Consider the following 72,089-nt stretch of genomic DNA (forward strand, 5'->3'; position numbering starts at 1 on the left):
ACAGCAACATATCACACTGTTTTGATAGAAGAAAAAGTTCACAAAAAAACTTTGTTTGGTTTTCTAAGCTTATACAATTTGAACATAAAAGACTGATGATCCTCTTCTGTGGCTGCGCTTTACAATACCTTAATAAATTTCAATGTAAAAAATAAAACTGATATTGCAAATGTAAGCTGTGCATGTTAAACCGATCGTTTTTATGCCGATCGCTTTAGTGACCAGGATGTTTATCTAACACAATTGGATCTCTAAACTGCCGAATAGTGCAAAACTGTCCTAATACTTCATTAACAATTTCACATTCACAGTGATAAATGAAAGCATGTTTTGTAACAATTTAACGTCTTTTTGCTTTCAACTAAAATGTCTATGTACAAGGTTAAAGTTGGGAATTGGAGTACATGAAGGACACCCACGCTAACAAAGGGACAACATGCAAGCTACGCATAGAAAGACTCCGGGCACATCGCAGGAACCCTCTTGTGCCAACACACAACAGTGCCAACACTGAACCAATCATTTTAGTCAACATACAAATCATGAAATGTATCATTTTTGTTTAATTGACATTCATTTATATCTTGATACATTTTTAACTTGCACTATTACACACCTTGAAGTCGGGTCTTTAGTGACCCTATAGTCCTTATTTGATAAATTGTACATAGAGCTTAAGCCATTGAACTTAGTAGCAAAAGTAGCATACATAATAACAAGTATCAAAGTTTGATTTCAAGCATTGATTTTACTATAATTTCCATATTTATCATTTTGTCAAAAGTTAAATTTGGACTAAACGTTCTTTACTTTTATGCTTTAGGATGCTTTTATGTAGAAAACGATTACACAAAAAATACTTCAAATTTATTTGTTCTGCTAAACACAAATGAAGATATTTGTAAGAAATCTGAGTAACCAAACAGATCTCATCCACCTCTGATCCCATAGTATTTATTTTCCCTAATATGGGAGTCAATATCTGTTTGGTGACATTCTTACAAATATAAATGATGACAGAATTTTCATTCTTGGGTAAACTATCCCTTTAAATATTACACTTATCGTTACTTAAAGGAGTAGTTCACTTTAAAATAACCCCACCTTGACTTCCCATAGTAGGAATAAAAATGACTATGGAAAGTCAATGGGGGCTTATTTTGAAGTAAACTTCTACTGTAAAATCAGAATACTAATGCAAACTAATTTTTTGTGAACTTGAGGTTCTGTGTTGAAACAACTTAACCTGTTTAGTTTAATCCTGTGTAAAAACATTTAGTAAACAGTTTAGTGCAGGGTTTACACGCAATTTTGTAGTAAAGTCAACAAATTTGGGTTAAGAGTGACACCTTTCACCTAAAATGAATTTTAAAATAATATATATTTATAGTTATATATTCGTGTTGAAATGTAGATTAGATTTAGATTGTGGAAAACTAAGAAGGAGGAGGTCTAACTTCAAAAAATGAATGAGGGGAGGTAGTGAATGATGCACTGGGTCACTTAAGACCCAAGTTGTGCATTTAAGGGTTAATGTGTCTTTGAGCTCAATGGAGAAGCATTGAATAATTAGAATCAACACGCTGTTCATCTGAAGAATTCAGTATAGAAAATAGCAGATGAAATGGCCAACATGCACGCGTACACTGTTTAGCAGATGCTGTACATTGCGGCACACCACAGTGGCATTTAGAAGTGGCTTTCTACTGTATTTGAATGTTAGAATGACTATCATTTTAAATACGTTAGAAAAGCACTTCTATATACCATAGCTGTGTGCCGCAATGAATTCTCCTTTTGTAATAGTTAGAAATATATTTCATGTAGTCTATAGAATAATTGGCTAGAAAAATAGAAGAGTTGGCTTTATTAGCTCGACGTTTAAAGATGCGAGCATTTCATCAGCCACATCGCTACTAAATGCTCAAAGTTGGTAAACCCTGTTTGCTGTAGTTTACCATGGTGCTTGCCTGGTTGCCATTGCCTGGATTGCAATTCAACAATAGACCAAGAAGAAGCAAAAGAAAGGTCATTCAGATCATTTGCTCACACAAAGAACAGACCGTTTATGTGAATAGTAGACCAATACATCAATTTGAGAAAAAGTCGGAAATTGTGACTTAAAAGAGAAATAGAAAACTGCGGCACGGAGAAGAGAGAAATAAAATTACACAACATCTAAATGAATAAATAGATGAAACCTGAAAGCGCCCAAGGACGAGCCGCTAGTTCTTCACTTGAAGGAAAGACTTCGGAATTCAATTTCATTAACTTCTGTGTTCTCGAGAAAACAGACTCAACCTTGAAAAGTTCTCTAAGCCATTAAGCGCTGAGATTCACTTCACATTATAAATGTTAACTGCACTGAGTTAACTAAAAAACAATGCGTTCACATGTAGACTGAGGCTGACTGTTTCTGATATATGAAGCTTGTGTGAACAGCCTGGCAGCGCTTCAGAAGAAAATATAGCATTTTACAGAACCGTGATAGGTGTATAGCGCACTATATAAACTCTGAACGCCTCAGACACTTTAGAGAGATGCTTTTTATTACGTTATCATTATAAAGAGGATAGTTCTGCTCCTTGAATCTGATTGGACGAGACGTATTCAAAGCTCCTGTAAAATAGCTGATATACTCACACCTGTGACAGGCCATCAATTGAATTCGATATTATTGCGCCAAGATGCTGTGTTGCTTGGTAACAGTAAACAGCCTACTGTCAAAGTGATGTACATTCCTTGGAGGACGAATTGTTGTGTTTTTTGTGATTATTATTTTTAATTTATTTTATGACCACAGGTGTCTTCTATCATACTGCTGTTGTCACTAGAGGCTATATGATAGACAGATTTTACAGCAGTAAAGGGAGTTGAAGGCATTCTATGTTTCGTGCCGTACCTAACAACACCTCTTACTCAAGATAAGATCACTGTGATGCACTGTAATGCCTCGAGTGGCTTACTGATTTATTAATGCACCAACCGTAAACAGCCTACAGTCGAGCCAATTAACTATATTACTCTCCATTGGAATTGTTTATCATTACTGCATTAAATTATTAGTGTCTTTTATCATATTACCCCTTCCGATGTTTCATCAAAGCAATAAGCAAATTAAGGCCCAACGTTACAGGCATTTTACCACCGGGGGGGTTTTGTCATTTGATGTTTTGCAAAAATCCCAATACTACCCATGCCAATAAAAGGCAAGAATTGGGGTAAAAATGTATATAAACTCACTGCCCTTAAGTGTAAAATTCTGGGTAAAAAGGGGTGTTCGTAAAATTTTAAGCACATAGCACTTGCCTACATTATAACTATGATGAGCTACGGAGGTTTAAAGTTTGTAGAACAGGCTAAACAGTAGTATACGTCTGTTATCATCTCGAAAAAAACACAAGTACAGGTCATCACATAAAAAGATGAGGTAAGTGAAAAGGGACATTAACGTTACACAAATGGATGATTTAGGGCCGTATCATTTTAAGTTTTTACCAAAATCGGTTTTCCTTTTTTTCTGAGTTATGTATTGTCAATGCTTTACTATACATTTGTAAATGCATTCATCCATAAAAATACTGTAGTCATTTTATTTCACGGTAACGATATATTTCACATTAACAATCTCCCATTATAATTCCATATCTTATACCTCTTTAATTTATGTATTTATTACGGTTCATTTGAATGCTCACGATAGTAATAATGTCCTCAAGATATCAAATGAAGTTCTGATAATGAGATTTACTATTAATTTATGTTCTGGCTATATCATATGTATACAGTAGGAAGATAGACAACAAGCACAACAATGAAGTATGAATATAAGCACAAACAATGAGAGTACAGTATATAAATTAATTCACATGTTTTTAATATAACTCCAAACTTACTGAGTTAACCACGCCTTCTTTATTCCGGAAATCTTGTGTATCATAGTATATTTTAACCTTACTATAGTAAATATAAGAGTATACTATAGTTTAAAGTATAGTTTATACATTTACTACAAGTTATTTATTTTATAAAATGGTTCAAATTTTATTTTGGCGGGTCGCTGTGAAGACGCTTGAGCTTCAGTGTGTTTAACAACTCTGTGGATAAAGTTCATGTCCTCGTATAGTAGGATACTGACAAATCCACAAGTGTCACGCTTGTAACATGTTAAAGTGTGCAGCTCATTCACTCATAAACACGCAAAACAAGCATTCGACATATTTAAATAGTAGAATTCACTTTCATGATTCCATGTTTTCCTACATCGCGCAGATCGTAGGGCTCTAGATCAATGGACTTGATGAAGCCGGAAAACAAGTTTTCATTGCAAAAAAAACTAAAAAGAATTAGTGGTGCGCCATAACACACGAACAAGCACAACGAAAAATAAGCACTTCACACAAACCAGCGGCTCAATCTAATGCACGCGTGCCACACTATTAAATTCATTCGTAGCGCAGACCGATGTTATCGTAGCATGCGCGACATATATTACACCACATTCTGACTGTTTGACAAGTACGTTCCAGGACCAACAGGAGATGTTGATTTAGGAATTTGTCCTACTTAAACTACTTAAAAATGGTTCCCGTCTGAGTTTCTCGTGTCATACATGAATCTCCATCTGAATAAGGGATGACTTGATTCCAATTACCTCCTACCGAATGAATAATGCAGTGAGATCTTACCATCTTAAACTCTCGAGAGGAGAAACGAGTAGCCTTCCATTACCCTTCTAACTTCATGAATCTGTCACGTAATGCCTCATTCATTTCTGCCTCTTTCTTTACTGTTAATCTGTCCGTCTTTTCCCTTTTTAGCTTGTGAGGAATAATGATCATAATTGTCTGTTCTTGAACTTCATTCTTCCAGCCATCCAATTCCTTTATGTTCTTTGTGCTTTGACTGAAAGCCTAGCCAAGTTTCTATTTGCTTTAATCCTTAAAGAATCTCTCTCTCCCTCTCTTTCTGTTTCTATTCTATTTGACAGTCTTAGCTTTGGCTTTCGTGTATCATGTATCATGCGAGTTTGTTTTCTGTTTGTGTTTCTGTGAAATCTGTGGATGAATCAGGTAAACACACTGGCAAGTCAAACTGTGTAAACAGTCCAAAGATTATCAAAGTTTAAATCCTTTTTCATACATTTTTTTATATAAACTCCATATGGATAATAGATCCTATCACTGATGCAGAATTCCCATGAATGTTTCAGACCATCGGCGAGCTGTGGTGGAAAGTTCAGAGAATTATAAAGAAGAGAAATTGTGATCAATCATTCATTCACCTCTCAGACGTGCAATGCAAAGAAAGGAATTCTAATTTCACAATTGCTGCGGGCCACAGCTCACAAGATTCACAGTGTGTGTTTCAGTTTGAATTACTTGTTGTCCTAGAAGCAATTACACGAGGTGTCTTAATAAATTGATACCGCCTACGCATAATTTGAGCAAACACGCTTCAGTCAAACATAACTAGAAATAGCTTTTAATTCAGTAGCTCATCCACGACTGCACAGTAGACTTCTCCAAATGTTATCTCACTGCATAGAAGCTTAAAACAGTCCTTAACTTTGGCCTCTTTGTTGCCATCTCAGTTTGAAACTAGAGATTCACCGATTGCAATTTTCTTTGCCGACCCCGGTTTCCGATTTTATTATAACTGAAACCTGCCGATTCCGATTTCAAACCACAAACTATAATTGACAGTATATATAGAGCCATATTTACTTTTCTTCAATGCACATTTTTTCATAATAACAATTTTTACTTTCATAAGACAAATTATTGAACATTACAATTTCCCCAAATGCAGTTGTCAAAGCTTCATTAAATTACAGGCTTTTCTTTCACCTAAACAACTCTGAAATTGAACTCTGTGAAGCAGTAATAAACAAATAATACTACAAATGTCACTTAATTGACCCTTTTCTCTTTTGTACTCATCTCACAAAAGAGAGATGCACTACAGTGCACCTTTTTGTCTGGACAGTGCATGACGCGTGTGCGTGAGGGTTGTATGAGGATAAATCAGTAGCAAAACTTGAGAGCACGTAGATTTTAATTTGGGAACTTGTAAAGTAAGCATTTGTACCTGTACACTAAAATCTACACTTACAGCCCCAATTTGAAATAAGAATGTTGAGATTTGCACTCGTGGACAAAACCCACAAATCTGTTTTCGGAATTTGAAGTTGAAGAAAAATAGTCACAAATGCATACGGTACATATTGCACATATTTACAAGATTTTCTAGCTTCAGATTCGAATTGCAAACACAAATAGGCATCTACAACCTCTCAAATTTCTGACTGCAGTTTCAAGACTTTTGCTCCTATTTTTCGCGTACTTGCTACATGCTCTCATGTTTTGCTACGGATTTATCTTCATAGAGATACGTGTCAGTCAGCAGGTACAGCGGACACACATGCGAGTATAAACTAGTCGTGAAAGACAGGCTGTGTGCACTTTACATGTTTACTTGTTGCTTTGAGTGTACTGATGGCTGTGACATTATTGCCCATAAATCGGCTCGGAACCTGCAAGACATGAAAAAAACAGACAATTACTGTATGGATCGGTCCATCAACGTGACAGAAACATGTGAGCGTGTCTATACCAGATACAACACAGAACATTTAAAAACCTCACTAATGTAGAATCAATTGTATTGTTTCATATTTCAGCGCGCCTGATGTAGACAAAAACGAAATAACGTTTGTCAACATGTATACACAATTTCGAGACTTTGGTCAACCAGAGGTTATCAGGGAAACTCTGCCTTTAAAAGTTTTAAAGAAACTAAAGCAAAACCCAATAACATGGATTATACACTCGCATAGAGTTTTTCTAACCACTTGAGATGTTGCCATGACCAACACACACACACCTATTCACAGAAGCATTAACAGGGATAATTCTTGGGGTTTATCAGATGGGTTGATCCGCACCCATCAAAAAGCACTGACCAGTTCTCACTCAAAGTGGATTACTCAGATGAAGAACTGATTGGCTGTGGGATTTAAAGATGTTTGTGTGCTGCGTTTCTGTTTATTTTCTCCTCTTTTATCTACTCAGGGTCAGAGTAATTGCTTTAGCAATGTCCTCACTAATCTTCTCAAGATATACACTCAGCACAAGGTCAGACGTTTTTTTTTTCTACAACACCTTGAGGAAGTCATGCATAAATAAAGAGGAAAAATATGGGTTGACAGAACACAAGACATTAAAAAATTACTTGACGATTAAAAAACGTTTAAAGAGTCAGTCTTTAAAATATACGTAATAAAATGTCTAATTACTGTCTGTGATGAGTTTGACCCTGTTAAAAAGCATATTGTTAAATTACAACTTACAACTGATATTGCAAAACAGCCTCAACCTAAACCATAAAGTTTAAATTAGTCAAGTCACAGCCGAATGAAATCAGGCTAAACTACAGTCTAAAAGAAGGAGTTAATGTTAATACAATGAGAAGATGCACAGGATTCTCTTAGATTCTGACACCATAAGCAATTTGTGTCGGATTAACATAGTAGAGAACCCAGAGTTTCCCTCATTTCAGGGTTAATATACTCAGAGTTTCCACTAAACCTCTTTCTGAAACGGAACCCAGGTCACAGCTCCAGGATAAACAACATAACATTAGACACCCAGCGACAGCCTACAGCAGTCGGAGCCACAGCAAGCAGCAAACTATCTGATTTTTCCTGCATAGTAAAATTGGAGGCGGCCGCCTCCGTCAAATTTCGTGCCGCCTCAGTCTCTCGCCACTGTGTATTCTGTCAACAGACTGTCATTTGTAACTGCAGTTGCGGCATTACGCCACACGGGAGGCACTGTTTCGTTATCAGTCCTGAAGTGCTGAAGATTTGCAGTACAAGAGCTAATAGGAGCTATATTTCCAGGCTTTTCAGGTGATTGTTTGTTTTGTATCCAAGAACATTCAATTTTAAAGGGTTCCTTAAATTAATATGGTGTCATTGTATGTTTTAAGTTGTGCAGTTGGCTTGTTGAATCAGCATTACTGTATACTGTACACAGCGAGTTACCCGGTATGAATTCACATTGCAATCAGAACGACTCACAAACAAATTACTCCTGTGAACTAATTTGTTTAAACTGTTGAAACTCTTCAGTCACTAGCGAATATTAAAAAATCAGTGACTCATTCAAAGCTCAGTAAACCACAAGAGAACGCATGATGGAAATGAGCTGTGCAAATTTAGTAAGACTGGTTCATTTAGTTGGCTATTGTGGGCTGAAAAGTTAGTTGAAAAGGATAAAAAGCATAATTTGATTAAAAAACATTTCTGTTCGGTTGAATAAAAGTTATGTTTTATATAGCTTCATAATTGTTTGGTTAAGTCACTTTAAGGTACGGCAGGCCTTCACATGCGTCTTCGTACACGATAAGGATAGCACCACCACTGCATTTCTTTTATCTGTTAATAAAACTTAATTTATGCTTAATACTGTGTCAGTAAAATCCAGAATCAATGTTTTTACTGTGACAAAACCACACCCAACCACAAACAACTGTAAATGTAAATGACATTCGAAAGAAATGAATCTTAAAAAAGAAAACACATGATAACTAGTCCATTATAGTAATTCAGTGAGTGTACAACATAAAAATAACACATTGCTCACAGCGTGTGTCTATTGATCCGACACCATTGCCTCATAGAAACGAGGGATTGCAAGCCGTGTTTGGTGAAAAAAACACAGATTGATTTTGCTTGCCTTTCACATAACACCTCAAGAAAGAAAATGTGTCTTTGTTTTGTTTCTTCTTTGGTATCTGAGTGGTCACCGCTGAATCTATCACTAAGCAACCAAGAGTTTTGCATCCCTTTCCAGGGTTGTTGAATTTATTAGACACATTCTTTTATCTGTATTATCATAAAAAATTTAATTGTTTGTTGAACAACTGTCTTATTTATCCCTTTTATTTAACTGTCTTATTATTATGCCACTTTTTCATTAAAGATCGGGTAACACATGCAGTTTCTGCCAATCTCATATTAATCTTGAGTAGCTATACAGTAGTATTGCATACATCGTATCTTCAAAGAGTATTACATTTGATCAAATACAGCTGAAGGATTATTTCTGGAAAAAGACGGGTTGCTGGAGGCAGGCAGGGGGGACAATACATCATCGCATCATCCCTTCGTGTTTTTTACATTATGCACGTACTTGCCTATTGCCAACAAAACACAGACATATGACTTAGTTTGACTTACCGTGTGCGGTTCATATCCGGCATCATTTAGCATTTAGCAAACAATCTCCAAATCCAGCGTTATTGCCACTGTTTATATAACATCTAGGGATGTGCAAGAATGTTCAAATTTTAATATTCGGTCCGCAATAACTATTACAATAATAAAAATGCTATTCGAATATTAATATTCTTCATTAGAATAAAACTGCGTCACCACAATGTTAAGTTACAGCTACAAAAGACCTTCGAGTTGTCACGTCTTATTTAACGCTTCTTCTTCTGTAATGATTTTATAATTAATCGTTTGTATGTGTTCCTAAATCTTTGTTCAGCCAGATCGCAAGCTAGTTGAAATATTTTAAAAAAAAATTATCTAGCATTGTGTGTTATGTTCATCACCATATTGCAAAGACAACGCGATCCTGCCGATATGCCTTATTCAACATTAGAAAGGTACTATGACAACTCCTTGTCCAGGCCCTGTTAATCTCAAGGTTGGACTACTGCAACGCTCTCCTTGCTGGTCTTCCTGCAAAGGATATCAAACCACTTCAGCTGGTTCAAAACGCAGCAGCCTCATCTTCCAACAGCCCAAAAGGGCTCATGTGACTCCTCTTTTCATCTCTCTCCACTGGCTACCGGTTGAAGCCTGGATCAGATTCAAGTCACTGATGTTTGCCTACAGGACTATCACTGGATCTGCACCGGTATACTTTCACTCTCTCCTACACTCCTACACCCCATCAAGAACCCTGCGTTCAGCAAACCGGCGGCATCTTGTATTGCCTTCTAATAAGGGCAGTAAATCACTTTCCCGTTCATTCTCCTTCTCAACTCCTTCCTGGTGGAACATTCTTCCTGACTTGGTCCGGTCAACCGCATCTCTAACAACCTTCAAAAAACGACTTAAAACCATCTCTTCTGTGAATACTTGACAAACAAATGAAAAAAACGTTTTATGTACACTAACTCTCTCTCTTTCTCTCAACAGGTAGTGGTCTTGCTCTTGTTGAAATCACCTGTTGTATTTTTGCTCCTGTATGACATATCGCCTATTGCTCCCTGAACTCTTTGTAAGTCGCTTTGGATAACTATGTCCTGCAGCGTTAAAACTGTTATACATAAATGACTACTGCACTTTTTATTCGCTTTGATGGCATGAAAAACAGCATTACAGCTCATTTCATTATTTATCAATCATAGAGAGATTAATATGATTTGTAGAAGCCGGAAAGCAATTGGCAGTTTTACTTTTCAATCCTTAGATCAGTATGTGTTGAGCAAACAAACAAAAAGCCACGTTCTTGCCACAAGTGAAAAAATAAAAGTGAAAGAGAGAATATTTGTAAGTATTCCACAGAGCTTTAATGAAAGTTTCTTTCAAGTGTAAAAAAACAGGAGTCTTGTGCAAATTAGTGTTCCCACTGATCTGCAGAACACCCAGCTACAGAAACTGATTCCTGCACATAAGACGGTGAAAGGGTCATATTGAGGAATACAATTTTCCTTGATCTTTAAAGATAAGAGCTTCACAAAAACAGGAGGAATTTTTGATGTCTTAATTTTCTTCACTGTATCTTAGCATTCAGCACAGAAAGAAAAGAGGCCCTTACACACAAGACACATTCTTAAGATATCAGTAGATTGCATGCAACAACCATATATATATATATATATAAATATCGAGAATAAGGCTTGATTTTAATGCATTCGTTTTTGGGCAGAAAATACGAAAATTCTTAAATATTATCTACAATATTGTTCAACCTCACTTCCTTTTGACTTTTGCTATATCCATCCTTGACACACACGACTGCTTTCACTGCAGATTATGTGGCGATAGCATCAAACTTAAAAAATGATCAGAGCATCTGCGACAGCTCGAGACAAGCTTAGATCAAATCTCCGAACCGCTCATACTTAAACATGCTGTAAGCAAAATAAACCAATATTTCTGTCAAATGTAACCACTCAAACGCACACCCTGCCTTTCCAGAACCTCACCATTTAAAGATATTTTAGGACACTTAAGTGTTTAGTGACATCTGTCGGGTAACTGTTTGGTTGAAAAGAAACGAAGTATAAACTTTGATCACATCATTCATAAAAAGGCCCTGACAACACCGTCTCGCTATTTATCTGCCAGTCAATATTTGTGGGTGAGGAACGAATGCCATCAAATGATTTCCTGCTGTCACCTTGTCACTGACTATTATTCCCATAGTAAACTGTAATCGCTCCCTCGGAAAAGCAGTTTATTACATTGGTGACTCAGGCGCTCGTCTCCTTTACTCATCAAGGCTGCGATGTCCGATCTCTTCCATGCATAGTCTAACATACAACATCTGTGTAGATTTGAAATGCACTGAAACTGTAATTTTGACCTTCAATCGTTTGGAGTCCATTGAAGTCCACTATTAAATTCCTCTTTAATTAAAACATGATGATTGCACAATAGGTAAATTGACATTTTTGTTGTAAATTTGGCAAAATAACTGCTGTGAACTTGTAGAATTAGAGTTAAAAATGGTTATTTATAATAATAATAATAAAATAGTCCTCTATATTTCGTCTTTGATTACAATTTGTTTAAAATATATATTTTTATTCTTGGATTTTTAGATTTTGTTTCTGGAAAGGTAACATTTATGGTTAGCTTTTTAAATGCATTGGATAAATGCCAGTTTTCTTTCATTGAGTTTATTGAAAGCACAGAGCAGCTTTCATTCTTTATTTGATTTAATTCTTTTATTTGACTGTTGAGTTAACTCAAAAAAACCTTGAGTCTGCACTGCCAGAGTCTGGATCTCACTTGTTTGTTGTGAAGGAGATTAAGGAATGAAATGAAGTCAGAAATCACAAACACTATTAATGTAACTCCCAACGGCGTCTCCCAAATTGTAAAAACAATCATCATCCACAGGTGCATTTCCTTTGAAGTTGAACTACATTTATCAATGTGTGAGGCATTATATTCTCTGTCAGTTTATCTTTTTCCGCTTAGGCAGAGGATACTTTGAACATATGCAGTGCAATGTAAAATACAGATAAAGTGAAAACTGCTCTGGAACAATTAAACAAACTGGGACCATTTTATAATTTCATCTCTGGGTTGAAACATTTCAAAGATTTAAATGGTTTACCTCCCTTCAATGTCAGACTCAAGTTTCCATCTCTGGAGACTGGTGTGATAGAACCGTGCTTTCTGTCAAGGTTATGTCCAGGATATAACATCTAAAGTGTAAACTGATGTCATGACCACCTTAAGTTACTTTTGCCCACTATTCAGGTGAAGATACCAGGAGAAGATATGATTCAGCTCTGCACAACTTTGCAAACTCCAACCTGAGGGACAACAACTGAACATCAAATAGTCAACACTGGAAAAAATAAACAACATTTCAAGTCACAACAGTTTCCTCTCAAACTGTTCACCCGCCCAAGACGTACATTTTTAACTAGGGGCTTATTTAAACCATCAGCATCTATTAGCTGTAAAATAATCTACACCATCACGAATCATGCACAGCTGCTAGTCTTCAGCTGCACTGTCTTTACTGTCAAAACATCTGCTTTACAAGTGTCTTCAGGTCCAAGTCAATAGTTTGTGACATATCTGTGAATCCCGGCTCATCTCCAGCCCACTGTAAAAGACCACAAAAAAAAGAAAACAAATTACTCTTCAAGTGTCAAATCTCTGGTTGGCTTAACGCAGCGCCCAAAGAACGCAAGGGCAGGCCACTGAAACCATGCCACAAATAAAGATCTGCAAAGATGAATTTACCCAACACTAGCCGTGTTCCTCAGTGTATTACATTAATTTCTGTATTTCCAACTCATACGGTTCAAGCGGGGGTCACACTACTTTGGTATATTTAATCAAACTTAAAATGACCCCTTTTAACATAGCAGGACATTGAGCTTCAGAGATGTCAGTCCTATTTCTGGTCAAGATCTACATAGCAAGTCTCCAAACATTCAGTCCTTTTGGACTCATTGTACATAAAATAAAAAAGAAATTTGTACACATTTTCACTTACTGCCTCGTGTTTCGAAGAATGTCGGATGTAAATATCAAGGTCAACCTTTGTGAATTGTCTTCGCAATTCTCTCTAAAAAGCCCATTATGCAAATTAAATTCAGCATTCTTTAAATTCAGCATTGCCACCTGCCTCTTAATTTTCGCAAACATTTTGATTCGACGTGAGACAGCTGGAGTGGCTTATTAAACGGACATTCCAATTACATCTCTGCTATTCTCTGTACCTCTGATGATGTTGATTCTCGCAGGTCTTTTAAAAAACGTAAATGCACAATAATGGCAGATTTTTGAATGCGTCCGGTAAACCTGCATATGCTTAATCCCCCATTATCTGTTTTTATACAGTTTCACACTCGCACAATGTCTGCTCCCATTACTTGTTCTGCAACATTTGAGCAATAGATACTTGTGCAAAACGCACACAAAGCCCATTCTCATCTCGCCCCTATTCTGTACAAAGTTACTACACTAAGTTCGGTGGAGTAACTCATTTTCCGTACAATGTTAAATGGTGAACGATTAAAATGGCTTGCAACTCATGTTTTCCAAAGGCTAATGAAGCCAGACATGATGGCGTCTCTTCCGAGTAATCACGGATCTAATTGTAGTCTCTGTGTCACAGCACTTGACATTTAACCAATTATGCCATTATTGCATTATTGTTACAGTTGTATCAATTACATTATGAACCACATGTTGGTCACCCCCTCCAGTTAATCCCCCCTAAATAGACAACAAAAGTGAGTGTCACAGGTCATGTTCATTCGCTCTCGAACGTCTCTGGATTTGCTTTTAATATTGCTGCATATTTGAGGCTATCCAAATTAAAAAATGGTCAACAAATAAGATGACCACAACAACAAAATATTTTTAACATTGAGAACAGAAGCACATCAAAGGTCTGAACCGTGTGAATCTGGTCTTTATGAACTTTATGAATACATCAAAGGCCAAGCGCTATTTTTAATCAAAAAGGTAAAAAAGAACATTATTTCATGTTTTTCATACCTCATTATTTCTCCGGAGGTACGTCTGCTATTCTGTGGCCCTTTGATAATGAGTGAAGTTTTAATTGCCCACCGAACCCATGTTTCTGCTCTGACAATAAGAGATATTGTCATAAAGTATTACAGTTGGATGAGGAAGTTTATTTGGTTATTAGAAATGAGAGCTTAAAAATGGTTTTGCAGGGTCCATTTCCATAAATTGCTAAATGTAAAGAGGAATTTTCTATATATGCATAGAATACAAAAAAGCTACATTTATAGCTTTTGATATATTTTCATTGAGCAAATATTTGCATTGGTGGTATGAAACCTGGACCAAACCCATTCACGACTCTCTTTCTTATCATAAGAACACAACACACCATTTGATTTAGGCCATCGTTTTTCTTGCCCCATAATCCCCATTTGAAACCATTTAAAATGTGTTTGTTCATTTCAATAAACATCTTTATTTAATTGACCCTTGTCTGTCATGGGTCACCCTGCAACATTACCAGATGGAGATAAGAAGATCCCAGTTAAGTTTCTTGACGTTTCTGCTTAGATTGAATTATAGCAGAAAGTACAATATAAAATATGAAACAAGAAATCAGCTATAAAGAATAAAGTATATAAAAACACTTTCCAAGTCGACCCACTCTACATTCCCTCTTCAAAATAATCATCAACAACTGAAGCAAGCACGCTTGAGCTGTGTTTGGTGTCAAGATTTGTTATGTTCAAGTCTGAGGTGGCCTTACCTCTGGTCTTTTACCTCAACACACTGTTTACATTTAGTCATTTAGCAGACGCTTTTATCCAAAGCATCTCACAGAGAGTTCAGGAAGCGATATTTTCTTTTAAGATCTCGTTTAAGATCTGATGACAGCTAATAATAGAGTTGATGGGTGGTTGGTTAAAGTCACCACAAAGGGTTTGCCGGCTTGAGGTGATTTCATCTTTACTGCATCTATAGTGCTTCGTAAAATAATCTATAGCTTCTTGGCGCAGTTCTTTTTCATGTGCCCAAGGTGGCTGATAGAATAATCCAATGACAAGGGACGAGACTGTTCTGGGAAGTAATCTTGGTCTCAGTTGTATCCACAATCATTTTATATTTTCATTCTCCAATTCAACACATCTTCTTTTGTAAAAATGACTGGATACATACAGTAAATAGCCAGGCCATCCATCTCTGTTTTGTGCTTGAAACTCCATATTTCCTAGTCTTCAATATCTAGGGTTTCATTTGGGATATGTGCATGTTCCCATGTCTCTGTGACACAAGCAATCTCGACATCCTTTGTTCTCAACAAAAGTTGTTCTCATTTTGTTTTAATAATCTGTATTATGTGTCCTAAGAGGCCTCTGTCCAACAGTGTGAATCAGTCTTTGTTCACCTTGTCCACTCCTTTTGTCTTTTTTGTCCTCCGACACAAAATGTGGTTTTCCAGGAGCGTCTGCCTAGCTTGAGATGACAAATATAAAGCACATTTCCTGAGTCACTCTCCTAGTAGTCTCCATTTCAAGTTGATGCAGGACAGACAATCCATTAAAAAATAAAGGTCCAATGAAGGTCATATCTGAAAATAACACGTGTATAATTAATATAATATCTGTAAAAGCATAATTCATTTTCCCCTAGTGTACAGTAGATTCTAGCAGAAGTGCAGAAAACGGCTGACTGTAGGTTTTGTATATGTCAGGATCAGAGCTATTTCCATACTTTAGATACGATACAGACTACACACTCTGAACTAAAGGAACACAGAGATCTGCTGGCGTAGCATCATTTTACAGGTGTCCAGTTTATGAAACTGCTGTTTTCTGATCTTCTCTGTACCCCCCTCCATTCGTTCTCTTTGAGAGAAGTGCAGACTTGGCAACACCATCTGATAGTTCTACCTTTAATAAACATGGAGCTGAGACCCACAGTTCACTTATTTCCTCATTTGTAACAGGAATGGGCACTTCTCAGCGCTGACAGGAACAATTCCATTGGATTTCATGGCGAGGTCAGCTACACCAACACCAAAATAAATTGAATGGGATATTTTCTGTCCAGACTAGTTTTTTGTTTGCAGGAACTTACAAGACTGGAAGTTGTAAGATGTTTGAAATGCAATACTGTGGCATTGTGCACAATTTTAAGTACTAATTTACCCAAGCTTTTTCAAGATTTACTCATCTTTTGGGCCAGCAGTTTATGTGAAGGGAATTAACTGAATAACTATCAAAAGAAAACATTAGTTGATCCACCTTGATTCATTACGCAACAAGCAGATTTCTAAGTTCTCTCAACTACAGCTTTAAGTCCACCCAACTCAGAAGATTAAGTTTTCATTTAACTTTCTTTTATTATTTTACATTATATAAGCACTTTAATCAAGACGGACGAGAACATTGGTCAAATAACTGCTCAAAAGCCTCTTTTAGCGGTAACAAGATTGCGTCATGCACTCACCTGTCAACACTGAACATACAACCTTGATCATACACTGTAAACCCGGATAAGTAGAATTTACTTAAAAAAATCCAGGTAACTCGTTGCCTTAAAATTTTTAAGTAATGAAGCATTAGTTGAATAAGTGAACTGGACTACGTTCAATGTACTTGAGCCCATAATGGAATGGAATAGAATATTTAAGTTGAATGTACTAATAACCGAGTTACAGTGACTGAAGATACTTAGTTTAAACAATCATTCCCCACCCATTTATTTAACTCGGCTTGTTAAGTAAGCATTACTCCATTACCAATTCAACTAAATTGTATATTCTAACTGCCCCAACTTATTTCTAACTCAAAATATGTCTTTCAATCAATAAAACCATGTAAAATACATAGATACAACTGACACATTAAACTGATCCAATTTTTTTATTGAACATGTCTTTTTTATTAGCAACAAAAGAAACAAAGCCATGACCTAATTCTATTTCCTCACTGATGGCATGAAAAGAAAAAAATATCTTCCTCTTTACCTCCAATCATATTGAATTACACCTCTCTAAATTAGGTTGACAAACTGGCAGGATAAAACTCAGCCCTGCTGAAGACTGGCATCTTAAAAGTTATACTTCAAAACTCAACATTTACTCTTCAAATTTGGTTGACAGACTGGCAAGAAAAAACTCAGCCCTGCTTGAACACTGGCATCTTACATTTAACATATACAAATAACAAATCTGTACATGGAAAAACAAAAAAGTGTGTGAGAATAACATTAACTAAATAAGCTAACATTAGCTAAATAACAAAAACTTAAAGAGGCATGACAGTAGTTAACTAACAACGAATAAATAAATAAAAAAATCAAGAAATTAAAGCTAACTATGTTAGCTAGTGTGCAACAACTTACAAGGATGTTTGCAGTTCTCTGGCTAGCTGCTGCACCGTCTCAACTTTAGCTGTCTGGAAGCAACAGAGTAAAATGGTTCAGAGCGGACATATTAGCTCGGTATCAATTTAAAAGCATGTAGAGATTGCCTGGCCAGCAGTCTATTGTGTGAACGAGTACGTTACCCGGACACCGGGCGGACTCGAAGTGTACCCAAATAAGACGGTCGCCGGACACGTCGGAGCAAAGCTAAATTTATTTCAGTCAGTCGTAGTCACACAATAGAATCCGCTAACAAGGCAGCGGGTATTAGCGCCAACTTACCGGGACGTTAGATGTTCCGTGCGGAGCTAACGATCGCTGCTTCAGGTGTCTGGCTCAGCTCAACTTGCACTAGCTGTCTGGAAGCGAAATACAATTTCCGTTACGGGCGCTAGCTAACGTTACCAGTGAAGATATTCGTTAGCTAGGAGAGTGTGGGGCAGAGTTAGCTGGATAGCTACCCTGCTAATAACTAGCGAAGTTCATTTTTCAGTTTTTTTTAAATAACTACAGTACTATTGAAATGAAACTTTGATATACATATATATATATATCTGATAGATACTTTGAGTTATATCAAAGTATAATTTCTATAGTGTTGTCCCCATGAAAATATATAATAAAATATTTGTACAAATGTGAGGGGTGAACTCACTTTCGTGATATACTGCTAGCTAAGTTACATCAGCAAGCAGTCGGGACTGCAACGGCATGCCAGTGCCAGGTTCCCACTTACCGTTTTGTGGCTGAACTCGGTTTATTCACCGAAGGCTTCTAGCTTCGGTGAATGAACAACGTGCTTGCTGTAACGGCAATTTAGATACAGGTGTATTCCGTCTCAAATTTTGGCGGTTGTGACGTCAATGCGTTGCTATTTGTAAAAGGCAAAACTTGATGATATTGAGTTGTTTGAGCTCAAACACATAATTACAATAAGATAGGCCATTAAAAAGTACAGTTTACTCAGAATTCTTAATTAATGTAAAGAAACAGTAGTACAAACTCAAAAACTTAACTTAACTTAACTTAAAAACACACTTACAATAAGAAAGGACATGAAAAAGTTAAGCTTAATCAGAATTAACTAGTAATGTCAACAAATTAGACACATTTAAGTAATATGAACTCAAGCTGTTTGAGTTGAATCAAAATCTGGGTTTACAGTGTAGTGACCATTAAAAATACATCATTCATAAACAAAAACACATCTAAATGACTAGAATAGTCATATTTTTTAAGAAACTGATTAAAAACTAATTGAACATGTTGCAGTGCATGCTGGGAACTTTCCGTTTGTTCTGATAAAATAGTTTGTTGAGTTGAGCAAACTGTCTGCCGCATTTTGAACAAAACTTCCATATCTAAGTCCAGTAAACTAAATAATCTTTGTCTGCAACAACGTTAGTCTAACTTTATTCAGTATACACACAATAATAAATAGGCTCATTCTACTAACAAATCTTTGTTCAAGATACTTAATTGATTTTGGAGAACATTTTAAAGTATGAAATGGTGATAGTATGTGAAACAACATGTTAATCAATGAGCAATCGCTTAGGCCAAGAATGACGTGTCAGCCACAGTAATAGCAATACTGTTACGTCACTAATAAATGATATTTCATTATTATCATAAGAGACAGACGAACAAGCATTACCTCCATGAAAGGATGTAAATGCAAGCTTAAAAAAGATGAAGCGTTTTATGGAAAAGATTTATTTGGAGACAGAAAGTATATTGAGACAGAGTTGGGAAAGTAAAGTGAATGTGCAGAAAGTTCTCGGCATAACTGCAGTCTGTGTTTGCCGTGAATACAAATGGAAACAGCTGGAATACTCAAGGGACGACATCTCCACTGAGCTTTGCTTCAAAGTCACATCAAACTAAGCTCAGATGTGTATGCGTTCCCGTGAGTGTGTGTGTGTGTGTAAAACAGCTATTTGAAATGTTTTACATAATGCATTGAAAACATAGAAATGCTAAACCTGGCATTAAATATTCAGTGCTGATTAATAACACAATCTCATCATAATTTGCTTCATTCATATGATTTCCTACAGTCTGATTTGTACGTTTCGGTACGATCTGCTTTCACAGGATGAAGTAATCATATATTTTCTACAAACCTTTATCCTTACATTTGTTTTCGTGGCTCTTTGATGCTCAGTTGTGGTGATGAGGTGCTATTAGAAAAATGCAGACAGGCGGTGTGCATAATAGGCTGTTAATGGACAGAAAGATCCTCCTTCAGAAATGCAGTAATATCAATCAGTGCGCTTTTTATTTCGTCTTAAATAAAGCCAAACTGGAAGATCTCATTGACTCTTTCTCTTTAGACTGATGCTGTTAGGAGACACTCGCGCCTCCAGAGGTCACTGTGGCACAGTAATGAGAGCTCAGACGGAGTTCATTTACATGGACTGATCTGTGTTGATCAGACGGACTTGTGTTGGGTTCATAAAAGTGCAAAAGCTTTTAATGTTTCTTATCACGTTTTTTAAGGAAAGCCGTTACACAACCTTTATTCACAGAGGTTGTAAGAGAGAAGACAAGAAATCACAGGATAAAACAGGAATGATGCAAGCCGGCCTTAAACTCTTGTTCTCCACATGGGCATCAGAGTAAAGTATTTCATATGTTAAAGCACCAGCACTAAGATCTAATGATCTAACACCTGTAGTCAGCTGTCAGATTAACTATACGGCACATGCTAGTAAAAACACAGACCTGTTTAAAGAACTTTGATAAGACAGTAAAACTGTTTATTATAGAAATGTTACATCGGTGGAAAATCTCAGCACCATGAAGATTTAAGCAACTTTCTCAGTATAAATAAAACATATAACAGAAGTGCTTTAGCCAACATGAGCAGAGCTGGGTAGTACCGGGTTACATGTAATCTGGATTACATTATCAGATTCCAAAAACGTGTTATTAGAGTAAACTACATTTTAAAATACTCGTAATCAGACTACAGTTACTTTTTTTATGGATTACATGATTACATATCATTCACAGAATGGTAGTTAGTCGTTTACGTTCAGTGATTTTCCCTATATTTGTACTTTTTTTCTATCAAAATCTTTAATAATAAACACTATATATATATATATATATTTGTTATTCCTCAAGCTTTTTCAGGAAGAGAGGACACGGAGATGCAAAATGGAGCGGCACTTAGCATTTGATGGCTGGACAGACACTTATCCTACAAGAGATGAAACACAAGATTGCACAAGACAAGATTTTTACAAATTTTTTAAGTAATCCTCAATGATGAAATATATTTAAAAATAGTCTTTCATACAACTGGAAACCGCAAAATAGCTGCAGATTGAAAATTTTGCTTAAATTAACGTATTTTTACATCGATTTTACGACTTACAATATGATTTAAAAGTGGCAGGGCATCTTCAATAATAACTTCACCACCAAACTCCATCATGCTGATCTTTTCACACCCCTAATAGACACCCTTTCATTTTTAAGGAAAACGATTCAGTGTTACTATCAGTACACAAAAAAACAAGTTATGAGACTTTAAAAAGATGTTGAGGCTCTTGTTGGTGATAAAGAATGGAATGTTTTCCATTGTTATGTTTGTCAAAATTGCAGCATTAAATGAGATTAAAGTCTAAAGTAATCTAAAGATTTTGGCGGTATAATAACATAATATGTTATGGGCGGTATAGTAACGGCAAAATAAGATTTTGGCGGTATAATAACCTTCATCAAAAATACCACAGTTTCGCTGTATTCCTATTACAACACTAAAATGCGTTATATTTTCAAATGTCTGCGTATTCAAAAATCTACTTTTCAACTAGACGCAATACATTTTATTTTGAACCAACATATAGAACTTTTCAGCAAAAACACAGACTTAAAATTACACTATTCTTTAGAAAATATATATACAGTTCATACCTTAGAAACGGTTTCACAGAAAATGTTGTGGTTTTAAACCTTAACTCTTTTAAACCTCGGTATACCTTGAAATCTAAATGTAATCCAAAAGTAGTCCGATTCCTTAATAGATTACTTTCTAACTACAAATTTTGTTTTGTAATCTGTAATGAGTGAATTTTACAATTCTTGAGTAATCTACCCAGCTCTGCATATGAGCTTCACATTTTTGTCTTTAAACTCTCGACATGCTGACACAATGAACTTACATTGTAAACATTTTCCATTTCAAAGTTCAGAAGTCAAATTGAACTCAAACAAAGTTATAAACATGCACCGCAAAGTATTAAAAAGACATCAAACTTTGCTTCTTTGGTTATTTGAAGTTCTTGCCTCTAGGCATTATAATATTTGAAATGCTGTAAACCCTTGAGGTGTTAGATGTTTGCTTGTCCTTGGCAGAATAATTATCCAGGCAGTCATTGACCACAGTTACCTCTCCACTGTGCAATTTCCAACAGTGAGCACGGCTCTGACAACAGACAGATGACTCGCCTGTTTTCTGACAAGACTCTCTCTGAAACCTCCTCTTGTCTTCTTGATGGCTGTCGTGTGCTGTCCTTGTTCCTGCCAAACGTACGTCTTGAATCTGTCGTTCTCTTGCCGTCTGTCTGTCTCGTTTTAACTCGACGCTGTTCGACGGCTGCCGAATCAATGCGGCCTGGGCTTACCATTAGACTTTATAGAAGATTGTGAAGTCTCGTGTGGCCTCCGAACATCAACGCTCATCCCTCAGGATCTTCACTGAAAGTGTCTCTTTGGGACCTGGAAAAAATACAAAGAGAAACACGCAAGTCTGTCCCCGATTTTTTTCACTCAGAATTACAAACAAAAACCATCAAACCGTCTGGAATATCTAAAGCTGGAACCCGACAGACGTGCAGAGGAGGCACAATGAGATATAGATATTAAGAGTCCTTGATCATGTTTATGAGAATAACTTAAGAAGTTCACTTATACATCAAGAAGTTGAATTTTACTTTTGTACCAAACAAACAAAGTCAAGCATCGGTCGCTCCGAATCACTGCGCGCACAAGGTCTTAACAATGATGTTAATATAGGAATGGTGTGGCTTAGAGTTTTACTAAAAAGAAGGGAATTGCATTTGATTCAAAAGTGGTTTAGTTATGAAAGCTAAATAATAAAAAGTTTTGGTGCTTGAAAACTATTAAATTCCTGTCTGAATGAAGATGACACAATGATATTTGTGTAAGAACTCCTAGACTTTGATGACTTTAAAAACAGCCTGGATATTTTTGAGTCTTCACAAACCTTGTTTCTGAGAGCCATGAAACTTCTGCATACATGTAAAACTTACTGTAAGTCTTATTAACTTTAGAAGTGCAGAATGTACCAATGCATCAACGCTTCTGATTTGCACCTCGGTGCACTTTCCTCCGGTCCCTCGCACCTGCCGCAGTTCTGCTAAGCATCATGCATGTAACAGTGATGAGTAAGGAGGCCTTTGGCACCTTGTCGTCTCTGATTTCCCACACCTCATTAGATACTTTATAAACTTCTCCCAAAAGCTTTTCTTTCGGTCTGTCAGGGAGAGAATAGGTTGCGATAAAATCATTCAAACATGATTGATTCTCTTTTAATTGGCTCTAATCTTCATTACCCTGCCTTTAAAAGCTTTCCTCACCAGCCACAGGTCTGCCAGATTTAACCAAGACGGTCAACCTCAGGCCCAACAACTGGTTCTGTGGCAGCTAACCACCGAACAGCTTTAACCAGCTGGAAACCATTACCACCTCGATCTGGTTTTAATCTATAAATAAAGGATTCATGCTATTATCATGTTTTTTGGTCATGGTTTCATTGTAATCACGGTGAATATTGTATAAAGAATATAGGGCTAACACTCCACTGTCTGGTACTGTATCAGAAGTGTTTAAAAACATTATTATGTTATATCAAAGCCATCCATTCATTACAATAGAACTCAATCTCTCATTGATTTCATAAAATGCTCAATAAATTCTCCATAATGTTGATTGGGGTTCTTTCTAAAGCAAGTAGGCTATTATAAAATAAAGAATAAAAGAAAAATAGAGCATCACCCCCCTCTAGTGGTCTATGCAATAGTGAGTAGGGTTGTCTCAATATATCTCATTTACAAAACTTATAACTTTTTGTGTACATTTACAGTCAATGAAGATTATGTCAAATACTACACAAAGCAACGGTTTGAAGTCAAAATGTTATTATTTATTATTTACTCACCCTCAGGTTGTTTCAAACCTATATACATGTATTTGTTCTCTTAAACACAAAGAAAGATATTTGAAAGAATGTTAGCAAGAATGTTCAGTTCTGTGACATCATCCACTACCATAGTAGGAAAAATATTGTATATTTTGTTGTTCTGTTGATCACAAAGTGAAATATTTTGAAGAATTTAGGAACACAAACGGCTCTGAGGCACCTTTGACTACCATTTAATTTGTCCTACTATGGCACTCAATGATGTCACAGAAATGAGAATTGCTTACCTTCTTCCAAATATCTTTTTCTGAAATGACATGATGGTGAGCGGGGGCGGATTTGGTGATTTCAGGGGGCCTTAGGCAAATTCATTTAAGGGGGCCCCAACTATGCGGCATTTTACTTTACTGCAACCCTTATTTTTCTGGCAAAGTGACATGGGGAAACTAAGCTTAATAAACACAGATACTCACTAATTAAAAAAAGTGAAAAACATATAGAAAAAGACATCTGCAGGGTTTTTCCGGGTTCAAAATGAGGCGGAGGTGGCGCAACGCGCTTGTAGGCCTACCGTCCCTTTAAGTGTCTTAACAAAATACTAATATTAAAGTTCTAAAACATTGATGAAATGACAACTAATAAGTTATATAAACCTTTACATATATTCAATCAAACAGAAAAGTTTACATTTTTATTTGGAGTAACTGGTAACGCATGCTGTTATCGAAACAGCACCACGTTACGCTGCAAATGCAGTTGCAAATGACAATCTGTTTAATGCACGCACTGTTTTTAGTGGTTCACGACCTTTCATACATTTAAATGTGACCATATTTCTGTACCAGTGCGTACAGTACGAATCATTAGCACGTTATAATATTATGTCCCGCTAATTCCGCCACTGCGTTAACTTTCTGTACAGTGCTAATGGAACGGTCCACTTTAATCTATAATGGTGGGAGTTCGTACAGATGTAATAAAGTAAAACGTTAACAGGGATATCCGGACTATTTTGATGATGACTTGGGGCTCTACGTGGCTGCTGAAAGGGCTTATTGGTCCTTCCTTTTGGAGGCCCCTTGTGGCTCGAGGCCCCAGGCGATAGCCTACCTTTGCCTAAAGGGTAAGTCCGCCCCTGATAGTGAGCAAATGATGACAGAATTGACATTTTGGGGTGAACTATCACTTTAAGGTAACGTAACGTTAGGTACGGATGTAACGGCAGGTATGTGATGCCCATCTATTTCTCCGTATTCTTATTTGTTATCGGTTTAGTCATGCTTCTATTTAGAAACCGATTAGAATCGCACAAACTAATATTTTTACATTCAGTATCGCTAATATACATTTGTGTGCATCAAATTACCACGATTTAGCTATTTTAAAAATAGTTTTCGGTCAGTTTGGGTCAATGTACACCAGTGCAATAATATCAAAGCTCTAAAGAAATTAAATATTTAATTATTGTATTATTCCTATTGCGTCCAATAAGAGTTTAGTTGGCATGTCATGATTAAGTCAGCCTACTTGAATAGTGTGTCAAACATCTATCTCGTCTTTATGTAGAAGCGCATTACAGACACTAGAGAGCGCGCAAACTCAAGCCACGGCGGTTTTATTGCTGTCAGACCAAATGACGTAGTCTGCAATATAATACAGCCGTATTAAACAGTAGGAGTTTATCGCTTTAAAATAGGTTTAATAGCGATCTACGACATATATAGCACACACATAAAACAAGATACCAATGTAGTTTAGTTGATGATTTGCGATTAGTACATTGACTGTGCTTTGTGTTTGTCACATCTGACATTCAGACAGTGGGTTGTGCATCAAATGTAAATAGAGACCCATAACACCAAGAGGTCAAAACATCTGCATGTTTTAAAGAAAAATCAATGCACAGAGAAACTGCTGACTTGATGTTAAGGCTCCATCCGTATCAATGCGCCATAATATGAATAATTCCTCACGTGTCTGACGAATATTGCGCATGCATATGCCGAACGGACGATGCTTGGAATGACTGGTGTGTTCTGTTCGTTTCTGCGTCAGAATCAGAGGTCCTCCCCTTGTGTTCCCATGTTACTGCCCCTCTCTCTCCCCCTCCCTTCTCTCTTCTCTTCTGGCATCCCCCATCCCCCACTGCTCAATGTGCTTCCATACAGCCTGAAAAATCAACCGGAGGAAACAGAGGAGAATAGACTAACCTTTACCAGCCCGGGAAGATCGCCCATAATCGGGATCATAGACTGGACCAGAGTGACCCATCCGAACCATCGCGCTCTGGTAAGTTGGATCGGAACGAGTTTTCACACATAAAGCTCAGATCGCTCTCAAAAAACACCATTCGGGCTTCACCACCATCAAACAGCAGCAATGCCTTTCTCTCGGCGATGCAAGTGATGGCGAAGCGCTCTCTGATGGCATTTGATGGCGACTTGCGAGAGAAAAAAGCGCGTTTGTTATTTTGAAGGATTCGAGTCAAAAAAAAGATCGACGAAGCACATTTTTCACGCGGACTCGCTCCGTTCCCTTGTCATGCATTCGTACATTCCACAGAGCTGAGACAACAGAAAGAGAGACTCAAAATGGTGTCTGGAGGAGTTTGAGGCCTTTAAACCCTCTGATCATAAACGTCGTCGGGAGAAAACATCAAGCGACATGAAAGAATCAAACGCGTCCGTGTGCGACAATGTAACCGCGAGAATGACGCAATCGAGTTCTTTTGTTGATCGTGTTACAACGTATCGCGCCAATGTTGCCATCTTTCTCCCTTTTGTTGCGTTGCACATGCCAAACGTTTGCAGTGCAATGCGTTTTATTTCACAAAGATGATAAAAGCGTCAGTTTTGCCGTTGGATTCCTTGTTCGGTCGATACGGTGGAAACGTCCGGTACATTTTCCCCGAGTAAACTGCAGTCAGCGTGTTAACAACTGTTATGATCATTTTTAAGTAGGTTTATGAAAATAATATCAGATGTTCGTGGATTAGTAGGAATATACTAAACTGTTTTGCGTCCATCAGTTACAGATACAACAAAGGGGTCAAAGGGTCGCACTTTACATTACAGTATCCATTATATTTACTTTGCGTGTTTATATCATGTTGTGTGTTGTCTTCATAAATGCAACCTAATGTATTTACACGCAGCGCCTTAAAACAATTACAATATTTTCATATAGTGCATCGATGCTACTCGGTACTTGCATATTTAAGTGTATTATTAGTAGTGTTATTATTTTTATATAGCCCTATTGATATAGTGCATTGTGTTAGCTGTGCAGAGGTCATGGGTTTGATACCTAGGAAATGTATGCTAAGTCGCTTTGGATATAAGAGCTTGCCAAATGTATGAATGTATTGTGTGACATCACGATCCAGTCTCATGTATTGAAGCCATTGTGTTTTTCGTAATACACCCACAGGGCAAAAATATTTGCATGATTTTAGAGATAATATCCATTGACAAAATTCCAAATGGCTGGGTAATGTAAAGTGCGACCCGAAAGAAGTGTGAAGAGTTTTTGAGCAGAAGCTGACGTTGATTAAAATCTACATAACAACTGTTTTGTTTTATTGAACGTGTTATTCTTTCGGATTATTTGCGGTTCAATCCAGCATTCCAGCAATAAAAGCGTCGATAGCTCTTGTGATTGATGTCCCAGACGTTACAGTGACTGAGCAGAGAGCGTTTGTTGTCGTTGATAGGTCCATTATCAGCTCCAAATTCAATTTGCACTGAAAGCTCCTCACCTCAGTATGAATGAAGGGTTTATGGATTGTGTTGCTCATGTGTTGGGTTTTAATTCTATGAAGCGTTTGGGTTTTGTCTCGATTCAAGGATTTCTTCAAGCGTGCTAAAGGAGCATCAGGAGTTCTGGCGGACCCCAAGAATGAAAGTGTTCTTTAAACACTAACATCTCATTCTATATATAAAAGGAGCAAATAATGTTTTGTTGTTTGTCAAACAAAGAAAATGACCGGGAAGCATTATTATCAGTTTAGTGAACACTTGGACTTCGTCTAAAAATTAGCATATTGCGGGAAATATAGATATACTGAAACACGTTTACTTCATATTTCTTTAGATAGACTGCTGAGATTTAAGCTCAGTTCAACTATAAGAACTCAGTTCAACTCCGTGTGTTTCTTTCATGCCATAGCTCTTATGACTGCAGGCCGTGCCTCCAGGGTCCTAAAGTACACTCGATTTCTCATGACACATGCGGACGGATGATTTGTGTCGCATTTGAAGAGTTTGATTCCATAATGAGAACTCCCGTTTTATAATTTTCAAAAATCATGTCTTTTTTTTTTGTGCATTACAAACTGCAGTTAGTTTGCTTTGTTTCAAGCCATAATAACTCGAAAGAAAACATCTAACTAACACAATAAAACATAATAAAAAACATTATTTATATCATTTTGGAACCAAGCTCTTCATTTTCTTCACCTGTCTTCAGCTGTAGCAACGTCAATGTTTCCAAACAATAACACAAAGATGTGTGTGTATATAAATAGTTTGTTTTTCCTTTCATTATTTTAAAATAACAGGAGATACGAAATGTTTAATTCGAAAGTATATACTTACAGTTCAAACCATGTCAGTGAACTACAGTAAAAAACCTAAGAAAATCAAATCAAAAACAAGATAAAACTGCATGTGTTACACCCGCTTTAAACTTAGGCCCGTAACACATCCTGCATCGCTTGTGCTGCGTAAATGAAAAGCGTTTGGTTTGTTGAGAAGACATTATACTTTGATTGATCACGTTGACTGACAGACTGTAAATATGCTATCAATGGACACGTAATTTGTTTAGAAAATGTATAAATGGTAGTTGCCATTGTTATTTTCGTGTTCGTAAGAATAATAAATGCAAGTGTGAACTGTATAAGTTGAAGTATAAGTATGCATGCTTATGTGTAGAAAAACGGTCGGCCAACTATTGTCTACTAGCATCACGTTGTTTGTCCTTTTTAAGAATGATCCTAAGAAATGAGATACAATGTCAGTGACGCTTTTTCCACCCATGACTTCCAGAATCTGTGATTCATCAGTTCTCAGTAACCGGGCGGCTGATGTTTCTCGTGAGTTATCAGAAAGTCAAACGTGTTTAATTGCGGCTGTGTGGCGACATTAATTGTCACGCACCTCTGTTAATGCATGCTTCTTGAGAATCATTTTTTCCGTTTCATCTTTTGTGTCTGCTCATCTAAAGGTTAAAGATTAAAATAGAAATGAAAGGATTAAAATAGACGGCACCTCTCAGCTGTGTTAGTGTACGCGTTCACTGTAATAGTGCATGTCGAGCGCCGATTGTTCCTCCTGACTATGCCGACACACACACACACCCTGAGGGGATGTTGGTTTCCCCTGATAAACACACGAGCACAGAAGACACGGATCCTGCCTCCTGGCTACAGGGGAATCCCATTAGGGATAGTGCAAAGCTGGTTTAGGGTTTTGATGTATCCTCGTGTATTATATAACATTTATATACAGTATGTAGACTTAAACGTGTGTTTGGTGTCTGTGGTGGTTACATCTAAAAGCTGAAATGTGTTTTGTGAGGTAGATCATTTTGGTGAAAAGTTACACATTTTAATAAAGCAAATAAGAATACCTCAGTGGTTGGAGCACAGCGCTAGCAACACCAATGTAATGGCCTTCGGTCCCAGGGATTGCACATACTTGGAAACGAATGCATAAATGTTAAATATTTTATATATATTGATGTTGAGAGATCCTGCAAGCCATGTTTTTTTATTATTTAAATAATTGTTTTTCATCTTTATGATGATGTGTGTGGTCCTAGTAAACAAAAACAGCAATGCCAGAAATAATTGACCTTACGGAGACATGTTTTGTTCGGTCCTGTTGAGGAATTTAACACCTTTAAATTGAATATATTTTTTTCTCTGAAGGAATTGGATAATGAAATATACAGTTTGTATAGTTTAAAACCAATTATGTCTATAGAGGGTATCGCATAAATCAACGAAACGTGTTTTTTTCACATTCAGTAGTACCTCCACGACTTGATTAATGTGAGGATTTCTAAATCGGATCAAAAGATGTTCTTAGAGAATAATAACCAGCTAGCGAAAGCAGAACTTGTGTCCTTATCTGACTTGCTTTGCCGTTACTTTCATAATGACACAGATGTGTTAATTACTTCCAAGATTTAGACAAATTTGATGACTGAATATTAAAATGACGTTAAATAAATAATTTTACCAGTGAACTATTGAAATGAGATCAAGACTTAGTGACGTGACATAACCAGGACTGTGTTAATGTCATTATTCTCCTCGGGTTTGTGGAAGTGAGTTTGTGAATTGTATGTGATGCGTATATAACACACACTCAGTGTAAGTATCGAGAAACAAACGTCTGCTAACCATCATCTCGGTGGTGTGTGAGCTGGGACGGATCTGGATGGGCGTATTTTTGGATTTTCTGTGGGCGTACGCTGAAATCGCAGCCTTGCTGCGTTGCTCTGTGGGAAAAATGAAACTCCTACTGCTTCTGTCACACCGCACATATTAAAATGTCTACGATTCGACTCCTTCGCAAACAGTAAACAGAGGAGCCTCTTACTGTGAGAGCGTCTCTGGTTGCTTTGAATAGCTGATGTAAACCACAGATCATAAACGCGCATGTACAGATATACTACACGACCCAAAATCTCAGTTACACATGATCACACAGCTGGACTACATACATAGACCTTAAATGGAGAGTTTACCCAAAAATAAGAATTATGTCATCATCTTGCGTCATTTATTGTTTAAAACATAAATATGACTAGAAACACAAAATATATTTTGAAGACTTTTGTGTCCAGTCAATTGGAGACAATTTTGTTTGGTTTCGACCATTCGTCAAAATATATTTTTTTGTGTTGTGCGGAAGAAAGTCATACATGTTTGGAATCAAATGAGTTTTTTGTTGAACTCTTCCATTAATTCATTGAACCAACTTCAGTTCCTTACAGGGTTCTTGAGTTTGCTAAATGTTTTTGATGATGTAAATAGGTTCTCAATGTTACGCCGTGCTGTAGGCTCTTTTAAGCATCGTGCTAGTTTTGTGGTTTTATAAATTAAAAATAGTTTTATGCAGCGGTGGAAGATTCTGGTATGCAAGAATACCAGAAAGCGTAAATCATCCCTGGTTTTATGTATTTGGTTTTACGTTTGGCATCAGATAGTGGCATTTAAAGGGATAGTTCACCCAAAAATAAAAATGATTTCATGATTTACTCATCTTCGAGTTGTTCCAGATCTGCATCCATTGCTTGAGAAAGATATTCATTGACTACCATAGTAGGAAGAAATACACTTTTTATTTTGTTCTGGTAAACACAAAAGATATTTCGAAGAATGTAGAAAAGCAAACCATTCTGGGGCACTTTTGCTTACCATTGTCATTTTTCCTTCTGTGGTAGTCAATGGGGTCTAAGAACTGTTTGGTTAAAAGCATTAGTCCAAATATCATTCTCTGCGTTTTTGGGTGGACTATTCCTTTAACTGTTTAGGTATGTATGAAATATTAAATCATGCTATTATAGTCAAGTTATTTTTCTAAACATATTTATTTTTCAATTGCTAGACATGGAGCCATGTCAAGAGACTAAACTCATATAAAGAGTTATAGGTGTGTTTGAGAGGTTTTGAACATCAGACAGATTGAACTGAACTTAAACTAAATAAAAAAATGATTGAGAGTATTAAGAGTATTGCAGACGCATTCTGTGTTTGTGTACGTGCATGCATGCGTGTGGTACGGTCTCTGCCAGCCTCTGGCTTCTCTCCATTGTCATAATTTCCTCAAAATCCTGCTGAACAAACACATTTTGGTAAATGTGGACTTTGTGTGCGAATGACTCTTGTGTGTGTATGAATACAGTATGTGTGTATTTGGGTGTAACCACCACCAGTGTGAGATGCTTCATGCTGAACTATCTAAAAATGCGTTGGCACGATCTGGAGAGCCCTGGTTGTAAACTGCACATTTTGCCAAGTGCATTCGGTCATTTGGTTATTTCACGCATTCATTAGAAACTGAGTACTATGGTAGTCCATTCCATACATACCCGTTGACAGGAACATTCTTCCCTCCTTTTATCACGAAGGGAGAAGGTGTCGAGGTGAAGAATGAAACGAATCGAGAGAAATGCGGCTCTTGCGGGGCTGTCGTTACTTTCACGGTGAGGGTAAATGGAGGCGAAAGAGCCAATAAAGACACCCGGGGCATGAACACTGACAGGGGCATCTCGGCACACCATGTTAGTTTTCAGACAATTGTTCGCTGGAGAATGGTCTATACAAAATGGAGGTGGTTCCTCTATGAAAGGCAGGATTTGTGGCAGAATGGACCTTTTTAGAAGCAGAGAAGACAAGCTCTTGCAGGGTAGTTAAAACAATGGCATTTTTTTAGATGAGAGTCACTCCCCTGATGCCCTGTTCTCATTCAGGTCCGTTAGGGAGCTGCTGGAAGGGAAGGGGTCTATTGTTTGCCTCGTGTTTTTCAATGGCTAATTGTACTTCTTAGAAGTGTTTTATGGAGTCTCCTGCTCTCTTTCTCTGTGTGGGGGATTACATTTTCCCTCAGGTTTGTGAATGGCTCAGGTAGAGACGTTCCTGCTACACCTGTAAGCTGGTCTGTGTCTGAACTTTCTCTTGTCCCGATCAAAAGTGCAGATTTCGGTACAACTCGAGCTCTGTCACCAACATCTGCCTTCCGTTAGCACAGAAAATCATTTTCATTTGATAAACAGTTTGAACAAACAAACTAAAAACTCATTTACTGTGATTTACTTACAATTAGCGTCTCTGTGTGGTTTTTCAAAGGGTAGAAATACAAGTTTGCCAGATAATTGCGATCAAAACTCAGCACAGTGTGTTTCCATAAATGAAAATTATATTTCCTTAACATTGACCGCTGATAAATATAATTATACACAGACGCATGTTGTTAAATCATGTAGAACCACCACTTTTCATGTGGTGAGACCAATAATATCAACAATTGTATTCAATTAAAAATTTAGAAATATAAGTCTCTGATACAGTATTCTTAAAGATCGTGTAACAAACGCATATTAACGCGTATTTAGTTTGGTCAAATTTATAAAAGAGAGAAACAGCTATATGATTATTTCCGGAAAAAGACGAGCTTCTGGAGGCGGGCAGGGTGGACAGCACACAACGCATCATCACATTAATCCCTTTGTGTTTTTTACATTATGCACGTACGTGTCGATTGCCAACAAAGAAAAAAAATGCAAGAGTAACAAGCTGCAGGCCCACATCGCGAACCAATCTTGATAAGCGGATCTTCCCTGTTACGAAACAGGGTCCAGACTTATTAAAAACTTAATGCTGGGGTAGTGTATTTTAACAAGTTGACCATGTTAAGCATGGGAACCCAGCATGTTCTACATTGTAAAGAAGTCAGAATGCATAACATAGCATGTTACCTCCGCTTTAAGTGTATTTTTAAAACATTTATATCAGTTGTGTGCAATTTTCAGATTTTTATTTTAGGGAAACAAAATTATAGAAAAATATGAGATGATTACGGAATTCAAATACATTTCCTGAACCATGAAAATACTAAAGATTTGTAAAAAGAAAATGTAATCAATTCATTGATTTAAAGATAATCGCGGTCGCACCTCACAACATTTTTTTAAGGTCATGTTCAATTCATCGATGAAAAACACTAAAATCTCTTCATTTAAAATTTGAATCTGCATTGACGTGTACACCACAATCTTAATGTTTGAACAACTGCAATAGATATAATATTGGCAATAATATGGCATCTCAAAAATCCTTATACGTCATTGATCCGTGTACAGTACCAGATCCTGCGTGAAAATCGCTGACTTGGCAACGCTGTAAAGAAAAGTGATGCCGTGTTTCGTGTTTTTTAAATTGAAAACTTCAATTATATTGGAACTTAAGTTATATTCTATTCATATCCAATGTATTATTTATAAGCATGTTGTAGTATATTATTTAAAATTTTAAGTCACATTGGTCCTGACATTAAGATTAATTTTAGTTGATTTTCCTGATGTAGAAAACAGGTGTTGGAAGGCGGTTATTTATTGTGTGTGTGTGTTAACATTATCCCGAAATGAATCCCACTTATGATCTCAGCTGTTGAATTGCATCCTCCCTCAAATTACAAGACAGAAATCACACGTGGTTTGGCATTGACGGATGAATAGCTCTCTCTTCATCCGTCTGATTAGTCTCTCTCCCTCTTTCAGTGTTTCTCCGCCTGTCTCTCTCTCTCTCTCTTTCGAATTATGCGTGCTCTGTTAGCATGGCAAATATTTTACATTCATATTGCCAATAAAGTATTTACAGAAAAGTATACAAATAAATCAAGTGCAAATCAGTTTTTGTCCTTGTATGTAACTGTAAATATTACCCCACATCTTCTACTCTTGTACTGATCTCACGACAGACGGTGTGTGAAAGACGGAAGACAGAGATGATGTGGGGGGATGCAGCGCTCTGCATTACTGCTGTGAATTTACGACGCTTCTGCGGGCAGCACGACCCCATCAGCTCCGTGAAATGAGACGGGCTTTGTTAAACACAAGACGGTCGATGACTCGCGGTTCATTCTAGCAGTGGAGAAGACATTCGTACGGCACATTCATGGGACTTTCCTGTGAACAATGCAGAAGGGATTGACAGTAATGTAACACAGATTCTGTGTTAAAAACAAGTGTTAAAATTGTTGATAAAAATAATAACGGCTCATCAGAGTTCTATTTGTCATCGTCCATCTTGATCTCTAGATATTGCCGTTGGCTTATATATCAGACTGTCAAGTGAACCCGATGATATAACGCTAGCTGCAGGCGTATCTGTTTGGGTCAGTGTGTGTGTGTGTGTGTGTTTGTGTTTTCGCAGCTGATGCGTGTGTGTGATTGTGTGCTGCAGTACAGGTCTGCTTGTCTTTCTCCTACTGTTTGCACAACGCACACAGCTGGACCTAACAGTAGTGAGTGTTTTGTCTCCACAGCATGCCCACTGACACACACACACACACAGAGAGGAAGAGAGATAGTGTCTGATCTGTTCACAGTAGCTCTTTAAGCCCTTATTATCTAAATAATTCAGACATCCCCATGTGTTTCATCTCCCTTCCGTGTGCATGTTTGTGTGTGTGTGCGTGCGTCTGCACTGCGGCTGTCAGATCAGAGTGATGGAGGCGGAATAAACTCTTTTCCTGTCGCCCCCCCTGGAGGAACACTTTTCCGCCATCCCGCTCTCATCCCACACTGCAGGATGAGTTTCAGGAGTTGCTGCAATCTGCAGTGGTGCGGGGCTTGAAACTCACTCCCTTGTCAAATCAAAACCAATCTAAAGATGCAGTAAGAACTAAGAATTGTGGAAAATGTTTGCACGGGCGACTCTCACTACATTGGCTGCAATGAATGCTGGTGGTTGCCTTGGTGTTGCTAGGGTGCCCTTACTCTCTGCGTGCTGCCGGCTTCCAATGTCTATGATGTTCTGGTCTCTCCTTCAATGTAAGTCTATAGGTCTTTTCACTTAGTTCTCATTTCCATAGCAAAAATGCATTTGAAGAAATCTTCAACTTAACAAACACTTAAAGGTGGGGTAACAAGCTATTTCATGCATTATGACTTCTTAACACGGTTAAACCTGCTGGCTTCTCAAGCGTAACATGGTCAACTTGTTAAAAACAATGGACATGGATTCCCGTTTCGTAACAAGGGTTATCAGTCCCGGGACAATTCTCCCTGAAAAGCAGGCCCACACGTCATCCAGCGAGCGAAAGGGCACGGCCACGTGCGTCAACAAGCCCGTGTGAGAAATAGCACGCCCATCAATGCCGCTTCACTTGGCTGACGGAAGATTAGCTGTGTTTGTTTGCTCACTGTATTTCGGTGATGAATATTGTATAAGCGGTGGATATAACGCTGGATTTGGAGATCGTTTGAAACTGATAGATGGATCGGTCACAATGCTAAAAGATGCCGGACATGAACCGCATGGGGTAAGTCAAACTAAATCATATGTCTGTGTTTTGTTGGCAACCGGCGTGTACGTGCGCAATGTAAACAACACGGAGGGATTCATGTGATGATGTATTGTGTGCTCGTGTTGTAGTTCCGTCCGCCGTGCCTGCCTCCAGCAGCTTGTCTTTTTCCAGAAATAATCCTACAGGTGACTCTTGTATAAATTTGATTCAGCTGCTTTTTTGTACGTTTTAAAACGCGCTGTGATTCCTCGGTTACCTTATTTGAAGTTGAACATTATGTATTGAACAAGACAGACACTGACCATGAACGACAACGAAAACAATATTTATATATCAGCAGGACAAATCTTCCTCAGGTGACGGTCATGTAATAAACAGGGAAACGAGCACTATGGCTTAGTCTTTGTTGCAGGGTATTTTTGAAGGATCTTTACAGTCTGCATGGAGGTATCGAGCCTGTTTACTTTATTTATTATCAATTTAGGTTTTAATGCAGTTTTATTTCAACATTAAAAACCTATATACATGATATAATATTAATGCGTTATGAATATTTGATGATAATTATAAGCTTGATGTGAAATCGTGACTAAATAAAATCGTAACAAATTATGTAATTATTCACTTAATTTAGATAAACGTGTATTCTTATATTCGTTTTTTGAGCTCAAATATTCGAATATGAATAATTGAAAATCAAGATTAATATGAGGCAGAAACAAAATAAGATCATGTAACAAAATCGCTGTGTTATATTCACATGACTGATATTCAGTTCCTCAGACTGGTATCGGTTCTTCTGCATTGGTTGCAGGGGTCATAATTCATTCAGTGCTTGTGCTCGCAAAAGCGAGATGTGTTTGACTCGGGGCCGGGTGACAAAACGCTGTCTTAACAAGGACTTTAAAGCCGCATGTTCAGGTGCTCATTTCTGTGTTTGGAAGTGCGTGTCTGTTTCAGATGACCATCATTATATTTTAATATAAAATACTTTTTTTTGTCACTAACTGTTATAACTCTGTATGATAAATGAATTGTACTGTCTGCATGATATTTTATTATGCGACTTATAAAATATATGTCTTTGTGCTGGCTTACTGTTAATATTTTACTCAAATACTATTTTAAAATAAGAAGCATGTCTGTTATCTCTGTCATGTTTGGAGAGGGGTTTCAACAGGGTTTGAATGTGATCTTTGGAGACTAGAAACATCTTTCCGCATATTTTAATAAAAAAGCCTGAAAAAACGTGACCTTGGATCTTCCACAGTCCGCTCCGGCGGAGGTTTATAGAGGATCTTTGACTGACTCTCCCGATAAAGCCAGAGGACACACGGTTGAGTTGCTTTTGTCTGAGCTTTGATCGACACAATCTTTACTTCTTTGTTGTGGCACAGCATGAAACTATAATAGCAAAGAATGCAGTCTGTATTGGATGTGAATGAGGTAGCGACGCTTTGGCTTGCAGGAAAAGTACTTCCTGTTTTACAGGAAGCTCCAGCAATCACTGCCGGTTACTGTGTATCCAGTGTCAGTGTGACATCATTACAGGGTCACAGCGAGGTCATGTGCTGTGTGTATGTGTCTGCTCGGTCAGCTAATAAATCCTCCACTCGACTGAACTGATGTTTTAAAGACTGGGTCATATTTGACCCTTACGTCAACAGAATCACTTAACAGAAATTTGCATTGAGCATAAATTGAAGTGTCTGTATGACTTTCTTCGGCAGAACACAAAAGAAGATATTTCAAAGAACGTTGATAACCAGACAACATTGTTTGAGTTATTGGACATGAGCGATAATAAAGATACAGAGACAAGTTTACTATATATTATTCTATAGCTTTTCAAGGCAAGCTGTGCTAACGCTGTTCACTCGTGCAATTCGCTAAATATTGTTTCCTGTATCTTGATACTGCGGAGGGAATATAATGAACAATATGCAATGCACCTTTCACCAGCGACTTACATAACTGTAACATAACTGCCAAGCCGTGTGCTTTGCCCGGGCCGGGAGAGAGGGAGCGAGACGAGAGAGAGAGAGAGAGAGAGAGAGCGCTCAAGGGCACTGCAGCAGTGTTTGATTCACCATGATATACAAAGAGAGAGAGAGCGAGAGAGGAAGAGTTATTCATAGAGAATGAAGAGGGGGGATGGAGGTATTGATTTGGTTAGCAGGAGGACGGGAGCGATTGTGCAAATAGAGAAAGAATGACTGAAGGCGATGTAAATCTTGAGGAATTTTAAGATGATTGTTTTTGCATTGAAATCATTTTTCTTGTCCCACATTAAAATGCAGATTTACATCCATGCACTTGGCAGACGCGACTTACACTGCATTACACTACACGCCAACTTGTTTCTAAGCATGTGCAATCCCTGGGATCAAACCCATGACCTTGGCATTGCTAGCGCCGCGCTCCAACCACTACAGGAAAACCTAGACAACCTGTTTGAAACCAGTCCTTGGTGACATGCAGAAAAAAACACACCTCAGCTTTGACAGAATTGATTCACCTTCATGTCATTCTGAACCGTATGACTTTCATTCTTCTGCAGAACACAGAAGAAGACATTTTGAAAAACGGCCACATTGAACCCCATTGACTTTCATTGTACGGACACGAAACCATTTCTCAAAATATCTTCTTTTCTGTTCCACTTTAGAAAGAGTCATATGAATCACATGAGGGTGAGACTAATGAGATTCGTGGAGGGAGCAGCTGTGACCAAGAGCCCTAGAAAATGTTCATCGCCATCATTCGGTTCACAGTTTTTTTTTTACATTTGTTCGTTTTCTGCCTCCCAGTCGTAATGCAGATGTGAAGACGCTCAAGCACCTGTGCTCTACCCTCTGTAATATTCTCTCTCTCTCTGTCATGTCCATACATTAATATCAGTTAAAGCTGTCTGCTTTATTGCCATCTCCGAGTGGCGGAATGCATTAAAGCAGCCGTGTTTCGGCAGTCAGCCATTTTCCCGTCTGTCTGTACCCTCGTGAACGACTCCGCAGGGACGCGAGAGGGCCAGTCTGGTGCCGTTTAATGCCGGTTAGTTACCCGAGTGTGCAGTCGAACCCTCATTCTCCACCTCTGATGAGCGTCTCCGGCTTCTACAAGAGTCCACGAAGCAGTGAATAATACCTGCACAGGATAATGTCTACTCTTTAATGGCTTTTATCTGGTAGTTTTCGCTGCTTTCTGACCGCTGGACTGTAAAATGTTCTCGTGTGTGTCGCAGCTAATCATTTTAAATGTCTCTGTGTGTCAGCTAGGGTCTTGCGCTCTTAGAGCGTGATATATGAAAATGGCGTTTTGTTTGCCACATCGAATAGAAAAGCTAATTGGTCACCTGCTGATGAACCAGACTGATGTGCTTTGCTAGTTTTAGCTTGTTTTACCAGCACAGTCTGCCAGAAAACTCTTTGAGACCAGACGGGGAGACCGGTTTAGACCGGCAAACGGGTTTATGCTAGCCTAAGATATTGTTTTTTTAAGACCGTTTATGTAGAGAAAACACACGTCAACATTATGTCAGAACGTCTCAGGACTTTCTTGATCTGTTGGAGACATCGTGGTGGTTTCCCGGACAGGGATTAAGACTAATCCTAGACTAAAATAAATGTTAGATCTGTTTAAACGGAAAACAACGTTCACTGAAACATCTAAAATACATTAGTGCCATTGTGTTGTCTCGAAAATGCACACAAATAATGTTTTTTTTGTAAGGCATGTTTGTGGAATACTACTTAAATGTCATAATTTGACTTGGGCCTAGTCCTGCTTTAAAATAATCCCTGTCCGGAAACTGCCCCTTCACTGCAAAAGAAGACTTTCTTACTTCGTATTTTTCACTTGTTTTCCAGTGCAAATGTCTAAAAATACTTGAGTTAAGATGCATTTTCTTGATGAGCAAAATAACATGTCTTGTTTTTAGACCAAAAATATGAAATTACAGTGAATTTGTGCTTAAAACAAGCAAAGAAATCTGCCAGTGTGGTAAGAAATAATCTTGAATTAAGTCTTGGTCACTAAATTGAAGATTCTTTTTCTTACCCCATTGGTATAACACATTTTTTTGCTTGTTTAAGCACAAATTTACTGAAATTTAATATTATTTGTCTAAAAACAAGAAAACTTTTAGACGTATGTACTGGAAAACAAGACAAAAATCATCTTGTCCGAGTGTTATTCTGTCGACACCTTCGAAAAGTCAAGAAAATAGCAAAGCAAACATTTTTTTGAGGGTTTTCGGGGGGGGGTTGAAAATAGACATAGATGCACATCTATTATAATTTTATTAAAATAACCACGTGCAAATCTTCCCTAGAAATCTTTCCTTTAAATGTTAACAGTATTCATAATCAAATTTGTTAATCTCAAACAACTTAAAAGTTCATTAATGAAAATATCTTTGGCCTTTCATGCATATGAATGAAGTTACAGGAGACGGTAGTCTTAGTTATATCTCCTCTAATCCTTATATCTACAGATTTCCGGTTACATCTGCATGGCAGTGGGATAGTCCTTCATTATTACACCATCCATCACACTGGCCTACAGAGGAACACATTATTACACAGAGACAGAGTGTGTGTGTGCTGGTGTGAGAGGGCACCTTCATCCACAGCTCAAGGTGATTCTGTCACCGTCAGATTAATGACTCACGGTCTACAAAGCACCAGTTATGTGAGAGACGCCCATGCTAGAGACAAAACAACACGCACATATGTGCACAATGCAGTCAAATCTGCTTTACATCACATTATGCAGTTGACTGTTTCAAATGTTAACCAGCTGAGCTGTGCATTATACAGTTCACTAGAGGGCGCTGTTGGACTGCTTATTAATGTCGACGCAACATAAACATTTGGGTTTTATAAACATTGTATGTAAAGGGCTGAATGACTAATGCTGAAATAAATTATTTTATCATTAACTCATCTTCTTCTTGTCGTGTCAGACCCAAATGACGTTCCTTCTTCTGCAGAACACAAAAGATATTTTGAAGAACGTTGGTAACATCCGTATCAGTGGTTTCACCGGTGCCGTTGTTATTAACATTTCTCAAAATAACGTCTTTTGTGTTCTGCAGAAAATGAGTCGTGTACAGGTTTTCAAACACGTGAGGAGAATAAATGACAGAAGTTTTGGCTTAAAAATGAAAATTGAAAGCACTTATTTGATGTAATATTTACTTAAAATATGTCAAAAGTGAAATTTTTGTAAAAAAGGTGCATTCTGAAGCCGGTGGAAGAAACATCTGGGAATGCATCATGACACGTGGAGCATATTTCAGACACAGTCGTATTAAAAAAGTGTCACATTGAAATCTTGAAGTGAATTTGACTGCAGTGTTTACGTGCAGTTTAACTCGCGTTCTTCAAAACCAGCTCTGCTTTTCCCTGATGCGCTTTTATTCAGTCCCATGCTGATCCGTCCATCAGTGTGTGAGCTTTGACTTTTATGTTCTGCTCGTCACTTTGTGTTGATCACTTGCAATCTCTCCCTCTCTCTCTCTATCTCTCTCTCTTTCTCTCTCTCTCTCTCTCTCTCTCTCTCTCTCTCTCTCTCTCTCTCTCTCTCTCTCTCTCTCTCTCCGTCTCTCGCTCTCTCCCTCTCTCTCTCCTTCTCTCTCTCTCTCTGTCTGTTTGTCTCTCGCTCTCTCTCTCTCTTTCTGTCCGTCTCGCTCTCTCTCTCTCTCTCTCTCTGTCCGTCTCTCTCGCTCTCTCTCTCTCTTTCTGTCCGTCTCTCTCTCTCTTTCTGTCCGTCTCGCTCTCTCTCTCTCTCTCTGTCCGTCTCTCTCTCGCTCTCTCTCTCTGTCCATTTCTCTCTCTCTCTGTCCATTTCTCTCTCTCTCTGTCCGTCTCTCTCTCTCTCTCTGTCCATCTCTCTCTCTCTCTCTCTCTGTCCGTCTCTCTCTCTCTCTCTGTCCATTTCTCTCTCTCTCTGTCCATCTCTCTCTCTGTCCGTCTCTCTCTCTCTCTCTCTGTCCATCTCTCTCTCTCTCTCTCTGTCCGTCTCTCTCTCTCTCTCTGTCCATTTCTCTCTCTCTCTGTCCATCTCTCTCTCTGTCCGTCTCTCTCTCTCTCTCTCTGTCCATCTCTCTCTCTCTCTCTCTGTCCGTCTCTCTCCCTCTCTCTCTCTCTTCCTCTCTCTCTCTCTTTCTTTCTCCCTTTCTTTCTTTCTCTCTCTCTCTCCCCCTTTATCTCTCTATCTCTCTCTCTCTCCCCTTTCTCTTTCTTTCTATCTCTTTCTTTCTCTCGCTCTCTTTCTCTCTCTTTCACTTTGTCTCTCGCTTTGCCCGCTTTGTGTTGCTTTGCTGTGTGTTGCTTTGCTTTAATGTGCCTGTGCTTGATGGTTTGCCTTTTAATCATGACCTGCTCTCGTTTTTGTTTGTTTTCTCCTTTTGTCATTTTCAGAATTGCATATCCATTCCTCTACCTCCTTCATTTGCCTTTCCTTCACTGAGAATGGCAAGCGGGCACCCCACTGACAAATTCAGTTTTCTGTACCCAACAGACAGCAGTCAGAACGTTAAGAGGTCAGTCTAGCGTCCGCCACCTTCCACCGTGTGTGTGTGTGTGTGTGTGTGTGTTCGTGTGTGTTCGTGTGTGTGTGTGTGTGTTCGTGTGTGTTCCTAAATCTGTGTGACCTTGACTTTATTCTGTCTCTGAGCGATACACAGGTTTCCATGCCCACTGCTATATTTATACCTTTAGTGAAGGTAGAGCAAAAATTGCTAAACTAAAATTTTAGTTTCTAAGACAACTGAAATGATGGTTCACTCAAAAATAAAACACTCGTCGTCATTTATTTGCCGTCTTCATTCAGTGATGTCATTCAAGACCTGTTTATGACTATTTCCTCAGTGGGACACAAAATGAAGATATTTCGAGAAATGTCTCTGTGGTGTTCTTCAATGGAAGTCAGTGGGGTTCAGTGTTTTTCGAACATTCATCAAAGTATCTTCTTTTGTGTTCTGCAGTCATACGGGTTAAGAAGAATGACATGCGGATGAGTAAATGATGACTGAATTAACTATCCCTTTAAACCGATACGTTCGTTAATAATCGCTATACTTCATTCATTTCAACTCTAGGTTGTTGCCAAGCAACTTGGCACATCAGTAAAGAAATAACTTGTGTGCGGTCACAGCACATTGGCTATTTTTATATGTCTTTGAACAAAACTAATCGGTCAGAATTTTACATTTTTCACAAACCAAAAGTGCTGTGTTATTGAATTAAAACACATTTTCGAAAAATCGTATTGTGTATATACTGTATATAGTATATAGTCTATATGTTAATAAAATGTGTAGAAGATATAAATGGTGAGTGTTGGTGTATGTTTTATCCATTAATCGTGTCATGCTTGATCACACTCATTCTGATCTTCACCAAAAGGATGTCGTGACCTTGATGTTGCATACTTGTGTTTGTGAGTGTGTGATCACAAATCATCACATCATCCGCTCAATCTGTCCCTCTGACACGTCAGTTCTCCCACACATACATATACGCATGTCACACCTGCTGACAGGGTCCACGGATGCCTCAAAAATATTCAAATGTCTTGAATCTATACTCAACATTGATGGAAATGGAGTATTAAAAGCTTATATCAAATTGCCTCGTTCTTTTTTCTCATTCAGTACCTTAGATTTCAACTGAATGTGTTTACTATGTGGTGTTAACCTCACTGCTTTAATATTATGTGTTGCTAAATTAGTCTTGAAATACATTTGGCAGACGCTTTTATCCAAAGCGACTTGCATTGCATTGCATTGTACTAAACAATTGACTACGTGCAATCCCCTGGGGATCGAACCCATGACCTTGGCATTGCCGGCGCCATTCTGTAGCCACTGGAAAACGTCAAATGTTTTAATTATCTTTCCCTTAAAGGGAAAGTTCACCCAAAAATGAACATTCTGCCATCATTTACTCAACCACAGGTTGTTCCAAACCTTTATACAAGTGTTTGTTTTGCTGAACCAAACAGATCTCATCCCCCATTTACTGCCATAGTATAGAAAATAAATACTACGGGAGTCAATGATATCTGTTTGGTTACTGACATTCTTCCAAATATCTTCCTTTATGTTTAGCAGAACAAATAAATGTATAAGTAAATGATGACTTTGGTTGAACTGTCCCTTTAAACCTACGGATATTCACTACACCACCTCGTTTCATTTCTGTTGCGTGTCAAAGGTGCCTAATCCTGTCATTATTCTCATTTTTCTTTTGTATTTCATTCTGACTGCCCTTAAAAATGCGTCGAGCCTAGATTCACTTTCAAACAAACAATTGAACTTGGGTTTAGGACGGTCAGGCTGGTTTTAAATCATCCTTCATCTTATTCAAACTCGCCTAGTTTCAGCCAATGATGTCTTACATGTCACGTGACCTCAGTCTCACAAGGGCAACATTGCTCTCGTGATGTTTTCATTTTTGCGCCAGTGAAATGTCTGCCAGGCAACTTTCAAAGGGCATTTGTGTTTTTATGCCCAACAAACACAAGCAACAGGATATGATGTCATGCTTCATGATTGTATTATGCATAAAAAAATACGACTTAAGTAAAATTGTATGTTCTCATTATAAGAGCAGTATTACCTTGTGAGTACTGTATGTTGAATGTGTGTGTTGTATTGTATGTATGTGTGTTGTGCGGGAGGAATTATTTATTTTTCTTATGGATCGAAGTTTCATCAGTGATATAACTCTTTTGCTGTCTCTCTCTCTTTCTCTGTCTCCCTCTCAGTAAAAACAGGCTGTCTTCCACCATGAACCCGGTGTACAGCCCAGTGCAACCGGGAACCCCGTACGGAAACCCTAAGAATATGGCATACACGGGTATGTGTTTACTTCAAGAAGTCTTTGGTATAATTATGGCACGTTATTGTAAAAATGATGAAGAATAACATGAAATATTTTTTACTGAGTGTCTGACACATTCTTCTTCGCTTTTATTTCATGTTGTGTGTAAATGTTCATTATTTCAGATGTCTTAAGTCCGTGTAAATGTGTGTTGTTATCCATGTTTGTGTGTGTCTGTCCTAGCAGGTGTTTGTCTGCTGTCATGGCAACCGTGAGCTCATATGTAATGTGCTCTCATTGAAGGGATTCTCTGTCAATATAGTGTGTTTACACAGCAGCATCCCTTCTCCTTCAGTCTCTTTCATTATTGTTTCTCTCATCTCATTACCCAGACTTTATTGCTCAGAGGCTTCCCTTTCGTGGATCAGAAAATGTTGTCGCTCGTGGTTGATTTGATTAAAACGTTTATTAAAAAAGGTAATGTTTATTTTGTGGATGACATTATGTCAAGTGTTACACAGCAGATTTGATTGTTTGCCAAATCTGAAAAGCTAGACATGCGAGATGTTTCTTGATAGAAAGTGTACAGGAAGATGAGCTGGTTCACAAGATGTTGGTGCGAGATGGATGTCAGTGGTTAAGCACCATAGACCAAATGCATATTTCAAAACAAAGCTGGCTCTCCATTTGCTTTCAATGTAATCTCATTGATGAAGACGCCAATAATATAAAGAGATTTTTCTTTTATGTGATCACCGTGGACCACGTGTCCATCAAAGTTCACAGACCTGATATTTACTTGTGGCATGTCATTTCTTAACAACATTCAGACATCCAGAAATAGACGACGATGGTTCATGTAAGATATACTCAGGAAACAGTTTAACGGATGGATATAGGCGTCTTTTTGAAGAAGTGTTGTGGGTCAGCGCATACGCGGGTGGAACGAGCGTGTTATAAGACTTTGTGAGGACAGATGAACGGATGGATGAGTTTTCAGGTCATTACGCTGAGAGATGATGAGATTGAGGAGGGATACAGAAGATGAGACCGCTCTCTTAGAGGTTTCACACACCCCTAGTGGTTTATGATATATTTGCAGGTGGTCCAGAAATGTATATACAGTCATTCGAAAGATAGCGGATTCGATATAATGATGACATTTATTTTATTTTGACCTACGTATTAAAAAACAATAGTAATAATATTGTTCTGGCGTTTAGGAGGGATTATTATAATTACATTATTGCATTTTTTTGACAAAATGGTTTGGTGGAACTTTTTACATTTGTTCGCTTGTTGTTTTTACTATCTCAACAACTGATATCTTATGAAGATGTGGTCATATAAGTCAGGTTATGTTTTATATGTTCATAATCGATTTTCATTGTTCACGCACAAAGGTAATTTATCAAGCAATGTGCGCGTAGATGACAGAATGACTTTTAAAAATACAACGTCAGGCAGAAAAATGAACAAGCGTCAGTAAGTCCGGTTGTGATCCGAGGTGTTGTTTAAATGCATTGAGCCGTGTGGACTCTGATCTGTCCCTTCCCATGATGCCCTGCATGTCTGACAGCTCGTGCCGCTCAGTAAGGGAGAGATGCGCTGGGTTTCACACTCATCTCACAGAGTCTTATTGAGACAGACCATCTGTGCACATGCTGCTCTCTCTCTCTCTCTCTCTCTCTCTCTCTCTCTCTCTCTCTCTCAAGTATGGCACGGGTTGCAGAGAGTGAATGGTGTTACACAAGATACACGGTCAAAACAGCACCTGATGTCGTCGAGTCACGTCCATGTCATTTCTTTCTCTTGTCCCAGAGTAATATGCGTTTGTAGGTTGATTTCCCCGGAGCGCATCCAGACCGGCTCGACTCGGCCGATGACATGAGCATCTTTTTTGTAAACATACTCGAAATATAGTGTTTCTAAACTCGTTTAATTGATGTGTTCAGGTTATCCTGGAGGTTATCCGACGACCGCTCCAGCCTACACAGCCAACCTGTATCAGACGGGCAATCCGGGATACCCGCAAGGTGTGTGCACATGCTAATATGTTTTATATTACTTTTGTTTTAATAGCAGGTAAGTTGGTGGTCCACACAAATGTGAACACAGGCATGCACACTTTTCAACCGATGTGGATTTAATAAAGACTGATGGAAGGGAGCAGATGGCTGGCCGATGAAATAATGCCTGTATGTCAAATATCATTAACATGATGGCTTGTCATATTTTATCATTCGGGTGCAGTTTCTTTATACATGTGTATGTATATGATCTGCACATTCTGTGTTAAACAATTTAGCAATGTAAAGAAACAGTTCTGTCTTCATTTAATCACCCTCAAGTTGATCCCGATCTAAATGTCTTTGTTCTGATGAGCACAGAAAAAGATGTTTGGAAGAATGCTTGTAACCAAACAGATCATTGACTACCACAGTAGGAAGAATTGCAAAAGAAGATATTTTGAAGAATGTAGGAAAGCAAACAACATACAATTGTCCTTTTTCCTACTATGGTAGAACAACTGTTTGGTTATAAGCATTCTTCCAAATATCTTTCTCTGTGTTCATCGGAGTAAAGAAATGTATACCGATACAACTCGTAGATGAGCAAAATAAAGACAGAATACACATTTTTGGGTGAGAAATGCATTGTTTTTTATTTATTTGTTGAAATGATCAGACAGACATGTGAACCGAAAGCTGCGTTCAGGTGTACTTCTTCCTATTATAGAGTTGAGAGGAACACTTGGAGTCATTTGAAGTTTCCAGCTTGTACGGCGTCAAAAGGGGTGTAATTTCACTCAACTTTATGTGAACGTTTTGTTGGCGCTTGTATCTTTATGGATCGCGTTGTCATCTTCGGCCCTGAACAGATGGTTTCATCTTGTTCGTGATGTTTCAAATTGATTCATTTGCTGTAAAGGTCTTCAAGCTTGAGTTCATTTCAGTCTGTGCTTTATTTTTAAAGCCGGATTTGGATGATGGCTTGTCTGGACATGATCTCTATCCGTCAGCACTTTGGCCAGTCTGTTTGGCCGCCAGGAACACGTGTAGTCATTTCTCTGTTGGCTTGTGTGGCTGCCAGATGTCTGTTTTGAAACGGACCTCGTGCTTTTTAAGTACATTCCTTTAAAAGTGCAGAAGTGTCGCTTTTTATTCCACACGGTATAAATGCGTCTCAAAACGCTATCAGACAATTCTTCTGTAAGTAATTGTCCGAAGAATCACAGTAGTTGAAAATGTGCACATGTATATAACACGGTTGAGTGTGCACGCAAACTGCGCTGTTGTCACGTGCGATGTGGTTTTGCAGCACTCTGTGTTTTTATTGTGTACATGATGGTGTGATTCTAGCAGTTCTCTTTGTTTGGGGCTCTTGTGTCGGGAATCTATAATCCGCCTCCTGCTGGCTGTAATGTGACATTGCGTCAGCAGAGCTCTTCGTCTTTGTTCGTTTGTGAAATGGCTGAAGTATTTATGTGAAGTCATTCACAATAGAGTTTTTATACTGTAATGTTTCTCTTCTCACTGGAATGTGTTTTGATGTATATGAATCGAATAATAGCTACAGACTGTTGGTAGGTCTGAGCGAATGGAGAACATTCACACATCATTTGGCAAAGTATTCAATTTATACTTATTTGGTGCATCAGATTTGGTTTAGTTTACGCGTCTAAAGAAATTCTATTGAACTTTACAGCCGTCCTAAATACGTGTAGAAATATGACTGCTGTGTTGCTTAAAAGTGAATCTGAGCTTGTTTTCTTTTCAGTATTTTAGGCCTGAAAAATACCGAGCATCTACTCTGTTTTCACCCTTTCCTCCAGTTTTCATTTTCTGAAAGTAAATGCAAAAGTAAATTATATTCTTATCAAAAATTTGGGGTAAATATGAATCTCAAACATGAAACAAAAATGATGACGCATACCTATAAATAAATAGTACATTTAAAATCAGAAAAACGGTCTGTGAAATGATCTTTCCCGCGGCTGTTTTTCTGTAATGCTTTTTACAATTTGCATGTTTGAAAAGCATCTTGAGAGAAAATAAATGTTACTACAGACTGTGAAGAAACGAGATTAAACGGCACAGAAAGCAGGATTATACAATAATAAAATATACACAATACTTGGCATCATTGCAATTTCTGTACATTGATATAAGTACGACCGTATAAGAAATTGTCTGTAAGCGGACAGTTGTTTTTGTAGCGTGATATGTCGATGTTTCATTGCTCATCAAGATTTAACATTCAACAGCGTAGTTAAATTAAACCAGCGTATCATAAATATCATCTATATGACCCTTCGAATTGTTCCTTTAATAACACCTAGGTTGCGTTTTTGACACCCCGATCTATTGAGTTTTTTTCTTCGTTTTCTTTTCAAGTTTCTATACAGAGGGCATGCGTTAGTGTGCACACTAGGAAGGTATTGTGAGTCGTGTGCGCTGGGATCTCGGACGGTTCTGGAGATTGATGTATGGAGGCAGAGCTGAAGTATGTGTGTAACCCTTCTTGTGTTGTTGTGTTTGTTTGGGACAGTTCTGCTGGTGAAGCAGGCCTGGCCCCAGACGGCGTCGGCCCCGGGGCACGCAGAAAGCTCCTATGACCTGGCTGTGGACGCTGGCTCAGAGAGCAGGCAGTACCAGGCATCATCTACAGCATTCAGTAAATATGATTACTATACTCTACTGTAACTGCTGTGTGTTCACCTGCTGCTCTATACAACACACATCAACACAAACTGAATGACACTTTGGTTCCTCAGTTCTGCAAGGAAGTCTCCGTTCCAAAACAAAGCATTGTTGCGCATGGTGGTTTGTTGCAGTGCATTCTGGGATTGCCTTCTTCTTCGTCGACTCCCCTTTGAGTCGTGAGTGTGCCTTAAAATGTTGTTGAGTTGGAACGTAGCGCTTCTCACATGGCATACTGGAAAATGAAATTGAACTTGAAAAGGAAGCAAGTATTAATATAGTAAAAGTGCAGCGAGCATGTTTTTACCATGGTTCAACTGTTTTTACCATGTTTAATTGTAGTAAACTTATGGTTACTCGTTGTTTTGCTACAAATAAAAACTAAACGCTTGTTTACTATAGTTAAAGTATGGTTAAGGTTTTAGGTGGAGCGGTAGTCTACTGTAAAAGAGCCGTGGTGGTGTTAGTTTAAGTGCCATTGAATGTGCTTTTTCTTCTTTGGTGGTTTGTTTTGCATGTCGCAGCTGATCTTGGGCGTGTAGAGTTTTACCAGTGAAATTTTATCGGCGTGTTTAAATTGTATACTGTAAGTAATGCAGTGTGTTCTTATCTCCCTCATATCTTTTACTGCATGTTGCGAGCAATACTCCAATAAAACCATCGGCCAATAAAAAGGCCTGGCAGATGGTGTGCGGTGGAGACGGAGAGCGAGAGCATGCTCGTGTCTGATATTCTGAATGGGTGTGTGTTTGCATTTCATATCCGCTTTGGATCATGATTTTGGAAAACCTCTCTCTTTTTTATTGGAATTGAGAGACGGCTTATAATCGGTGGGTGCTTTGCCGTTGCTCACCAGAAGGTGGCGACACTCTGCACGCAGACCTGTGTGAATGGTTGTTTTTAAATATGATGGAATCAGAAATTAATTTGTTGTGGAAAAATGGAAAATGGAAAAAAAACACATGCAAATAGAAAAAAAACCAACAAATTCAGAAAGCATCGTCATTAGTATAGCGTTACATGCCCTCCAATACTCGCAACACAAACAAACACAGAAACGTGCGTCCCAGCCATGGTGCATCAGTTTTTTAGTCCCCCGGAAACACGTTGCCGTTTGTGCCACTTGCAGCGCTTTTCTATATTTGCTTGTGTTGCGAGTATTGCAGGGCATTTGTTGCCAAACTAATGAAGATGATCTCTGAATTTACTGGTATTTTTTCTATTTGCACATGTTTTCTTCCTAGTGGCCACCACACTGCACAGTACAGTACATGCATAAATACACAAGTAACAGAAAAATGTAGATTAATAAGTTTAGAGAACTTCTTGTACCTAATGCCTTCTCTCTCTCTTTCTGTTTCTCTCAGGATATACTGCAGGAACGCCTTATAAAGTGCCCCCTACTCAGACCAACGGAGCCCCCCCTCCCTACTCCCCGTCCCCTAACCCTTACCAAACGGCCATGTACCCCATTAGAAGTGCCTACCCCCAGCAGAACCTCTATGCTCAGGTAAGACTCCGTACTAACTCCAACAATCAAAATCAACACTGGTGACTTTCCTCATACACACTTCTGGCCTTTATGCGCGCAATTCAAGTCGTGTCTTCTCTTTAGGGTGCTTACTACACACAGCCGGTGTATGCGGCTCAGCCTCATGTCATCCACCACACCACCGTGGTTCAGCCCAACAGCATCCCCTCCGCCATCTACCAGGCTCCCGTACCCACTCAGCGTTCAAACGGGATGGCCATGGGCATGGTTGCTGGCACGACGATGGCCATGTCCGCCGGTACGTGCAGGAACTGTTAGTGTCTTCGATTAATTTCCAAATGAATGACGGCGTATTCATGTTTTAAACCCAATTGATCTCGATTCAGGGACCTTGCTGACCACCCCTCAGCACACTCAAATGGGAGCACACCCCGTCACCGTGCCAACGTACCGACCCCAAGGGACACCCGGGTACAGCTATGTGCCACCTCACTGGTAGAGCCCACCTGCCAATCATGTGAGTCCCCTCCCACGTGACACTTCTGCTTCACCCACCCAGTTTTAAGTCACTGAATTCTCATCTCTCTCTCTCTCTCTCTCTCTCTCTCTCTCATGGCAGATCTGGAGTCAAACATTGTATGCAACTACTAAAGTCTTACATCGGCGCTCTGTGCTCAACAGTGAGGCGCCACGTCTGTTTGCAAGAACAAAAGAGAAAAAGTGCAAGGGTCACTTTATGCATTCTTATGTGTTTTTGTAAAAGCTGCTTTTTTATCTTTTATTTAAGTTCTAATTTTCTTGGGATGACGTTCTTGCATTAGGTTTTTCTTTCTCTTCGTTTTCAGTGTTCCACAGTCACTTCTGTAAGAGCTCCAGAATGATTTCGACCAATCACGCCTCTTCGAGCGTTTCCTCTTTTTTGTGTTCCGTGTAACCGCCGGTGTGTAGGAATGTACCGACGCAATATCAGCACCACTCGGATCATTCACTCGATTATGCTGCCAAATTTTATAACCTTTAGATATTAGCACAGGGTTGTTGTTTTGATTTGTTTATTTACAGCGACCTTTGATTTCGGCCTTGCCCGTTCCCTAGCGGAACGTTTATTTTTATTTTGTAAGGAAATTTAATTTGGTCAGATTTCCCTGATTTTGTCATTGAAAACAAGGGTGTCTTCCAGCTTGTAGCTGTTCCTGTAGATGTGTAAGGAATTATATCATTCGTAGGCCTGTGCAAACGTGGTTTAACCTTCATTAGGATTTCGAGTGCATACAGTAATCTTAGTTATTCACTAAATAGAGAACGTTTGATTGAGCCGGTTACTTTATTAGCTTATGTGTCAGGATAGCGTAAGCTTCTGAACTATAACATGTATATTCGATCTATATAAATGTGCGCACGGGTGCTCTCGCAGGGAAAGCGGCGTCACGGTGGAATATCGAGGGGGAAAAGAATCGGTGGCACTTAGCTGGAGCCTCCGGGTGCGATGCCATCACGGTGGCGTCCAAACCGATCGACGTGTGCCAACTTTGAGGCCGGAAAGGATAGACACTACCCTTGACTTGACCGCAAGGATTGCATCCAGGATTCAAAGGGATTTTAACGCGACGTAGATAGCACTAATAACAAACAAAAAAAATAAGAGGAGCGGTTAAAAGAAAAAACACGAACTTACGGTCTGCTCCGGGTGGGTGGAGGGTGGGTGGAATCGAACCCCTCTGTGAATTCTTGGGTCTGTAAGCCTTTAGTTGCACAGATTTTAAGCGTAGAAGCGGAGTTGATCAATGCAATAATGAGAACGGCCTGCTCGAGCGGCTTTTTAAATTGTAATTTACAGCATTTTAGAGCGAGAACAGAGAGAATTTTGAGTTCCTATCCGAGGCCTCGCCTGTATCCATGAATAGTGTATTCAGAAGTGACATATCAAGTATTCTACGAGATGTTATACTGATGCATTGCACATTGACAAATAGACGTAACTTAATAACCAATTATACGGTACACTCTCATATTTAATGATGTAATTAAGAAAAACAAGCATTTACTCTAGAAACCATTAGTCTTGGTATGTCTCTGGAAGTAATCTTATTGTCAGTACAAAGAAAAAACAGTATCACTCTTTTGTTGTTGTTTTCGTTGGCTAATGAACCACTATTTCGATATAGTAAAGCGCAAGGTGGGGAGAAGCGATCCTCTGGTCTTATGTGAAAGTAATGAAGTCTAGTAATGCATGTGTCATGCGTTTGAATGCAGTATCGTGTCATGGGATGGAAACTGTGCCCTCGCTAAGCATGGTTGCATCATGTCCAATCGCAGCTTACGGATTGCTTCCAATAATACGTGAAAATCACATTCCTTTCATGTTTCGTTGTAGGTAAAAGAATCGTGAATCTCACCCGAATATGTCAAGGTCACGTTTTAGCTCAAACTCAAAAGAGCTCATTTCCAACTTTAAATTCTTGTTACATTGATGCAGCTCGATGTTTTACTTTATAAACGTCATTCTTTACTTCATTACAGTAAAATATACTGTATTGCAATGCTTTTGTAAGTCGATAAATAGTACAATGAAGTATAACTACTTTTTATAATATTTTAATCATTCTTGCGTTACAGTTATGAGATTTGGGGGAAAATTCACAGTACTGCTTTCAAAACAAAACGTCGTCTTTTTTAAGCGAATCTTGATTTTGGGATAGAATTGGACCTTGGTGTGTTCTTGAAATGTTTTGTGAGATTCATAGCAGAATATTGCTGTAACTTTGCCGCATTAAGAACTTTTAATCATTTTTTGGCCTTGAAAAATGCTAGTAGGATTAAACACCAGTTTTTTCCAAATATAAAAATAAATCGATTGGTTGATAAAATGATTTGACCAGACTCTTTCCCTTTAGTCTTTAAACAGTATTACAGCAAGCAGTCAAATGTATTTCCTAGGTTTTTTTATTTTGCAACATCGTGATCGATGAATGCAACCGGTTCACTATAGCCGACATTCAACGGTCCCAACCGCAAACCGAGACCTCTAAACTCAAAGCTTAGAGACATCACGGATGATTCGTTCAGGACGAAAGGAATTCACCATCCACTCTGTAATTTAGGCGCTTTTTATGTAAGTGTTATTTAAAGTTTGAATTAATGATTGATGTTCATTTTTCTTAAAATAGGAGATCTTTATAGTTGATCTGGAGTGGAGTGAAATACAGTTCATGTGGTCGAGAGGCATTTCAGAGCACAAGTCTTCAAAGGGTTTCCTCTTCATTCATTTCCACATTCTGTCTTTCTCTTCCTCATTCTGTTGAAATTGGATCAACGGAGGTCAGCAGTCTGAGATTTAAGATTTTCTTTCAGCTTTTTCTGAAAGTGAGTTTTGTTGCAGCTGCTGGAATGTACAACGCAGGATCATCATCGCATACGTCAGTCGAACATCGTGCGCTCGCCCTCATATCGACGCCGGTCCTCTGTAGCCACACAATAACTTGGCATTGAAAGTTTAAACGTCAGATTTGTGGTGTTGCGAGGTCAAGTAAATGATGACAAAATTTCATTTTTGTTTTGAAACATCGTGCTTATCAGTCATTATTTTTGGGGGGGGGGGGTTAGATGTTTGTCCTTGCTAAAATGGGTTGATCTGTCTAGTGTGAACCCGAGCGTTGGCTCAGATTCGCACTGTCGTCGGTGTGAGCATTCGGTTTCTCGTCCTCTGATTGTTTTAGATCTCGTTGGTTTTTGTGAACCCATGCACTGTTCTGTTGTTTCATTTCCGAGCATCGATCAAAAGATTGTTAACAAGCGCCCGTCACGCATGCAGCGGGTTATTCTACCACACACCTATGTACCAGGACCCCCTTGAAAACGAGATGATGCATTAATTAGAATATTAGCTCGGGTGATCTCAGTCACGTCACCAGCATGTCAAGATAATTCCACAGTCATTCAAGCACTGGCTTCTCTTGCTAAAACCCCCTCATCATTGTCAATTATACGAGAACACTGTTGTTTAGGGTGACTTTGTTTTACCCGTACAAGACTTGTTGTTGTTTGCATTCTAAATGTAAAGGGGAAAGTCTTCCAGAATCGATCTCCCTTCAGTGAGAGTGAAAGACCTCTCGGCCCACACGACGTGTTAGGCACTACATCACGGTTCTGGTTCCGGTGAGATCTCATGCGGGTCAGAGCGCCAGCGCGGTCCAGGCCGTGTCTTTCAATCATTTGAGCAAGGAGACCCACATTAGACTTGTGAAATGAAGTGTAATTCTGTTTTTATTATATTGGGTTTTTATTGTTTTGTTTTTGTTTTGGAAGATCAGTTAGTGATCTCTGTGACATAATTAAGCCAAGTTTGTAATTGTATAATATTTACTGTAAGATGTAGAACATTCAATAACTATTAAAATCTTTCCAAAAATGTTGTTTGTCTTTGACACGTCATGTTACGTACAGTGATGAACATTTCTTTCAGGTCAGTTAAATTGGTAACTGCTCAGACATGAATGTTTCATTTCATTACATTACACTTTCAACTCATACAAGGTAATGTGGCTTTAAGGGATAGGTAATACAAATGATGACGTCACTTGTTCACTGTCATGTTGTTAAAAAAGGAGTTTTCCTTTTACTGTAGTGGAACACAAAAGAAGATATTATGAGAAATGTAAAGGAAGTCAATGGGTCCGATGTTGTTTGCTTACCAACGTTCTTCAAAATATCTTTTGTATTCTGCAGAAGAAAGGAAATCATACAGGTTTAGAATGACATTAAGGGGAATAAATCATATATTTTGGGTGAACTATGCCCTTAATGCACAAACCCCAATAACAGTCACCGTAACAAATCATGATGTGAACACGTATGCATGCTGCAATGCATGATGGGTAAAACAAGTGGCATTAAACAAAGAAATGCTATCGCAAAACTCTATTCATAGCTGTCCTTCAAAAACGATTTAGTATTGCAGAGAAGTGTGTGACACAGACTCAAATGAAATGTTCACGCTTGACAGAATAGCATCATATATTTGAGAAGTGTGGATGTTCACACCGACAGGTGTCAGACGGTTTGTCTTGCCCGAGTTGTGAAATGATTGTCATTCTGAGGCCCATCAACATGTGACTTATACCGTTTCTTACTTCCCCCAAAAGAGAAAAATAAGTTTCACAGAAGATTTAAAAAATAAGAGGAACTTCTTAATAAAAATGCAACTTTCATTTGTGATACTTTAGTGTGTTCACTGTGCAATATATTTTCACTATTTAATCTTCACTAATGAAATCCCCAAAAATGACATTTGTGCTCGTTTCTGAGTGTTTGGGCGGTAATGGCGAATCAGTCCTGTGTCCGTTTCCTGCTATAATAAACCAGAGCTACCAGCTGCACGTCCCACAATTCAATTTACTCCATTCATTAGCTTTAGTTCATATGCAGAATCTTGTCAATCTGATTCGGATTGGAAAACAACAGGCACAATGACAAAAACACCATCAGCCTGCACATTGATTTAGTTTATACTTATTTTAGTATGTTTGGGCAGAATTACATGAAGAACAAATATGTCAAGTTTTAACAGATCGTGTCGAGTAAAAGATTATGGAATCATCTTTACTTTTCATTTCAAAAACAGATACTAGGACAAGTTTAAAAATGCGAATTAGTCATCGGTTAAAAGGGAGTGCTTACACACCTTCATGAGCTGATGGACGTGGCTAATTGATAGGAAACATGGTTCCGACGAAAGAGTTCGCAGAGTAAACAGTGGAAAGGATTGTAAAACTCATTCAACAAGGAATTTCAACATGGAGTGCGGCCAAAGAAGTTGGTTGCTCTCAATCACCTGTGTCTCAAATTTGGTGCAACAGAATGGGAAGGTTATAAAAGGAAAACATACAGGAAGACGTCAAAGCGCCAGGATAGAAAACTCAAAGCAATAAGCCTTGAAAAACAAAAATGAAAAGTGGGTGGAAACAGGAGTCAATGTTTGTGACAGAACTGAAAGAAACCGGCTGAATGAAATGGGATTTAAATAATACAAAGCCAAACAAAAACCAGCACTAACACCAAAACAGAAGAAAGCAAGGTTACAGCGGGCTGAGGAGAAGCAATCGTGGATTGTGGATGATTGGATGAAAGTGATATAAGCATGTTTGTTCTGTCTCTCTTTAGCCGGTATCTAGTCAAGCTCTGCTTAACACATATAAAGATGACTGCCTGAAGAAAACAATCAAACGTTTCAAAAAATGTTTAGTTATTTGGGTGAAGGCATGTTAAATGAAGTCAAATTGTTAAGCTATTTAACAAAAACTTTTTTGTGTCCTATCTGTGATTCATATAAACTTGCCAGAGGTTGTAGTTGTTGACTTGTGCTATATTTGCCAAAAGGCATCCAAGTGCTCATCTTTTAACTTGTTGGAAGCTAAGACCCCCAGACACTGACCCCACGTGGCGCTGGTCCATAGTCATGTCATAGATTGAACCCCCATGTGCTGCAGAAAAAAAGTATGTCTGTCAGATGTAAACCTGGCACTGGATTTCGTCTGTCAAGAAGAACCTGAACCTCTGAATCAACCTGGCAGGAAAATGATCAGTTTGTACACGTGTCCTGACGTGTTGAGCTGTGGTGCGTTTTTTCCCCAAAACAGCCCCCCAATCCCGTTTCATCATCCTGTTTCCCCTGCCTGATGTTACAGAACAGCCAAAAATCTAATATAGGAAAATGAGCCTGGAACAACACTGTTCTAAACAGGCAAAATCATTCAAGTCATGATCGTAATACTCTTTGTCTATAGACAAATACAACAGTGAGTTTGAGACCTCACCTGTTGACCTGATAAAATGATATGTGCACGTCTAGCAAATCTTTGATTTATTTTTTGACTGGTGACTATGGCAAACATCAAAACTGATGTTGGATATCAGCAACTCCAACCCAAATAACAACATTAGATAAAAGCGTCTGCTTTTCACTCACATTTACTCTAATAAAAAAATACTATTGATTCCATATGTTAATTTACTGGCCTTAAAACTTTATGAATTCATTCAGGTAATCTTGTTATTTGTGCAAAACAAAATATTCCAGCATGTGACATCTGCAATGATGCATCCATCATTGGTCAGGCTTGCATTAAAAGAGTCAAATAAACACTTGTTTTTTATAGTCAAGAAAAGAAACCCAACATAAACTGTTTCTGGTTGTGAAATGGTAGTTCAACCTTTTTTGTTACAGTAAATTATTTGGTGCACTTAACCAAACACCAGGCAAGTGGCCAAGATGAACAAAAGACGTGTCAAGCTTCCATAATAGCATTCATTAGAAAGAGAAACTGAATTTAAATGATTAATGATCAATCAACTGTATTATACTTTTGCATTTTTGGACTCATTTCAAGAAGACTTATAACCACGCGATTCATTTGAATTCACAATTTCAGTTTAACGCTAAAAATAAATCTGACAGCTACTTACTTGATATTGAAAACATATTTCCAGAAACACCAAGAACCTCTACAGTATCACAATGTTGCCAAACCTGAAGAACTTTCAGTCTTGCACTATTGGATGTATTCAACTTAAGACGTCCAAGTTGTCCTAAGTGTTACTGTATAACAAAGAAGTAAAAATAACTTTGATGTATAATGTTTATATTTCCGTGGTTGCAAAATTAAGGAGAACAATTTTTTTCGAACCCACAGAACTGTCTTTGTCATCTATTCGTGAAAGTCAAATATCCACAGCTGTGTTCATGTCAGAAAAATATCTTCTATTAAACGTAGATGTTTTTTGATATGTCTGATTATTCACTGGAATTAAGGGTATTAGTCTTCCTCGGCTGTTCCCAGGCACGGAGTGCTGTTTAAACTTGTTTTTCAGCATTACAAACGAACTGAAGAGTTTTGAGTAAAAATGGGTCACTGTAAAATCTGTTTGCACTTGTGCAAACAGTACAAATGTAATATTAATCAGTTAAAATATGACGAATATGTGACAAACAAACATTCAGGAAGAAGTTTTGGTGTCTTAACGAAAAAGACATGACACGGAGGAGACGGTTAATATACCCTTCGTCCCCTCTCCGTCTTTCCTGCAGCCAATCAGAAGAGTGTAATGGCCAGAGCTGTTCTGTTTATATTGAGATGTATATAAATATTAAATTTTTATCGTAATCTGTATTTGTGCATGTTTATATTTTATTTCCCTGTGCCTTGGCAATGTAAATTTATGTAAATGTTTTATCGTGGATATAAAGCTTCTTTGACTCTTGTACCTTGAGTCGCGACAACTGAAGTAAAAAAAATTCGCGTCTGTCACGTGATTCATGGAGCGCTCAGATATTTCCGCCATTTTTTATATTAAATGCTTGTAGAAGATAACAAAAACAAACATTTACAACAGCAATTATCATTGTCAACACAACCTCCAGATTCCCTCAGTCCAGACTAAATTCCTTCAATCTTTCAATCCAGATCAAGTGCCAAGTCCTTAAACACAGTCACTGTTCTTGTAGCTTTTAAGTTTATAGAGAACTCACAGACTCAAAGTACATTTTCAACTCACGTTTAAACCTCAAAAAAAGAGGAGTGCATTTAGAGAATCGAGATTTGTGAATGTGACATTTAGCTAACAGAAAAAGAAGGTTTATAAAATAAATATCACTTTTCTTTTCACATTCATGAAGACCAAAAATTACATTTCTGTATGTAAAATCAACATTAGGAACCGTGTCATCGGAGTCAACGGAGTTGACGCAACTCTCTCTCTCTCTCTCTCTCTCTCTCTCTCTCTCTCTCTCTCTCTCTCTCTCTCTCTCTCTCTCTCTCTCTCTCTCTCTCTCGCTCTCTCTCTCTCTCTCTCTCTCTCTCTCTCTCTCTCTCTCTCTCTCTCTCTCTCTCTCTCTCTCTCGTTGGCTCTGGTGGTGGCTCGTTTCAACCCTATTAATATTAATGAGTTCCGTTTAAGGGGCGTGGCTAATGCCTGCGGGGCTTCGAGGACGCGCAGGTTAGAAAACAAGAGCGTGAGAAATCAGACGCGCTTTTACGAAGACTCCGACAGCTTCTCTTTGAGGACATCTCACTTTTGAAAGGTTTTCTGTTTATCAAGAGAGAGCGAACTAACCAGCAGTTAAAGTAAAGGTGAGTTTGAAAATAAATTGCAACTTTAAACGTTAAACTTTCATTTGAACTTGAAATAACGTGCACGAAACGAACTCTGAATTGCACGCATCGCATGCATCACATGCATTTAGAAATGTAGGCTAATGTAAACACTACAGTCACATGGACAACGACAAGTCTAAACTAATACAATACGTTTTGCTTTTATACACACGCAGATACAAATAGCGATCTTGAGTTCAATTTATAAAATAAACGTATTGTTATTACTATTATTAGATAAAGCGTTTACTGTCGTTCTGTTTGACTTTGTGTATCCTGCTAACACAATGAAAGAAACTACATTTCCCTAGTGTTAAATCATTTTAATATGATAATTTTTGACAAGAAAGGTAAATCAAATGAATAGATATGAGACATGTATATTATAGATACTTTTTTCCTTTTTTGGTACAGTAATCTCGGTTATGCTGTAAATCAAACTCTGTATATAAAGTGTCATTCTGATTAAAATAAGGATCAGCGAGATATGTGAAAGAATTCCAGTAGATTATTAATGCTTCGGTGAATGGCTTCTCTGTTTGTTAATGTGCTTGGACAGGTCTCAGAGACGGCGGGTCTGCTACTAGAACATTCCCAGAGATGATGTCAAACCAACTAACTTTTTACACTTCTTGCAGCTTATTTGGCTTTGTTAACATCACAGCGGTCAGTCAATGTGACTTTCCCAGTCATAAAGGATGAGTGTTTCAGTGTTATTTGGTTTGCTGCTATGTGTCCAATGTGTTCCCGCTTGATGTTGTCAGTGGGCTAAAGATATCTCCTCTCTGGTGGGCTATTTTTGCACCTGACTAGTCATGTAGGATAAACGCTTGCAGGGCGAATCGCTTTTTAAAGCCATTTGACCGTTGTCTTCATTGTCTCTATTAGAAGGCATTTGCTCAATAATTGTTCTTCTAAGATGTTTATTTTGCAGTAATCCTCACCTTGAAGGTTTATAAAGAGATCTCAATGTCCACAGCTGTGCCGAGATTTAAGAAGTGTTGTCAAAAGTCATACGTGCTCAAACATTTCTCATCACGTTCTTTCAAAACCGAGTTATGTGATCCGTGCTATACATTATTTACATTCATTTAAAGGATTATAGAATTTGAGGAAAAACAAGATCGCCTACATAAATGACTATGAGGTTTCCAATAGGCCTCCAAGAAGAAGTGATGAGCAATAAAACGGTGACCACCGCACACAGTCTGTTCTTTCACATTTTTTTATAGCTACGAGCTGATACGTCACATGTTTGTACTGAATAACTAGTGTTCACATTGCTTGGCTTGTTGTGGTTCATCTTTCAGTTAGACATGTTTGCTTTGAGGAAACATCTGTTTAAAAATACATTAAAAGTCTTCTAACAATTGAGCTACTGGAACCAATATGAAAAACAACATCGGAGCCAAATTACATCCAATAAATGATCACATCACCACAGAGACATTTCATCATTGTGTTGTTATTCCTTTTACAGTTCTGTTGTGATACGGAAATGACAGTCAAACACAAAGTTGGTTGCATTAAAATGTGTGTTAGGGCTAGAGAAATGTTTGAGGCACAACCCGTGCTTTAAACTCAGGCAAAATACACACGCAACACTCTCTTTTTTGCATGACTGTTAAACAGGAGTCTGTTTGAGATTGTGCAAGGTCTTGTGATGTCAAGTATCGCAACGTGGCTAAATAAAGACTCCTGCCGGCTCAGTTCGATTCTGAGTCTCAAACGTCTGTTTTTGCTCTGGTCAACTAACAGTTCACCCAAAACTAAAACAGGTCTCCATCATGTGGTTCGAAACCTGTATGTGGAACACAAAAGAAGATATTCGATAAATGTCTCAGTGGTTTCGCGTTCGTTCATTGGAAGTCAAATGGGTCCGATGTTGTTTGGTTACCAAGGTTGTTCAGAATGTCTTTGTGTTCTGTAGAAGAACGTCATAAATGTTCGAAAATAACTTCAACCATGTGACACCTGCAAGACGCTCTCATCTCGACTCGACTCGCCAAGCAAACATTTCCTCCAGCCGGGCAATAAGAAGTCAGAAAGCAGTGATGATCCGTGTTTGTTTAAATCGACAGGCATGACCACCACTCCCTGTCAGATCCATCGTCTCAGTCCACCGCAGCGTGTTGCTTTAATCCTGTTAAGATCTCATTCTGGATCCAGACGAGTTTTGGCACGTGTTTGGTTTGTGCTGTCTGGTTGTGACCGTGCAGGGACCTTCTGGGCATCATTTATAAAACTGCTTGGCATGTGTTCTACAGACATGAATAATATTGGATGTTAAATCCTTCTGTTTGTTGAGTTTTTCAGAGCAATAGTAATATAATTTCAGATAATATATATTTCAGAGATACAGATGAACTCTTTTATTTAAAAAAAAAAGATTTATAAAATGGTCAGTTCTGGTCCTTGATTCCGATTGGCTGAAACGAGTTTTAAGCTTTTATAAAATAAGCGATTTATATGAGCAATTACATGGCCTAAATATCATTTTATTTACTTTATGAAAACTTGCTACGCATATGGAATAACCGTTTTATAAAAGCAATAAGCCCCTGAAGCAGGGGGGGTTACAGAGCATTTTAAAACAGCTAAGGTCGTGTTCACACTGCTAGAATCTGTTTTACATTTGAATGCTATGGAGTAAACTGTGTTTTCAAAAACAGTCCTAAGCGCTTTTTTAAACGCCAGCATCTTTTTCTGCAGCTCAGAGCGTCTTTTGAGGTAGAAAAAAGTTCAACTTTTCTGAAAGAAATGCCCGATGTCAAGCACCTTTTTCACAGCTAGCCAACGACAGAGATCTGTCATTTCCAAAACAACATGCAAGGAACGTGATTGTCACTTTCAATAACTTCTGATTGCATTCCTAGCGAGAAATTAGTATTGTAGTTTTTAAATACGTGATTGGTTATTGCAAAAATCGCTCTCTGTTTAAAATTCTAATAGACTTCCGTCACGCTGCCTATGAAGCCTGTCTTCCTTTGTGCACAACTGCTGTCTTTGAATGCGATCTGTCACCACAACGCTGCAAGCATTTTTAACTTATAAAGCGCCATTGTCAACTTTTTCTTGTCCAAACAGAAGTCAAGTGTGAACACGGCCTAATGGGGTTTTAGACACTTCCCTTCACGCCGTGCCACAACTCACTTAGCTGTTATAAAATGCACTGTAACCCACTGCTTCTTGGGGCTTAATGCTTTATTCTTATTTACATTTTATAGTCTTCAAACCCTTTTTCAACTACAAAGAGACTTTTGTGTATCCAAACGTTTCTAGTGGATGTTAAAGGTATGGGACCAAACAGCCTGACAAAGAAACCTTATTTGTAAAAGCCTAGAAAACCATGACAATAAACACCCCAAGTACATTTTTGAACTCTCTTTTTAGAACTTGGTGTATTGGCTCAAGTTTACCTGAGGCCGTTTTCAGCAAAGCTCACATTTCTTCAACCTGTCCAGACGAATCAAGCATGCTCTCTCCATTCCAGCTCTCTCGGAGATGTTTGATTAAGAATCGGAGGAAGTTGCTCAAGAGAACTTTACTTGCACAGAGCGTGTTGAATGATCACAGGTGTTGTGTATTGTTGGGCAAACACAAGTCAAGACTGACCGACACTCTTGTGAAACTGAATTTCTCATCTGTGTTGTGCAAGATGCCTGATGATGATGATGATGACTGTTAAAGTAATGAATCAAAAAGAGTGAACAAACTGACTAGTTCACTAGAACAAACAAGTGAAAGGTCTTTACGGGAATGCTTTCATTAATCCCTGTTTAGATCAAATATTAAAGACCAGATATAACCTGTCATTTACACATGACCTGCAGTGGCTGCTGAAGCTTGTTAACTAATGCTTATTGTTCTTTTTATCACCTCCTTTTAAAACATAAATAACACCGGAGTCATAAATAACACTGTTTGCAATCTGGATTTCAATATTTTAGTCAAGCTCAAATAAAAGATGGAGATCATTCTCTCTCATGCTGTTTTATATTATAAATGTAACGATTTATAATGTAAAACAGTATTTAATTTGTTTTAAAAGTTTTTGCTATGTCACACCAGAAGTATGGTATGATAATCTTGAGCCAAAATATCACGCTTTCCCGGTATGTAATACGATTACAGCTTTAAAATCTATAATTCTTTTAATACATACTTTCTCTGGGTAAAAAACATTGAAGTCAACATATTTAATTTTTAAGCAACACAAAATGCATAGGCCCTCATATATCTATAAACAACAGATTAAGCAAAAAACTAAAAAATAGCACAGAACCTGATCACTTTCTGTCTTTATTGAGACATAAAAACACTTCATACCTTTGGAACGGTATAAATTCTGTGGTTTTAAAAGCGTGACTTTTCCAAACCGTGGTGTACCTTGAAACCGTTATGTACGGTTTGTTTGTCAACTTCTCCATGAGCGTGAATGGCCTTAAATCACTTGATCCTTTATAGGATTTGACTTTGACGGTCAGATCTTCATTTGAATGAGAATTGCTTCATGAAGACAGAGAAGTGAAAGCAGAAGAAGAGAAATGTGAATTCTGTCTTTTCCTGTGTCTTTGATTCAGCTTGTGTCTGACGCAAGCGCCATGAAAACTCTCATGTAACCTTTCACTGGAACTGACATTCGCCTTTCACAAAACAAAGAAAATAAAGTCACATGAATAATTCAGGAGTGCTAAACCGAGCATGTTATTTTAAACATTTAGGGGATCACACGACATGCTTTATGTGCTATGCATTTGTTCCCCATCACACACAATGATCTGTTTGACCAAACAAAGAACGATGGAAAACTAGTTTGGCTATTGTGTTTGGTGCCATCAGAGCGTTTAAATGAAACCAGTCTGTGTTTCCACTGTGTTTGGGAACTTTTATGTTACTTCCTGTTCTGTGCCATGTTGAGTTGAGTCTTGTTATCTTGTTAGTTTCTGTGTATTTAAACCCCAAGCTGTGACTGAATTCCTATATAGTGCATTGTATCGGTGTCCACCATTTTGTAGTGTTTGGCCATCTTGAACACAGCTTCCAAGTGGTAAATTGTATCCCATCATGCATCACGTCCTGGATATATCATGAGACTTTGTGCCCTTGTGTCGCGAGATGTTGCGGAAAGCTTTGCAGTGTAAGTTATACAACTACTTTTTAAGGTTATATATTTACATATTCTATTTGTTTTTTTGGGGTGCAGCTGCTTTGATACACTACAAATAAAGCACTATAGAAGTAGACTTGACTATATAATAAGTTAGATATTAAATATAATTTCGTAGTAAAACTACTTTTTCACATTCCACATTCAATAACTTTAGATGTTTGCACTTGCTTAGTGTGACCCAACGGCTAGATATACATGCTCACTTGGGATCTTCACAGCCACTAGAACACTTGGGCCAAAAACAGGAATTACGTCATGAAGGTAGTCAGGTGGTCAAGTGCAAAGGTGGTTTGAGTGTATATCCGACGTACACTCGCTCACTCATATTTCCCATAATACAACGCGAGTCAACCGTCTGATTAGAATCAGCTGGAGGCAGTTGTGTTTAATTAGTCATTTCCGAGATGCCGGAATAAGGGGGCGTGGCTGATCCGGCAAATTAGCGGGGCGTGGAGAAGTAACGGAATGTGCAATGTCTGAGAGTTTTCTATCCAATTCAGATGTTTTGAAAATTCGCATACAGAAGTCTTAATGGGAACGGACACGCGAAGATAATCTCAGATGAAGCTTAATCTGCACGTTGAGGTGATGGAAACAGTTTCCGTGGTCCATTCAATGTTGCGAATTTAGCTTATGCACAGAATTGGAATATCGAATAAAACATTTTCGAATACGCACCGTTCCCATCCATTCAACCATCACTTCCTAATAATCTGCCACTACATATCGGTAAGAAAAGTAAGTCACTGTATATAATCATTTTTGCGCAAACAGACGATTACGAAACACAATAAATGCTGTGCTTTTGTGGATGCCTGCTGTTTAGGAAACACAGTCGTGGCAGCAGTTCTAAGAGGAAATTACAGAAATACTTTGACGACTTTGCTCAGGCATTGAAGAATGACACATTGTTTCTGCCGTTATAAGGAACAGCTCAAGCATATTTACATTCAGTCATTAGCAGACGCTTTTATCCAAAGCTTTTCGGCAGCAATATGTCATACAGGAGCAATAATACAACTGGTGTTAATACAAAGTCACTAGTTCAACAAAAGCTAGACCACTACCTGTTGAGAGAAGGAGAGAGGGTTAGTGTACATAAAAAAAATTCATTTGTCTGTCAAGTATTCACAGAAGAGATGGGTATTGCACACAACTTTCAAGCATCTCAAACTTGACAGCCTGTTTATTATCAAATTAAAGAAGTTATTGCCATTGTAATTATTATACTTGCTTTTTAATTAAATATATATGCACGCAACAGGTCAACACAAACGTTTTTCAGTAGCGCTTTAGTGATCTGCCAAGGTGCCGGATCGGATTTCGGCTTGTTTCGGCACAAACGAAGCCCTGGCTGGAGGAGAGTGACATGTCTGTTTGTTCTTGTTGACAGTTATTTTCTACTTTTTGAGTATAATATGAATGAATTTCATATAGGAGTGTTCGAAATCACATGTCAAATGTCACAAAAACATTTTCCACCTAAGAAATGTTGCCAAATTACGAAATATCATATGTGTTGCTGACGCAGAGAAGCTTATTCATGCATGTGTGACCTCAAGACTTGACTACTGTAATGCTCTACTTAGTGTTTGTCCTGCATCATCAATAAACAAACTACAGTTAGTTCAGAACGCAGCTGCCAGAGTTCTTATCAGGTCCAGAAAATACAATCACATAACCCCAATGTTATCAACCCTTCACTGGCTACACATTAAGTATCGTATTGACTTTCAAGTTCTTTTAATCACTTATAAAGCCTTAAAGGGTTTAGCCCCTACCTACCTAACAGAGCTTCTATCACACTACAACCCATCACGCTCTCTAAGATCTCAAAACTCAGGACTTTTGATAACACCTAGAATAACTAAATCCACCAGAGGAGGTCGAGCTTTCTCATACGTAGCACCTAAACTCTGGAATAACCTTCCTGATATTATTCCAGGATCAGACACACTCGCCCAATTTAAATCTAGATTAAAGACACGTCTTTACAGACAAACATTCACTTCATGCAAAATATGCAAAAAAACCACCGGGAGATGCTGACATTAGATATTATTTACTAGGTGTTTATATAACAAGTTAAACTATTCATGTACTGTGTTTTACCTTTTTTGTGTTTTTAACTTCCCCTTTAAAGCTGCTTTGGAACAATGCACATTGGGAAAAGCGCTATATAAATAAAATTGAGTTGTATTTTATTTTAATGTTATGTTATTCAACGTAATAAATGTAGTAGTAAATAAACGTGGCAACACATTTGTTTTGTTCTCTTTATTAAAAATGAATACAATAAACGTGACAAATGACGTAAAAATGAACTTTTCCATTTTACAAAACAATCCGTAAAGCCACACACGTGTAATATAAGCGTTATGACGAATGTCCGTGACAGTACTGTCAGACGCAGGATACATTATGTCAGTATCCAAAATAGATTTTCATTCACTTCTTCCCCATATAGTGGACTATTTAACATTCGCTATATAGGGAATCGTGAATGAGTGAACGTATTCAGACGCAGCTCCAGTGTTTTCTTTGTCTAGTGGGAGTCGTTATTTGTTTGTTCCTGTTTCCAGTGTCATTACTCAATGCCCTTTGGATTATTTCAGTGCCTTGTTTCTTTGTTCTTCTATTGATATTTACATATGATCAAATGCGACTTACAAATGTGGTGAACAATGGAAGCAATTGGAACAACATAAGGACAACAAAAAGCATCAGTAGGCTTTGAATAAAACATGTCTCATATAGGCTATACAACAGTATACAGAGCTCGGTAGTTTTGTTGTTTTGTACTTTGTGTTTTTGTTTATTAAAGATCTGACTGCATGTGGATCCTTTCTGGATTTCTCAATGTTACAGCGAAGCATTAAATGAATAGTTCTCAACAATTCTCAAACATTTCTGAAAGACCTATTCAAGCACATCTACTAAATTCAAATATCGAATATCACATAAACAAGGAAATGATTCCTGCTGATAGTGTGTGTGTGATCAGAGACCTCATATTAAAACACACACACACACACATTCCTCATTAACTTTGATGTTTCATCTGTCTGTTCAATGCCAGAGTTATTTTACTTATTGTAGAATGAATAAACTTGCCCAGTGACTGTAACTTTCTTCCGTATTCCTTTACTTGGACTACATGAATATGTGTTTGCATGCGCAGACTAAAGGAAGGCAACGTTTCGACTTTCAGTTTAAAAATACAATATGATAAATATAAAAGGTTCTTTTTAGCATTGCATAGAAGAAACATTTTTGATATCCCAAAACACCTTTTTCTTAAAAGTTCCTTTTACTTGAACAAATAAAAATGTAAGTGCGCAACATATCTAACGTTTAATTCACAGGGTATTCAGGAAAACATTTAATACAACCACTGAAAACAGTGTTAAATGCAATAATGACGGCATAACACAATACATTTGATGAATCTTTTGAATCAAACATATAATTTATTCATTATACTGTTTATATTTATTTACAATATTATTTATTCTTCTCTTTTCAGAATGTGAGGCAAACTGTTGAGATGGCAACCAACAATTCCTCTCTGCCCTCCTGCACCTACAACGAGGACTTCAAGCGATATCTCCTCCCATGCGTCTACAGTCTGGTCTTCATCTTCGGCCTGCCGCTCAACTTCATCATCATTCTGCGCATCTGGAGCTGTCGGCGCGCGCTCACGCGCACTAAGATCTACATGCTGAACCTGGCGGTGGCGGACTTCCTGTACGTCTGCTCGCTCCCGCTCCTCATCTACAACTACGCCAGCAGAGACTACTGGCCTTTTGGCGACCTCGCGTGCCGCATGGTTCGCTTTCAGTTCTACAGCAACCTGCACGGCAGCATCTTCTTTCTCACCTGCATCAGTGTCCAGCGTTACCTGGGAATCTGCCACCCGATGACTCCGTGGCCCAAAAGAGGCGGGCGCAAGTTCGCCTGGATCATTTGCGCGTGCGTCTGGGTGTACGTGGCGGCGCTCTGCGCTCCTACGTTCGAGTTTGCGGCGACGGGCATCCAACGCAACCGCACTGTGTGCTACGACCTGAGCGTCCCCGAGCGCGCTCCGGAATATTTCCCGTACGGCATCGCCTTGACCTGCGTGGGCTTCGTCTTGCCGTTCATGGTCATCCTGGTGCTCTACTGTAAAATGGCGAAGGTTCTCTGCCAGCCCGGAGAGGCCAGAGGACACTCCCGCGTGGAGAAGAAGACTAAAGCCGTCAAGATGATAATCATCGTGATGTTGGTGTTTGCCATCAGCTTTTTGCCGTTCCACGTGACAAAAACGCTCTACCTGTTGGTGCGGACGTTTCCCACGGCGTCCTGTGAACTGAGGAACTTGCTGTCGGTGGTCTACAAATGCACCAGACCCTTTGCCAGTATGAACAGTGTACTGGATCCAATTTTGTTTTACTTCACCCAGCCCAAGTTCAGACGCAGTACACAGACTTTACTGCTCAAGATCACTTCACTGAAAGAACAATTTTCAAGATGATCGGTTGGTCTTCTGAATCAGACTTATAATAAAAAAACACCGTAGAGGTGCTGTGTTGAAATATTACACTAACACACCATGAAGGTTTTGTTGACTATGAAGGGATGTATCCTATGATGACTGAAGAACTGTGATTTTTGAGTCACAAACATATAAAGGGTTTTATACCCTGTGAATAAGAGAAAAGCGGACGATGATTATGAGAGATCTTATCTGACATGCTTCAATTCAGACACATGATCATGGAGTCAGCTGGTCTGCGAACGTATGTTTGACTGTAACAGCAGACGTTCAGTGTCAGTAATAAAAATAACAACAACAAACCGTGACTGACTTGTACAAATATGCATAAAATATGAATCTGAATGATCATCTTGTGTAACTAACACAGGACTGTCACGTTTGCGGCACACGGTCTGATGGTCTTTATCGCATCGTGTTAATCGCACGACTTACTGACACTGAATATCCCGCATATGAATCAGAATCAGAAGGAGTTTTATTGCCAAGTATGTTCACACACACCCAAAGGAATTTGACTTGGTGACAGGAGCTTAGTGCAGAAGAAAGTGTACACGTGGTGCAAATATGCACTGAGATAGAGACATTAGAATGAAATAAAAACAGTAATGCACTACAGTGTATACAAAAACTGAAAAAAGAATAAAGACAAAAAAACAACATATAAGTGTTTAAATGAGTGTACAGTGTATATGACTTGATGTCTTGTAGCCTGTATTTGTAATGTTATCAGTGACACATGTTGAGTGTCTGATTCAGAGAAATGGAAAGCTTGCGTCTGTTCATTTATTCAAATGTGTAAACAGTGTTACAGTTGAATTCTTGTGCTTTTAAGAAAGAGAAAATGACAAGACCTGTTACAAATGGATTTGATAAAGACGTATTATCATGATAAGAGCTGCATTTCAGTCGAACCGAACACTGGGCTTCTAGTACTTTGAATGTATATATGTTTGTGTCATTTTTCTGCTTTAAATTCATGAATTTAGCTCAGTAACTGAAGGTTGGAGTTCGGTTCAGTTCAACAAATGCAGTTTCTGCATCTCAAATTCAATTAACTGTGTCTGCCACCAGGTGGAGCACTTTGTCCATTTTTCTAATGAAAATGTATTTCATGGAACATTGAGGCAAACGCCAAATATACATATAACGAAGAAAACATTTATGTCTGTACCAAAGCACTATTTACACAAAATAAGGATAAATGTATATGTGTTAGTTGCTTTGCAAAGAAAATGTCTTCACAATTAATGTCTGTGTAAATATGCATGACTGTGAAAATGCAATAGATTTATTTTGACATTTGTATAGTGCTTTTCACAATGTGTAACTTTACAGAAAATATATGTTTCCATCATATGTAGCAAAGTTTGTCCGAAATGTAATTTATAATATGAATAGTGAAAGACATTTTGTTATTTTATTAAATGTGACATCATAATTCGTTTGATTCATTTGTGTGTTTTTGTGTTGTTACTTGTCAAAACATGGAACTAATACGAATCTGTCTCCTTGTTGTTCAGCGTGTGCATTCACAACCAGTTAAATAAAGATCCATGTCAAATGAATCATTCTGTCTAAGATGTAATGCATTTTGCATTTTGGAAAGGTGATTTTGCGGGTAAATTCTTGGGTAAAGACTTTTCTTTACATAGTAGAATAAAACAAACACTGTTTTATATCGATTTTAATGTGATGAACGAAGCGAATGAAAGAGTTTGGATTGTACTCGGTTGATAAATGTTCACTGTGACCGCTAGAGTCCACTAAACACTCATGCAACTAAAAAAAGGCTCGAAAATCTTTGAAACAAAGAACTGAAAACTTTTTACAGAACAAAGACTGAGCACATTAAACACATGTGATGATTAAACCAGGCAATAACCATAACAAACAGTAACCACAACTTCAACTCCTCGGAGTATACAAAACATTATCAGTGAAAAATAAAGTCCGAACATTTTCCCACTGTGCGTTCAACCACCGCCTTCTGCGATCTGCTCTCTCATCAGAAAGAGGAAAAGCTTGATCGCCCCACATATTTCCCAGGGGTCTCTCTCTCTAACCCCCGACCCCATGTTTTAGCCCCTCCCTCAAACAAAGCAGCTAACTTTATCTGCATGTAACGAGCCAAGAGTCACGGAAACGCGTAATTGTGTCAAAATAAGCTTAAGCGCTGGCGAGGATGCGCTCCGAAAGAGACTGTCGGCCAAAGAAATGGGATTTACTTTGGAATCTGCACATCATTCAAACTTTGCCGGAGTTCGTGCAGAGTTGAAACGCTTGGGATTTTTCTGCTCCGGCTTTGAGCTCTTTCTTAACGCATGGATGGAAACCAGGACATCGTCATACGTTTGGA

General features: G+C 38.3%; 3 protein-coding genes across 8 annotated transcripts in view; all 3 read left to right on the forward strand.

Annotated features, from left to right (window-relative positions):
- Positions 1-25,805: 25,805 nt before the first annotated feature.
- fam168a (family with sequence similarity 168 member A) lies at positions 25,806-55,286 on the forward strand. Of its 5 annotated transcripts, XM_079466194.1 has the most exons (10): positions 25,919-26,099; positions 40,344-40,487; positions 42,274-42,395; positions 44,624-44,715; positions 46,635-46,715; positions 49,231-49,356; positions 50,750-50,892; positions 50,998-51,172; positions 51,261-51,391; positions 51,494-55,286. In XM_079466194.1, exons 3-9 carry the CDS (start codon positions 42,325-42,327, stop codon positions 51,371-51,373), a joined length of 801 nt encoding a protein of 266 aa, XP_079322320.1. In that variant the 5' UTR covers positions 25,919-26,099; positions 40,344-40,487; positions 42,274-42,324; the 3' UTR covers positions 51,374-51,391; positions 51,494-55,286. The 5 variants fall into 5 exon arrangements, with proteins under 5 accessions (XP_079322318.1, XP_079322320.1, XP_079322321.1 ...); XM_079466192.1 differs by lacking the exon at positions 40,344-40,487 and having other exon boundaries at positions 25,806-26,099; XM_079466196.1 differs by lacking the exon at positions 49,231-49,356 and having other exon boundaries at positions 25,937-26,099; positions 51,494-55,277.
- Positions 55,287-59,853: 4,567 nt separating this feature from the next.
- Positions 59,854-71,296, forward strand: p2ry6 (pyrimidinergic receptor P2Y6). Its single transcript, XM_079465225.1, has 2 exons — positions 59,854-59,999; positions 68,723-71,296. Exon 2 carries the CDS (start codon positions 68,744-68,746, stop codon positions 69,707-69,709), a length of 966 nt encoding a protein of 321 aa, XP_079321351.1. The 5' UTR covers positions 59,854-59,999; positions 68,723-68,743; the 3' UTR covers positions 69,710-71,296.
- A 568-nt stretch (positions 71,297-71,864) lies between these two features.
- The window catches only part of arhgef17 (Rho guanine nucleotide exchange factor (GEF) 17), a 49,802-nt gene continuing 49,577 nt past the window's right edge, over positions 71,865-72,089 (forward strand). For both annotated transcript variants that reach the window (XM_079466132.1, XM_079466133.1), the window contains exon 1: positions 71,865-72,089. This exon is cut by the window's right edge and continues 728 nt beyond it. The gene's annotated coding sequence lies outside the window, so the exon portion shown is untranslated.

Source organism: Barbatula barbatula (genome assembly GCF_947034865.1).
Source record: "Barbatula barbatula genome assembly, chromosome: 10".
Taxonomy (NCBI): Eukaryota; Metazoa; Chordata; class Actinopteri; order Cypriniformes; family Nemacheilidae; genus Barbatula; species Barbatula barbatula.

Coding starts and splice junctions, on each gene's coding strand:
- fam168a (XM_079466192.1), top strand. CDS start 25,824: ATGCTTGGAATGACTGGTGTGTTCTGTTCGTTTCTGCGTCAGAATCAG. Junction 42,396..44,623: donor AGCAGTCAGAACGTTAAGAG/GTCAGTCTAGCG, acceptor TCTCCCTCTCAG/TAAAAACAGGCTGTCTTCCA. Junction 49,357..50,749: donor GGCATCATCTACAGCATTCA/GTAAATATGATT, acceptor TGTTTCTCTCAG/GATATACTGCAGGAACGCCT.
- p2ry6 (XM_079465225.1), top strand. CDS start 68,744: ATGGCAACCAACAATTCCTCTCTGCCCTCCTGCACCTACAACGAGGAC.